A 72,089-nucleotide genomic window follows, 5' to 3' on the forward strand; every position below is an offset into this window, starting at 1 on the left:
ACAAAGGAGATAGTAAAAGGAAATAACAAATATTAATCTTTTATGCCATGCATAATTTTTCTCTCTTTATAAAGATTCATATAACAACAAGCTATTCAGAAGTTTTGAACACAAGTATGAATTTTATTTTGTTCTGACTTTTGTAACTGAAATAGCTAAATGATTTTCAATTCAGTAGTTCTAAATCTTTCTATGAAAACATGCACACAATTTTTATTCCCACAATGCCACCCTCTTTGCCACTTTGCAGATGAATTATTAGAACAAGGTTATAAACCCGCAGATATTGGATATCTGTAGTAGAAAATACTGACACAACCATAAAAAAATGTTTTCGTTTTTGTCTAGCTTTGCTCTCTTCTTCAGCCTCTGCTCATCCCCTTTTCCCCTGGCCCTTTAAATATATAAGCTAGTAGCATTTGCTTTGCTTTGCATTTTTACTCTTGCCTTACTGTGTTTTCAAAAGAGGATGACTTGGATTAGAGATATGCTTTAACTCCGTGAGGTTGGTGAGGGAAATATTAGTGTTTGCTGAAATTGACTTAATGTCTGCATGCTACTGGTTTGTACTATTTGTTTTGAAGAAGCATGTGAGTAAAGCCAGAGTCCCCATTTTTAAAATTAACGAAAGGATGGAGTATGTTGGTTATAATTGTCATGAGTAATTATTTTTAATATCCCAAGGAAATTGCTACCAATGTTTTCTTTAATTCATCACTGTTAAAAAAATGTGTTTAGTGCTTATATTGATTAATTCATGGATGCATGCATCCTAAGACTTTTTTTGACATTTTCCTCAAATAGATGTCTTAATGATTCAGAACAGACTTGGCAATGTCACCATTTCTTTATCTGAATACATATTTGTGTAAAAAAAAATGTGTTCTGTGTAATATTAAATATTTAAAGTTATGTCAATATTTTTGAGAGTAAAGGTGTTTTAAGGACTTTAGTCTGGCATGGTGGCCACTTTTGCAGAGTAGTAGATGAGTAGTCACATTGTATAATTTCAAGGACATTATAGAGGATTCTCTAATGTATAGTAAGGAAAGAAAATTTATCAAAATATTTTGAAGAAATACTAGGAGTAGGACATTGTATGATATTCAAACTGAAGTGAATTCCTGAATTTCCTCTCCAGGGAAATAACATTTTCATTCCATGATTATAAATGAGGTTAAAGTTCACAATGATAATTATGACTAATAATATCTAGAATCTATTAAGTGCTTACTATTGGCCTACCAATATGCTAAAATTTTTAAACAATTATCTTGTTTTATCCTCATAACCACCCTGACTTGAAGACATGTTAACATCTTCATTTCACTGATGAGAAAACCAGATCAGAAATGTAAAGTACTCCTTCAACTCACATGGCAAGTAAGTGACAAACCTGATATTTAAACCAAGTCTGTAACTAAGGTACATTACCTATCCAAATATTCTCTGGGAGCTGAGAAGTATTGACTTAATTTTAAAGTGACATAAATTATTAAAATTAGATCCATTTTTGAAAGCAGGATACAAATGGGAGAAAGCAGCAGAAAATCACTGGACAGTTGAAAATGGGAAGGAATTTGGGATACACCAAAAATAAACGATCGGCAGAATAGAAGGTTACAGAAACAAAGACAATCTAAAGTCACCCAATTTCATAATTTTGCTAAAGGCTAACCCTGGAAGCAGGGACTATTAAAACTAAAAATATATATCAAGACTAAAAATAATCCTATTATTTGACAGAGTAATTCCAAATCTAATACATGGTTTTTTATACATAACTCAAAATTCCAGCCCATAAAAATTGCAACAAAGATGTTTATCATTACTTTAATATTAAAAATACAACAAAAATATTTAAAATAATAAAATAAATAAAACATTGGGAAAAGTTTAAGTAAAGTCTAAAAAATTGTCCCAATGGAATATTCAGCAATAATAAAAATTATGTGTAGAAAGCAATAAAATGAGAAATGTTTTTGAGATTATTATAAAGAAAAAAATAGGGCTCAAAATTTTATCTACATTATGACTACAAATATAGAGAACAGATGACACTATGATGGGGGGACTGTAGAAAATAGACTAAAATAACTGATTATGTTAAATGACAGAGCTACTAATGTTCTCTTATAAGAAAAACATAAACAAAAGTATTATAAAGTAAAAAGGGGAGAGGGGAATGCACATGATTTTCCCCTTACTGCATTTTCCTTTCTGAGGATCAAAAGCTAAATCCCATTTCTTTATTGTGACAGGCACCGCTAATTACCTACTCATTCTTCTCCTTGCACTTACTAAAAGAACTTCCATTTGCTTCGCAGTTGGGATACACAATGCTCCTAAGATTATTTCATAGATGGGAGTGACATGGCCACGAACAGATTTTGCATGACATGTAAATAGAGTTGCCATATTTTGCAAACCCAAGTACAGGATGCTCAGTTACATTTGAATTTCAGATAAACAATGCATATTTTTTTTAGTTATAAGTACATTCAAAGTATTACATGAGATGGACTTACACTACAAAAGTTATTCACTGTTTATCTGAAATTCAAAAGGAACCAGGTGTCCCGTATTTTATCTGGCAATCCTATATATATAAGGAACTTGGAAAACAAAGTTTCTTGATGCAGCGTTTATGAAAAAAATATAGCCCTATTAATTTGGAATGTGTTTCACCGCATGTAACAGAAACCAGGCTATAATGGTGCAATGAAATAAGATTTTGCTTTTCTCATATGACAAGATGTTGGAAAAGAAGCAATCCAGAGAGGGTGCAGTTGCCTGAGGAAATAAAGGAACGAGGGTTCTTCAAGCTTCTAGCTCCCCCTCCATAGCGTGTGTTCTTGGTCCAAAGAGTAGCAATATGGTGGCTCCACCTCCAGGTATCTTGCATGGACCCTGGCAGAAAAAAAGAGAGGTGATGAGCAAAAGGCGATGACTAATAGTATCTAGAACCTAATGTTTTGTCTGCTTTTTCTTCTTTTCCTTATTTATTATTATTATTTTTTAATTTTTAAACAAGAAAACTAGCTTTGGAGAAAGCTTCACCTGATAACTTAAAGTTACATTTCATTGGCCTTCTGTCACATGATTCCCTATTTCTCATTAGAAAATGCTCTCCTTCCACCACCACCACCATCTACCTCTTATTCAATATTCTGCTGAAGCTACAGTCCCTCCCCCAAAATGCTCTCTTCATGGGAGTCCTCTGTGATCCCTGAATGTTGAAGGACATGGGCGCGTTCTTCACAGTTGAATTCTAAATTAAACTCTTTTGCTTGGTGTAATTGTGTGATCTTTATAGGTGGAGTGCCTGTTCTTGAGATGTGCCTGGAACTTACCAGGCACCAGGTTCCTGATAAACATTTGTTGATGGGTTAACCACCAACTGTCACCAAATCTTTAAAAAATGCCATAAGAAACCTTCAAGCAGAAGCTTTTTAAAGCTGTAGATAGAAAGGTTGAAGTGAAGCAGAATGTCTTTTACTTTGACTTTATTTATTTATTTAACGCTTCATTGCAAGTGTGGTACATTTACATGGTTTAAAATTCCAAAGATATAAAAGACCATACAGTGTGAAATATCTCCCTCCTGCATCCTTTCCCTAGCCACCTAGCTTCTCTCCCCCATGCAACCAGTCTCATCACTTTTCTGTATTCACCAGAGAGAACTTTTGTATTTACAAGCAAATATGCACATTTTAAAGTTTGTTTTGAATATTTAACATTCACTATGCACGCTGAAATTCATGCCAGGCACTGTGCTAAATGCTTTACATTTAATCCTCCCATCAACTCAGTGAAGCAGGTTTTTCTCGTTTTTGTTACCCCAGCTTTACTGAGGTACACACGACAAATAAAAAAATGGTATATTTTATGGTGAGTAATATGATGATTTGATCTATGTATACATTGTAGAATAATTAACATGATCAAGCTAATTAACACACTTTCCATAGCTGACTTTTCCTGTGTGTGGTGAAAATAGTTAAGATCTACTCTCTTGGGGTGCCTGGGTGGATCAGCCAGTCTTGATTTTGGCTCAGGTCATGATCTCATGGTCATGAAATCAAGCCCCATGTTAGTGTTAGGCTCCTCAATGAGTGTGGAGCCTGCTTAAGATTATTTCTCCCTCTCCCTCTGCCCCTCTCCCCTACTCGCTCTCTGTCTTTCACACATACACACACACACACACACACACACGACGGGGGTGCCTGGGTAGGTCAGTAGGTTAAGTGTCTGACTTCAGCTCAGGTCATGATCTCGTGGTTCATGGGTTTGAGCCCTGCGTCGGGCTCTGTGCTGACAGTTCAGAGCCTGGAGCCTGCTTCGGATTCTGTGTCTCCCTCTCTCTCTGTCCCTCCCATGCTCTCTCTCTCTCTCTCTCAAAAGATAAATGAACATTAAACCAATGATCTACTCTCTTAGCAAATTTCAAATCTATAACACAATGTTATTAACTATAGTCACCAAATTATCAGAGAAATGCAAATCAAAACCATAACGAGATATTACCCCACACTTATTAGGATGGACATTATCAAAACAGGTAACGAGTATTGGCAAAGGTGTGAAGAAAAAAAAACCCTCATACGCTATTGGTGGGAATGCAAGTTGGTACAGCCACTATGGAAAACAGTATGGAGGTTCCTCAAAAACATAAAAGTAGAACTACCGTATGGGTCAGCATTTTACTTCTGAGTATTCATCCAAATGAAGTGAAATCAGTATCTTTAAGAGCTCTGGAGCCCCATGCTCACTGCAGCATTATTCACAATAGCCACAATCTGGCCAACAACCTAAGTGTCAACTGGTGGAAGATGGGTAAAGAAAATGTGGTATTTATATAATAGAATATTATTCAACCATAAAATACAAGGCCAACTTGCTATTTGTGACAACATGAATGGACCTGGAGGTCACTCTATGAATTGAACTAAGCCAGCAGATGTAGAAAGACAAATACTGCGTGTAATTTCAGTGTGGAATTTGAAACAGTCAAACTTTCAGGGGAAGGTTTCTCTATTATCCCCATTTTTTTAGAGGAAGAAAGTGAGGCATAGAGTCATAGAGTGACATAAACCACAACTGGTATTTGCACCTAGGGAGTCTGACTCCAGACCCCATGCTCTTAACCACAAAAATATAGTTCGTTTCCATACTGAACACTTTATGAAAATTATAGAAAGTAAACCAAACACTTTATGAAAATTATACAAAGTAAACCAAGTCTCAAAAGACTATATAGCCCACACAGAGGGAAAATTATCTCCATATAGCTAGAAAGAATAAGATATGTACTTATGCAGTTCTTAGTTAAGCAAACGTAGCTGTGAACTCTTCAGATTTCAGATGTGGATCCTTTATCTCAAGACAAAATTTGTCCCTATGTTACCACAGTTGAGCATGATCACTGTCTGTCCCAGTACGGTGTTGTAAAAAGAGAAAAAGCGTGTGTCACCTGGACATAGTTCTCCCACTCAAGTGAAAGGAGAGTTTGCAAGAAGATCATTCATCTTGTCAATGTCTCTTAATCAGAATTCTTTTCCCTTTGCCTTTATTTCAGACTCAGCCATTCTCCTTTGATTTCCATCCTGCCTTCCTTCCTCTCCTGCCCTGATTCATCGGTCTCCGCTGCTCCCCTTACATTTGTCAATGAGCCCAATGAATTTAGCTCTGCTGTGCTGTTGTGCTTTCTTTACTAAGCAAGTGCTGCCTGCTTCCATGTAATAGGAAAAAAAATCTAACAGTTGGTACAAACAGACATATTATACGTAAAACCAAACATTAACAATTCAACTTATAGTTAACTTGACGCTACAAGTACAGCCAGGTTACAGGAACTTAGAGTAAACTCTATATAGTTAGTGAACATGATTTTTAAATTTTGAAAAATTACACGGCTTTGCAAACTTAACACAAGTGGTAGAAAAAAAAGTAAAACAAACTCCAATGTACCAAATTAAACAACTATCTCAGCTTGAAATGATGTTAAAACGGGAGCAGTTCTAGTGAATATTTTAGTGCCAATTTAAATAAAATGATTGGAATTTAATACTGATGGCATTCACAAATAATACATGATAATCAAATGCTTCATAAAGTCATTAAGTCAAAAATGCATTCTAATACTGGTAGGAATCTGGGGAAATGTTTAACCTATTAGTAATACAAGATACAGTATAAAGAAGTAGTTCTTTTTCTAATTAGAAGGAGGGGACTGGTACTGTCATTGTTGGAGACAGTTTACCTTGAGACAATTGTTTGAAGATCAGTTGTAGATGAACAGACTGCATTCCGTAAGAGAAAGTGAGTTGTCCAGTACCCAGTTACCGAGGCCTATGCATTGCTTCTCCAACGTGCAGATTCTGTTGCAGTTGGTCTGGGGAAGACCTGAGGTTTTGCTTTTCTGTCAAACTCCCATTTGATGCCACTCCTGCCCATCCCCGGGCCAGCATTAGAGCAGCAATGCTCTAGATACTTCTTTTGTTGCAAAAACTTTTTTACCTGGAATAATTACCTGAGGCCTGAGTGATAAAGAGCAAGAGAGATTGGTTTGTACTCGAAAGGGAAGGAGGTTAGAAATACATGTTGCATGGGCTGCCAGTTTTTATAGGCCAGGAAAAAGCCAGATTTTTTGAAAGCAAGCTACAGAATTGCATTTGGAAGACTGATGGGGTGAGGCTTGCTCTGGGAAAGAAGCGGAATTTCTCCTACAAATTTGATGGAGTCATAAATTCAGTTTATGCTAATGATTTATTTATCTTTTCAAAGGGTACAAGCTTCCAGTTATAAAATAAATACAACACGGGGCTGTAATGTACAGCATGGTGACTCTAGTTAATAACACTGTATCGCACATTTGAAAGTTGGTAAGAGAGTAGGTCTTTTTAAAATGTTTTTATTTATTTGTGAGACAGAGAGACAGAGTGTAAGTGGGAGAGGGGCAGAGAGAGAGGGAGACACAGAATCCAAAGCAGGCTCCAGGCTCCGAGCTGTCAGCACAGCACAGAGCCTGACGCGGGGCTTGAACTCATGGACTGTGAGATCATGACCTGAGCTGAAGTCGGACGCTTAACCAACTGAGCCACCCAGATACCCCACGAAGAGAGCAGGTCTTAAATTCTCTCAACACAAGAAAAAACGTAACTATGTATGGTGATAAATGTTAACTAGACTTATTGTGGTGATCATCTCACAATGAGTACAAAGATCGTATCACTATGTTATACATCTAAAACTCATGTTATATGTCAATTAAACCTCCATTTAAAAAAAAAGATGTTAAAAGAGAACTGGGAATGTGGTGTAGGAGTCAGAATGAACAGACTCAAGATGTGCCACTTTGGCACGCAGATTATTTGAAGCTACAAACAATCAAGGCCCTAAAGATTCAGGAAGAAACTGTGACCTCCACACCAACTGCCTAAAAAGAATTTAGGTAGAGGACCTGCTCCAGGAAGGGAACTATCATCACAGGTAACTACAGTATAATATGAACTAGGTGCGATTGACAGGGAGGATTTTAGCAAAAGCTGTTGGTTAAAATTCCTCTCTCTGCCCCATTATTTCTGTGTGTCCCAGCAAACATTGGTTTACCAAACATTCGTGCTTTCATCTTTCTGTGTATAGCTTTCTTTCTCTTGCCCCTGCCCCTTCTCCTTAGTTCAGAATGACAGATATACCTCATTTTGCCATATCAGTGTGGATTCCCCATATGTATGTAATTAAATATTATTTTCACCTGTTTACAGGTCTTATGCCAATTTAATTATTAGACCCACTAGAAAAAGCTTGAAGGGTAGAGAAAAATTTTTCCTTCCTAATGGGGTTTTGAGACAGAGAAAAGAGAAAAAATGGTCTGAAGAAACAAAGCAAAGAAAGTACTGACAGCCTGGGACTTAAGAGAGAAGAGGGACAAGTAAAAGTTTTTCTTTCATCCACTTTTAGTTTCTAGCCGGATGCTGAAGGGCCCCTCCTGCTGGTTCCTCAAAGAGTTACCCTAAGGAAGAACCTTATGGGGAAATCATCAAAAAGAGAAGAAAAGTGTGAGAACCCCTTGTGGTGGTAGATGGGGGAGTAGGCCTTTCTGAGCTGGTGCATAACCATAGGGATTTGGGGTTTGGTCTGGGGCTGGAAGTTACCAGACCTCCTCACACCATGGCTTGTGGAAGGGCAGTGCTTAAGGAATACTACTACTCTAGGTTCTTCTTTGCACTTGCCTTGTGCTTTCTCTACATCCTTAGCAATTTAGAGCTTGGGCTGAAGTGTAATCAAAGATAAAGAAAACAGGAATTAGTTAAAGCAGTCAAAACAGATTTTATTCAGTAACTACTGCTGTAGTGGGGAGAGCTAAGCTCAATTCTGGTTTGCTCAGAAGAGAGCAGGTATTTTAAAGAGGGAATGTGGAATCAGGGAGGGGGTCAAAAAACTAGGGAAGAGAAAGACTACAAAAGGCAGGTAAGAAAGTTAGTCAATGTAAATATAAGTAGGCTACCACTGGCTTTTAGTTCTTTGAGAAAGACACTCAGGGATTCTAGGATATATATCTATCGATATCTATATATGTATCTCCGTCTATCTATCTATCTATATATATCGATGTATATATATAGACATACACATCTCAAAGGGACAGAGAAATGATTTACAATTGGACAGAGAAAGTATTTACAATTGTGCATTTTTTGGGGCGCCTGGGCGGCTCAGTCGGTTAAGCGTCCGACTTCAGCTCAGGTCATGATCTCATGGCTTGTGAGTTCGATCCCCACGTCAGGCTCTGTGTTGACAGCTCAGACAGCTCAGAGCCTGGAACCTGTTTCGGATTCTGTGTCTCCCTCTCTCTGTGCCCCTCCCCCATTCATTCTCTGTCTCTCTCTTCTCAAAAATAAATAAAAACAAAAAAAAAATAGAAAAAACAATTGTACTGTTTTTTTTTTTTTCTTTTTAAACAAATGCTCAGGGACCTGATATCATGTATTGGCTGGAATAAATGGTAAGTTCTTTTGGCAGCCTACAGCTTTTCCAAATAGGAATGGGGAGGAGACCTGGTGGTCCCAGGGATGTGGCCGTGACTGCTAGAAGCTATTAAAGTTCAGCCAAGTCTCATAGTGCAGGAGTTGAGGTGGAATCATTCCTGACAGTGTTTGCAGTTGTCAGTGTCCACCCAGGAATACAATTGAGGCTACTCAGAAGCCCTGTGCTCTTGGAGCACTGAGAAATTAAGAGGAGAGAACTGTACTTTTGGTGTTCACCTCTCCACCCCTCCCTGTCAACACCCAAGGGAGCAGTTTACCACCTGAAGAGTGTCTCCTAATATCACCTTTTCCTACAAGGGTAGAAGGATTGGAGATTGAAGCCAAGATCAAGGGCCCAGAGTGAATGGCCTTGGCTGTGGTTGTGGGATATCTGCTGCTCTCCACCTCAGTTCTTATCCAATTCTCCCCACTAGATGCACTGGGACTCAGTTAATTGGGTGCTGGCCTCGTCCTGATGTATTGCCTCACAGGGCAGCCAGTACCCTGGAAGGGTGGGCGAGGGAGGGTGGTCACAAGCCAAGATAACAAGATGTTCTGAGGAGCACAGTTAATTCAAAATGAAAACATACCCTGGATTACAGCTTCTAGCACGAGTAAAAAGTACTAGAATGAAGAAAGCAAGAATTTTTCATTTTCTGAGACATATTGTGTATAAAAAAATGGTTGAGACAGAACGATAAAGAGTGGGATATTGAATTGAGGAATAAAACGACAAATGTGAAGACCAGATTGAGGAAATACTCCAGAAGTTAGAAAGATAGGAAATGAGGCTATAAAGATAAGCCAAAAGAAATGAAAGATGGACACAAAAGTGCTAATACCTAGAGTAATAGGACTCAGAGAAAGAGAGAAAGAAAGGGAGATGGGAAAACTATTTGAAGACATGTGTAGAATGATTTAAAAATTTTCAAAGACTTCAGATTGAATGGGCCCAGAAAATGCCAAAAAGGAGAAGAAACATATTTTTAAAAATCCACACCTGGACATATTATAGTGAAATTTAAAAAGACAAAGACAAAAACAAAATTCTAAACACAGAAAAAAAGAGCAGATGCCATATAAAAGAGGAAGAATCAGATTGATGTCAGATTTTTCAACAACATTGGATGCAAATGGGTGTTTTCAAAGAATTGAAGGAAAATTACTTTGAACAGAGTATTTTATATCCAACAAAATGTCATTTAAATAAGAGTACATGATAAAAATATTCTCAAGCATACAATATTTCAAAAGCCTTGCCACACAAAGACGCATTTAAAACACATTTAGATAGGTACTTTAAAAGGAAAGAAAAGTCTGGAGATGTTGCAAGAGATATATGAAGTAAAGGTTATCAAATAAATACCTTAGTAATCGTGATACGTAAATAATAAAGATCCCCCCCCAAAGGTAAAATATATCCATAATAGCTAACCTGAAGTTCTGTGTGTATTCTGATCCAGTAGGTCTGCAATGAGACCCAAAGTTCTACAATTCTTATAAGCTCCCACGTGTTCCGATGCTGCTAGTCCTTAGACCACATTTTAAGTAAAAGCTAGGGCATAGGTTTAATCAACAAGACGGGTATTGGAAGGAGTGGGAGAGAAGGAATGACAAAACCCTTGGCTTTATTCAGGGTAAGACGTAACTTCACTTAAGAAAAGACACTAGTAAAAATAAATGTAGGAGAAGAGGGCCATATTGAAATAAATTAAACAGTAGCAACAGTAACAAGGTATCTATAATTATGATAACTATAAATGATACTACCAATTCAAAGGTACAGATTAATGAGTTAGATAAAAGCCCATGTTTAAATTTAAATGATTTATGTGAGAAACATTGAAAGCATTAGGACATGCAAAAGTTGAAAGTAAAACAAGGAGGAAAGAAGAGCTATCAGGAAAACCCCAATCAAAACAATATTGATAGCTATAGTATACTAAATAAAATAGACTTTAAGACAGAAAAATGTCAGGACTGAAGAGAGCTGTGCCACAAAACAAAGCTTCAATCCATCAAGGAAGTATAATAATTTTAAACATGTATATACCAAAAAAATAGGCTAAAAGATATATGCACCAAAAAATTGATAGTACTGTATTAACAAAGTTGCTATTGTAGTGGGGAATTTCAACACACTTGTCTTGATTATTCACAGGTTACACAATAAACAACTCAGCAAAGATATGGACAAAATAAATAACAAAATTAACAAGAGTGATTTAGTGGATATATAGAGAGAGATAAAGAGAGGCAGAGAGAGAGAGAGAGAAACTCACATAGTTCTGCATCCATTAGGGAATACACAATTTCCAGTTTCATATGTGGAATATTTATAAAAAGTTGATGATACAAAGAAATCCTCAAAAAATTTCTGATCTCACAATATCTAACCACAATACAATTATGTTAGCTAATTTTAAAAATTAAAATTATCCTTGAACGTACAGAAATTTAAAACACACAAACACTAAATAGCTCTTAGATTAAGGGAAAAAATCACACTGACATTTGAAAATTAAACAAAAAATGACAGAGAAAAGTTACATATCAGAACCTATGAGATGAGATGAATGTACTTGGAGCCAGATTTATAGCTTCAAACACTAATATAAAAAAGAAAAAAAGACTTAATGACTTATGTATGTATCTTAAGATGTGAGACTGATAGAATAAATCCAAAAACAGTAGAAGACAATAGATAAAAGAAAACAGGAACTGAAAGAGATCTGCAGTCCCATGTTAACTGCAGCAATATTAGAGTAGCCAAGACATGGAAACCATCTAAGTAAGTGTCTGTCAACATGAATGGATAAAGAAGATGGGATATCACTCAGTCTTAAGAAAGAAGGAATTTCTGCTCTTTGAGAAAACAGGGATGGGCCTTGAAGACTTTATACTAAGCAAAATAAGTCGGACCAAGAAAGACAATTACTATATGATCTCATTTAAACTTGGAGTTTTAAAAAGCCAAACTCAGAGAAACAGAAAGTAGAAGGGCGGTTTCCAGGGGTTGAGAATGGGGCACAACATGACATATTAGTCAAAGGGCACAAACTTCCAGTTATAAGATTAATAAATTTTGAGTTATATACAGAAAAGAAAGGAACCAATGACCCTTGGAAGTCCCCCCTTACTACCCCACATTGTCTTGTGCCCCAGTCCTGGAGCCAAAGGCGGAGAGCTTCTCCTGCAGCTCCCTGTCTGAGTTCATTTCCATGTTTCTGGTGGTGTTGACCGTGGGTTGGGAGATATCAAAGGGGAAAAAAATTTAAACTCAATACAGATTCAGTCATACTTCAAATGCTGGTGTTCATTCCTGATCTGCCTACAATGATTTCTTTTTCAGGGCTTTCAAATACTTGTTCCATGCATTCTGTCCAGGTTTTCATATTGTATTCAGTGGAAGAGCAAGAGTAAATTGTCCTTATTGCATTTTTAAAAGTTTATTTATTTTTTTTAACAATTTTTAAATGTTTATTTATTTTGAGAGAGAAAGCACGAGCAGGGAAGGGGCAGAGATGGAGAGAGAATCCCAAGCAGGCTCCGCATATCTGCATGGAGCCCCACGTGGGGCTCGAACCCAGAAACTGTGAGATTATGACCTGAGCCAAAATCAAGTGTCAGACCGCTTAACTGACTGAGCCACCCAGACGCCCCTGTCCTTATTGCTTTTCACCCAGAATTGAAATGAATATCCTTTAATAAAGTTAAATCAATTGAAACATAAAATCTGTATTCTTTAGGGATAGCTATACATGTGATAAAACTATATGACAAAAAAAGTCAAAGGAAAATGACTCATGAGACTCTGTTTTCTTAAGTGAGGGGAGGCGGTTGGATAGATCGACAGGAGTACTGTGTCCTACGTGTGATATATGTTATTATCAAATTGCTTACTTTTGGGTGGTGCTTTCTCAAGCATTTATAACCTCATGAAAGACAACTAACCAAATTAAGACATAAATGACATTGGGCTAATATTTCCATCCAAGAGTCATGAACAATACCATTTTGTATGCCTGACTTGCCAAAAAGAATGAAAAAAAAAAAAGAGGGAAAAGAAAACATTTTTTTTCTCACCTTTGAATGGCTCAGAGGTTATAGTTCAAGGTAGATTAAACTACTGACAGATGAAACTGAAATCTCTGCGGCTTGCAGGGCAAGCTTGCTTCTTATCCACACAAAGGCCAGGGCTGCTGTTCTTGGTTGTGTAGCTCTCAGCAATGACTAGGATCCTCCCGTGGCAATGCCCAAGGAGCCACGATCCTTCCGTCATGATTCCACCATGTTGAAGCCCTTTCCTTTAGGCCATGCATATGAAGGAGGCATACATGAAAACAAAGACGGAGGGAAGAAGACCCCTCTGGAGACTTTAGTGATCAATTCTGGAAGATGTGTGTAACACATTGTGGCCCCACCTAGATGCAAAAGGACTGGGAAACAAAGTGTTTTTAAGTACGTGAGAAGGAAAAAAAGTTAGGTGAACACATAGCATTGTCTCTGTCACAAGAGATTTTGCAATAATGATATTCAATATTCTATTTTTAAGTTATTACTCATATTATACCATTCTGTAACCCCTCCCTAGTACGTGCTATCCTATCACCTGTCCTAGTATATTTTAATATCCTTCTGTTATCTGCTAAACACGTACACAACACACAAACACACTAACACAAATTGAATATGGGGATCTAGTGATTAAAAACATCCATAATATCTTTCCCATCTCCTGTATGATTTACTTAAAGGGTTGTTTTTCTCAGTTTTAAAAATTAGTTCAGAAGGCCATACAGGTATTTACATAATGTTAACACACCCTTCATCGTACTATTCTTAAGTGCTTGAAAAGTTGAAATATTAACGTCTTTGCCTTGAAAGGTGTAATTTCATCATTTTTCTCTTCATTTAACAGAAACATAATAATTCCTTAGATCTCCTGTGGGAAAAAGAGAAACAGAGCAGACTGATGCACCAAACCAAAAGTAATACGCTCTGCTGGGGAAAATTGCACTCACAATGTTTCCTGAACTAGTACGACATCTTTGGTTTAGAGGTGGCCATATTAGGAATGTGAAGCCAATAAAGGCAATACACCAGCCAAATATAAAAGTGATAATTTTAGCTAAATGTGGCATAGAGGAAATAATCAAATGTTACAGTGGCGTATTAAGAGTAGTGATTAAGAAAAGTTACAATTTCCAACTTTGCCACACTGACACACTGAGCAAGCTATTAACAGACTCTGTGCCTTGGTTTCCTCATCTGTAAACTAGCCATGACCAAAGTATCCATTTCTTTTGAGGAGTAAGTGAATTAGCACTTATAAAATGACTCCAAAGGTACTGGCACATAATAAGTACTGAATAAATGCTAGCTATTATCGTTTCACAAAAGAATTAAACAAAGCTTTGATTGACACTAAAAAGTCAAAGGCATGATTATCTTAATTATCTAGTTCCTATTGTATGTTAAATTATACCAAATTAATTATGTTTCAAAAAGAGAACCCCATTCATTTCCTGAAAACATCTTTTTAAATAAACAAATGCTGCCTTTTCATATCCATTTCACAGGAAGACCCCCATATTTTAATATGATCAGCAATTTAACTTTAACAAATATCTGCCAACGGTTTGTTAATTTCATTGATTATTTTTAATAAAGTATTGTTGCGGTGGGAGTTAGACTTTTTATTTCTGGCTTTAAAACAAACTGTTTAAAAAACTCATTACTGAAATTTGAAATATGTACAAAAGTTCACACATTATATGCATACAGCTCAATGAATTTTCACAGTATAAATACATTCAAGTAACCGACATCAGGATTAAAAACAAACAAACAAACAAACAAGAACTTTACCAGCACTTCCAAAGCTCCCCTTGTGGATCCTAGATTAGATTCGTTTTCTCCTTCCTATAAATTCAACCTTACAGGATGCACTCTTTGGTGTCTGCCTTCTTTTACTCGACATTATATTCCTCAGATTCAAATGCATTTTTGTGAAAAGCCATAGATTGTTACTTCACATTCCTGTATGGGAGCCTCAAGTATGAATATACCATATTGTAGTCACCCGCTCTACGGCTGATGAGCATTCTAGCAGTTTCCCGTTTGGAACTTTTTTCAATAAAGCTGCTGTGAACTTTCTAATACATGTTTTTGGTTAACGTATGTATGCATTCCCGTTGGATATAAACCTAGCTAGAGAATTGATAACATCATAGGTTATATGTAGGTTTAGAATTAACAGGAACTGCTGAAAAGTTTTCCATAGTTGTTGAAGCGATTTTTACTTTTGTCAAGAGTAGATTCCAAGATTGCTGGTGCTCCGACTCTTTGCCCACATTTAGTATTGTCTATTAGTTCATTTTAAACATTCTGGGGAATGTGTCATGATATTGCATTGTGGTTTAAATTTATATCACCATTTTGTCTAATGAAGTCCGTTACCCTTTTATACATTCGTTTGCCATGTGGTTAACCTCTTTTACAACGTGCGAATAACAGACTTACTCAATTGGCAGATGTGTTTCAGTATTATGCTAATTATCATCATAACTAGCTAGTTAGAAGACTCAGACTCATCTACTTGGCTCGCCCTGAACAAAGTTGGACTGGTCCTGAGATGATTGACAAATAATACTCACATATTCTAGTCAGAGACAGGGCTAGTCCTAATCAAAAACACCACCTCTTTATTTAAAAAAAAAAAAAAAGCAAGCAATCTTACTTGAAGTTCTGGTCCCCTTCAACCCCATAGCTGATATAACAAAAACAAAACACTAACAAAGATAAAAACATCAGAGGATGCCTGGCTGGCTCAGTCAGAAGAGAGTGTGCCTCTTGATCTCAGGTTCGTGAGTTAGAACCCCAGGTTGGGCATAGAGATTATGTAAATAAACTTAAAAAGGAGCAGAACAAAATTAAAAACATCCTTGTCTCCATTTACACCACTATAACACTGTCTGGGAAGGAAAAGAAATGAAACCAAATTAAAGAAGGTGAAATGAAACAAACATGCTTCTCTCAAACACATACTCTGTCCTAGGCTCTCTGCTAGATGCACATGCTGCGCGGGCCCCAGGAGAAGGTGACCCTATGGAGTTCATGTGTTATAGGAGGACATTGAAACTCAGAGAAGGCAAGGAATTTTCTCAAGTCCAGACACTGATAGGTCAGGATTCAACCCAGATCTTATTATATCCGATATCTCTCTTATGTCCTCAATTTATCTTTTTAAAGGAAAGGCTGACAGGCAATATGGCTGAGTCATGCCAGAAGAGAACTCCTACCACTTCCTAGCTTTGTGAGTTTAAATAACTATGTCATTTGGCCGTGCGAGACTCAATTTCCTCTGACTAAAATAAAGAAATTATTCAAGGTGATCTCTAGAGCCCCCTTCGAAAACTGATTCTATGATTTTAAACACTTTTGATTTCTACTACTAGGACCAGTGCTACTTCTTTCCAGGTAGAAGAAAACTGGGCTACTTAGGTGTTGCTCTTTATTCTTGGCCTTCACTCATTTTCTGATTTTTATTTTGCTCAGCCCTCAAGGTCACTGAACTAACACCTACTCCGTTCAATCTTGCCTGATACTTTGAGGCTGAATTCAGAACTCTCCTATAGCAGTCCTCACACTGTCTATCACATGTGTGGTTTATGTGTCTCCCTCCCTCTTGACTTGAGGTCCCTAACGACATGCACTTGTGCCTCAGTCATCCTTCCTTACAGCCACGAACCCCGGCACTGTCTGGCATGTTGTAGGACGTAGACAAATGGAGAAATGAACGGATTATCTGCTTCCACTCACACAGGTTGACTATTTAAAAGCTAGAGATGGGACCTCTATGATTATTTCTTGTTACCCTCTGTCTTGGGTTCCCAGACACCAAGCAAGGGTGTGATTACAGGCAAAGTCCCAGCTTCAGCCTGATTTCACAGGGGACCTTCAGAGTGTAAATTATGCCTGAGAGTTTTTCTGAACTATAGTCAAAAGAGCAAGGGGTTCACACTCCCCTATCAGTCAGTCATTGGCTAAGGTGGAGGAGGGTTGTAAACTCCAGGCCCTTCCAACCCTCATTACAAGCAAGTCAAGCAGTACCAGGAGCCCAAGAACAGTGGTTCAAGAGGTTCCCACTGCTGGCCTTTAAAGGCAAAGCACAGAGAAGAGAAAGATGGCTTTGAGCATACAGAGATGCAACCTGAGGGGTCTGGCCTGAACTTTGACAGTGCCTGCTTTACCCTTTTCTCCTGTTCTATTTCCATTTGAAAGCCATTATAAATCTAGTAAATTTAGGATACACTGGTATTCGATTCCATACTTTATACTCTGAAACATTAGCTGCTACTGCTCTCCTCCTTCACTAAGCTATTTTATATGCCTTAATTACCACGAAGTGCCCTGAATCATTTCAGTGGAAGCGGTCTTCCATGTGTGTATAGTAATACCATTTTCATTTAATTTCCCAAACCTGGAAGACTTCATTCTGCCCTGCCTCTTCCAAATCATTCAATGCAGGAAATGTTATTGTCGTTTTACCTACTTTGACCATAACATCTGAAGCCATTTGTGTGTGTGTGTATGTGTGTGTGTGACCGATATGAAGGAGAATACACTGCCACAGGCTGTGTGTCCCGGATATCATGACGCCTAATATAAATACATATAAAAAGGAGCAAGTGGTCTGTTTCAGTAGAACCATATGCAGAGATCAGAAATTCACCAAGAAATAGGACTTTTAACTCCTGAGTTCTCATCAGATTTCATTAAAACAAACTTTAGGAGAGCAGCAAACTCGCCTAGATACGTCCACAGTGATATCCTCAGGACCTCCAACCATGCCCGTCACATAGTGGGATTTCAGTGCACATTCCCTCAATGACAATTTCACCCACCTGAAATATTGCTCTGTGGTTTTATTTAAACTACTTGTCAGCATGGAATGACTTCTGCACTCCCTTCTGAAAGTGGGTGAATTTCCATGGTGAGCAGTTCCTCTATATACAGTTTGCAAATCATTTTGGGAACCTTCCAAATGAAAGGCACTGTATAAATATACCCTCCCACCGGCAGCCAGCCGGCTTTCCACCGGGGATGCATTTGCATCACTTATGTACATAGTGTTTCATTTGGGGCATTGCTTTTATTTTTATGACCATAAAAGAAATATTCACAGTATGAACAATAATGTAAAGTGCATTCAAGAAAATATATATTTGTATATTTTTATGATTGGAAACTTAGAAATCTGAGAGAAAAGCAGGCATGGCATTTTTCTTTCCCATTGCTGTTTGCTTTTTCATAGCATTCTTTATTATTTCTGAACTTTATGGTAGAATTTCGCTGAAATGCTCAAGTCTTTGTACATATGTGGTGGTGGGTTCAAATGAATGTTGCTGGAAAAAGGCCTGAAAACGAAGGGTGCTTGGTTTTGCATTTATTCGTGTCTGTAATAATAGTTTGCTTAAGCATTGTCTTTTTGTGGATGGAGTCCTCTGTAAGGAGAGAAAGAGAAAAGTAAGCAACCTTATGTACAAAATACTTTCCAAGTAACTTAGCATGAGAATGGGGACTTTCACAGAGAAAAAATCTTTCAAGGGAAATATTTTAGCCTTTTAACAAAAGGGGAGCTGATTTCATAGCACATTACTGGGGAGCTAGACTTTGAATTTATCTCATACAGAAAATGTTTAATGAACTTTGAAATAAATTGCCAACGGAGTTAAATCCAAATCTCTATAAATTATGTATTTACCCACACAGAATCATCTGCATACAAAAGATGAATGGAATTATAACTCCTTAATTTATACATTTGCATAATTAATTAAATCTAAACAATGAAATATCCCATGTTAGACCTATTTTCCAGGTAGTCTAGCCTTAATTTCATTAAATTTAATTTCATTAAAAAGAGGAGCTACCTTGAGTATCCAGAGTATTTTTTTATATAACAAAACACCTCAAAAGGTAGATTAAATAAAACTCTTGCTCACGTCACTGAGGGATGACGTGAAATGTGGAAAATTAATTATAGGCTACCAATGGTTAAAGGCAGACTCAGTAAGAATTTGAGTTCATTTCCTGTTTTCACAATTCTCTTTCGTAAATGCAAAACCTGGTAGTTTCTCACTTTTTACTAATAAAACAATGAAAGTGATTTTTGAAACCTCAGCTATAGGATAGTAATGTTAGGAAATAGCTCGCTCGGGTTATTTGTGGCTTATAAAGTAGATGTTATTGCATTCTCCATCTCCTCAGTCAGAATATTATTGTAGGTAAACTCAAATTTCATATTCCCAGTAATACCAACTTTGTTTCATTAAAATGAATCTCTTATTTAAAATATCTTGACATTCTTCTTTTTTATTAGTAGAAAATAAAACAGCAGTTCCTTCAGTTGAGAAAAGCTAGAAGCATGGAATTGATCTGCAGCCAGTTTTTACTACAAACCCCATAATGCTTTGGATTATAGCCTACAATCCCCACACTGCAGCACCAAACTTACTGTTAACTATCCAGATTCTGGAAAAGAAAAAGAACAGGATATTTGAGAAGAACTTTGTAACGTGCAAGGATTCTGCTTGAATAGACGATTACTAATTTTTTTCAGTATCTTCAGACATGTTGGCCTTTTTCTTTACTAAAAAAGTCATTGTTATGAATATGGGCACTATTTTTTCACCCTGAATCTCAGGTCATTTATTCTCAAACAATGTGCCCAGGTATATAGTTCCCTTGTCAAAGCCTCTTTTACACCCATCAGTGAGTTGTGTAGTTTTCTAGTCCCCCCCCCCCCCCCCCCGCCCAACCCCGCTTTGGAGGGAGGTCAACTTTTTCAGATTTGAAAATAAAATCACAATGCATTGTTTAATGCTCTAAACATCTGCAAATGAGAATTTGGTGAAGTAATTAAAATTCTTAATTAGATGCACCTTGCAGCTGCTGTTAGTCTTAATTGGCAATAATGCAGCTACGTTTTGTTCTGACACCTATCTTCAGAAGAGTTAGAGAGAGAAGTGAAGGGAGGCAACAGGAAAATGTTCCCACACAGTTCAAGAGAGTTCGCACAAAGAGGATCCCATGGCAACAAACAGCGAGGCCCACAGTCGGCTCTGTGAGATCCAGGAATAGACAATGCTTCACCTCGGATTCAAACAAATACTTCCCTTCCTGCGTCTGAAGAGAAAGTGTTTGAAATCATCTGTTGCAATAACATTTAAATGGTCAAATGTTCATCTGTGTAGAGTGACAAACTGGCAGAAGCCTTGCAATTAAGAGACTTGAGTTTTGTACCCCATGGATCTGGAGTGGACCTTGGAAATGTGTCATTTTACACACATGGAAACTGAGGCCAAGAGAAATCAAAGTGATTCTCTCCGGTAATTATGGCTAGTTAGGAGTAGAAATTAGACTCAAATCTAGGATTTGAGCCTACAGTCCAGGACTTTTACTTCTAAACTTTGCTAGAAGCAATTAAATTTGTTAATTGTGCCCCTCCCAGTCCGCTTGAGGTCTAGTTCTTTATTTAAATGGGTCAGCTAAAGGACTGTGGTAGGTGTTGAAAATATAGATCACTGGTTATGAGAAGAGAAGAATGTATTTCCCCCTCACTGCTGGTCCTCACTTAGCTCTGGACTGGAGCAGGCGGGGAAGGGGAAGGAAGAAGAGAGAAGTGGCACGCAGGGGGGTAACCTGGGTGAGTTACCAGCAGGAAAACCACGTAAGACTTGCACACACACTGGAACCAGATCTGTGCTCACCTTGGATTGAGAAGTTCAATATAATGCTCCTTCCTTACAAATACAGACAGACGGCCCTTTGCAGTCTGTCAGTGCCCATCAACCTCACCTGTGACCCGAGTTTGGCTCGCATTCGTTTTGCTCTCATGTCACCGAATATGCGGTGACATATTTGTCATGCAGTTTCCTTCATCCTCATTTGTGTTTTTCTCTCCAAATTAAATGAAGACACAGTTCCCCAGGGCCCAGGCTGCTTTACCTATTTATTCTTCTGTGTTTGCTTTATCCTCTTAAAGTTTACATTACAAAAGCGTGTGGGAAGCGCTGTGGAGTGGGTTAAGGTTCTCTAGAATGGAGGCTACAGGTGGTGTATGGGAAAGGTCGATGAGTGGGGAGAGGGAGGGGTGGCGACCGTAAAAGTGTTCGTCAGTCCTTTCGCGGCCCTGCCCGCCCCACTCTCAGAAACGAACACTGCGGTTGCCATGTAAGCATTGAAACTGCCCTAGAGGCTTTCTTTTACAAGCAAGTGTGGTCCGGAGACCTGCAGCATTATGATGGCTTATGGGCCACTTCCTCAGACATGCAGACTCTCGGGCCTTACTCTAGACTTCACTGAATAAGAATCTGCGTTTTAACAAGACACCCAGGTGATCATGCCTATGTTCAAGTTTGACTAGTACAGAATCCCAGGTGGGTATTATACTATCCCAAGGTATTGCAAAGGGCAAGGATCTTAAACTGAGCAAATTCCCCAATTTAATTGGCCGGTACCTACTTGGTCCCTCTTTTCCCATTAGGACTCCATCTCACAATCCTGCAGCGAACTCCGTTACGCGGTAGAGGGGAGGAGGAGACTCTTCAATCTCCTCCTTTCTGTGCCCCGCCCCCACCCCCACACTCCCAGAGAGCCGTCCACCAGCACTCTTCTCCTCAGCCCCTGTCACCTGGGGAAGATAGTGCTCCCCGCCCCTCTCCCCCCCCCCCCCCCCCCAAAACTGAAGGAGCAGCGGCCAGGAGGGTTACTGCCAGGAGGACTCACAGTTTACATATCAATACAGGCTAAAGCACTTTGCAAAACTGCGCTTTAGAAACAATTATCACCTTGCCACCTGAGGTTTGGAGCAGCCCCCTCCCTTTCCGCACTCCGCTTCCTTTTGAAATGTGGCTTAAAGTGGTACCGAGAATTGCTCTGTGGGGGTGGAGGGGGGCAGGAGGAGAGAGAGATCGCGCGCAATAACAAATCTGCTTTAAAGAGAGGAGATGAAAAGGAGGTTACTGTGAGCGTGTCAGTTTAGGCATCGCTCTATGTACCTTTCTGCTCATAGAGAAATGGAATCGTAATTCTAAGGTGGCTAACGCAAGAATGGGTCAGCGTCCACGTTCGCCGTCCGCTTTTGCCTGGAAAGACAGATTCCCGTTATTTGAGGCCTCTCAGGGTCTTTTCCAAAAGATTCCCAGGCTACCCTCCTTCCTCCTCAGTCTTCTGAAAACTAAAACTCGCAAAGCGGTGGCGTTCTGTGGATTGGCTAGTACTAAAATATCCATTGGGTGGCAGTAACACTATCCTCTTTATGACTTGCAGCAAACCGGAGAATGCATTCAATCAAATGAACCGATCTTGTAGAAACACTGGAATCATTTATGCATTGCAGTTTCTCTTTCTTGTTTTCGCTCCTTCTTTCCTGGGATATTTTGAGTGGATTGTGGCTATTAATCAAGATTTCGTGCTATTCGTGGTTTGCTTGTCGTTTTCGGTCAGGATTAGCATCATTCAAGGCAAACGCAAAGCTGCTTTTTTTCCCCCACTCTTTTCTGAAAAATCATTTTTGGGGGCTGCTGAAGAGAGCTAGGACCCAGGAGACACCTTCCCAAACAGCAGGGGTTGTGTGCTTTCACACAGCAGTACTGTACAAGGAAAACCCCGTCGGATCTGTTATTGCGGGATACTTGTGAAATATACATAGGATTCTTTCTTATGGCTGCATCCCGGATCTGGAAATTTTACTTGGAGACCAAGAGGATCTGAAGGGCTACATGCATACAGAAGATTTGCAAGCAAGACTCCGATTCTTGTCATAGAGCTCTCAGACTTCCTCACTTACCGGCCTTTTTTCCCGTTCTCCTTCTTTTTTTTTTTTTTTTTTTTTAATTAAATTTCTTCCCTCTTTTCCTGGTCTCTCCTTTCTCAGTGTCTCCTTTTCTATCTGCCTCTTCTTTTTTCTCCTAGTCGTCTTCCCCCCCCCCCTGCTCTGCACCTGGATTGTATCTTCACCAAACAATCGGGCACTTTGAGAACTAACTGGAGGCAGTCTTGTAGGGAAGAGCTGTATGGAATTATCTGCTTTTATGGTGAACTTGGCATTTGTGAATGGGTATCTTGTTCACAATATTAATTGCTAGCAAAAGCAAGAAAAAGAACACAGGAGTAAAACGTGGATTTTTCTGAATACGCATTGTGATGACCAGCAATTACCTTACCGACTGATATCCAGAGGAGAATAATTTGGAAGACTGTTGTGGGTAAGGTCATTTTATATATGCAAACCCATCAGTGGCGTGAGCAAACTTGGGCGTTTGTAATGGAAATGGGTGACTTGGATGATTGCTGCATCGCATTGATGGCTGTGATGTGGCCGTTATTGGCACTGAATGGAATAACTGCAGTTGGGTGTGTTGGTGTGTGTGTGTGCGTGTGTGTGTATGTAGGTCTGTATTCTGAGTGTAATTGAAAATAAATCAAAGCATCACTCCCCCCTCCAATTATTTTGATATGGAAGAGTGTCTTGAATTAATTCTGGGTAGACACTCTATTGTTTGGATGCAATATTTGTGGCTCCTGTGTTCTGGAAGGGGTAGCAGCAGTGAGAGGAACACTTACTGAAAAGCCCTATTTAAAATGAAACGAGCTACTCTTTATTCATTAAAAGAAATATGTTTTCAACTCAGTGCAGCATTCTGCTGCATTTCACAGCCGCAATGGGACCAGGGACATCCCACTTGTCAAGTTCTTAAACTTTAAGGTGATAATCGTTGTTAATTATTCTCTAGGTTGTGATTATTGGAGATTATTAAGTACCCTGGGCTACTTTTTTATCCACCGGATTATCGTTCGGAAAGAAAAGAAAAGAAAAGAAAACAAAAAGCTGGAAATGATGAGCAAAATAGAGAATAGTGCAATATTATTTTAAATGTCACCAAATGCTTTCTTTCTCAAGTTCAATACACCAATAATATAATTATTTTCCTAATACCCTAAATAGCTGAAGCTGCGACCCACGTGCAGGGGAGTTGAAGGTCTGGAAGCAGAGACCATCCTTTTATTGCAATGCAGCCGGCTTTGGAAATACAGGCAATTGCATACTTCCCTTAACCTTAAGTTGAGGATGTGTCCTATCTGCTACGTCTATTTTACCCTTTCAGTAAAAAGTTAGAGACTAGAGCACGAAGGATGTTTAAGCCTATTCTCCCTGGGAAATGGGATAAAAAAAAATCAATATTGATGACGTGGTTCAGTGCACTGTACTGCAATGCTAAAGTCCCATATTCAGAACCTATGATGAGAGAATGAAGCATTTACATGTGTTATAAATCTCACCTGGTAGATTGATCTTAAGGGGAGGGGAGAAGCTATGTGGATATGTAGGAAGATGGATGGAAGTCGTGCATAATCGGTGATTATGTAACTTCATTACATCAGCGAGCTTCAGTCAACGATAGTGAGATGAAATGATTGTATAGAGGCAGGCTCCATCACCCTGTTAACTTTTGAAGGCTTGTAACAGCTAACAGAGGAGGAGGAGGGCAGACAGAGATTAGCTCCAAGGGTCCTGTAAACCCTGATCTCTGTGGCATATTTAGCATGAGTTTTCTCATAGTGAGTTTCTGAGGGACAGCAGATCTATGTAAGCTTTAGGGCTGGACCAGAGCAATTTTAGCCACACCCGTGGAGAGTCCAAATGAGTCCGCAATGTTTCACAAGTGCCCCATTGAGTAATTGGGGCTGATGATCCCAGCCAAGGTCATAGTTCTGCACCCTATGATTGACATACATGACTCCAACTGAGTAGAAAGTTAAATCGGTTGAAATGAAGACTCTGAACAGAGTGACTATTTGGGGTCATCTCACATTTTTCCTGTTAGAGCTTAATGCAGATTTCAGCCTGGTGTTTCCCTCATGAAAGCGATTGCTTCCACAGTGTGTCAGAAAAGAGGGTTTTTGTACCTTTATCTTTGCCTTGACAACCTCTTTCTGGGCCATTTTAACCCTCCGGGAAAAGAGAAGTAAAAACCTTCCAAGGTAATGGTATCTAGTTAAATTAAAAAAATGACTGGTAATGAATTCATTATTAATACAAATCTCAGAAATAAAGAGCAACCCATTTTCAAGTTTTACTTATTGAATGGCTTAAAGGACATGTTGCAGCTGCCTGTGACTTTTACCATGAGATGAGATAAAGGTACTGTGCTCACCATACAGCGGAGGGAATACTGCAGAATAAAATGTCATTTACCCTGATGTTTTATTTGGAGCTGTGAATTTTTTTTTTTAAGAAAGAAGATACACATCAGCTCCTTTTGGCCTTCTAATGTTTGAGGATTTCTTTTTCCCTCAATAGATTAAAAATTCCCTCAAAATTCAACTCTGCTGAAATCCTAACCCTGTTGAATTAAATCACCTTTCCATCTAGTTGTGCTATTTTCTATTTCCCTTTATGTTTATTTTACAAAGGAGGCTAAATGACTTTTCTGTTGTGGAGATAAGATGATTCTTCCTGTTTTTCCTACGGAGTCAGGTGCAGGATCTAGACATCCACTAAGTAACTTTGAAAAGATCTCCTTCCCCCAAATCAGAATGGTGGAATGGTGGAATGAAATTTTGAGCTGCGATTTTTTTGAGACGACTTTCTTATTTCTGCAGGACATGCCCAAACATTGATGTATTGTGCCAGTGGATTTGGAGGTTTGGTGTTCATATTGTGTAGAAAATTGAATGTGAAGTTAACTCCTGATTCCTTCCTTCAGGGGTCAGGGTAACACTACAGCTGCTTCCAGGCTGTTAGTCTCCAACTATGTACAGAAATATCGTTTGCAATATTTCCTGTAGTCCTTATTTTAATATTTTATAAATGACTTCCTCAGTTGTTTTCTGACATAAGCCACACATATGTTACCAAACGGCATATTCTGGAGGTTTTATAAGCTTGGTGGGGGATGGAAATAATACTAGAAAGAAATAGAAGTCTCTGAAAAAAGACACTTACCATGAAACAGACGTACGCATGTAAATGCTGTCCTTTTACTTGAAGACTGCGTATATTCACATTAGGAAAGATAGTTTCAATCATTTTAATGGCACTTTGTAACCTGTTAATTTGTTTTGAAAGAGGATTATGTAACCAAGGCAGGTTATAGCGTTTTTCTTCAGTATCCTACAAATCAATAATAAAAAGCTTTGCTTAATAGGAAAACACTTAAACATGAAGGCAGTGAATAATTTAAAATACAGTATCTGTTTCACTATTTCATTGCCCTTTTCTCAGCTCCAGTTATGTAGTTAGATTAGCAAATATTGAGGAAAATAGGAGAAGAGATGCCATTTATAAATATGGAAAGTACTGATTTTGTTTCCTGACTAGTTGCTTCAGCAAAGTCAGGAGATATAGCTGATAAGCAATCACAATATTCTCAAAACTGGAAAACAATTCAAAAGAGATGTTTATTATGTTTGCAATGTATGTGAGCAAATCATGTTATTGTTAACATGACTTATGCATGAAACATTTTTAAGAACAACTGAACTTGTTGGGTTACTTTAAAATTTATATATATTTCAGATTCTTTTAGCCTGTTATAAACTGACACGTTTGGGGTATACTTTGCCTTACAACAGATATGATCTTTGCTGTTTGACAAATCTTATGTTTTTATAAAGCAGACTCCTCTAAAATGTGTGGCACCCAAAGCACCCAAGTGTTGATTAACAAGACGTAAAAGTAGCAAGTTTTTTGGTAATGCTCAACCTATAAAGCGTAATTATAATAGCACCGTTTGGGCAGCTATAAATAAGGCCGTGTCGGCATTTTTATTGTTAAATTCCAATCCTATTTCCATTACTTGTATAAGGAATATTAAAGAGGAAGGAGCCCAGCTTTCTGATATAGACAGGTGTTGTGGAATTTGGGGCTGACTCAGAGGGTCGGAGATGCACGTCATGCGCTAGCCTTGTGACTTCTGACCCTGCATTTCACCTCTTAGTGTTCAAGATAATCCTTTAAAATCAAGAATCATTTAAAATAGGATACTTAACACATTGCACTAAAGAAACAAGATGTGTGTCTCAGGGCTCACCATGATGGTATGCCTTAGAAACATAGGGAATTGTTATTATTAAGGGTTCTCCAAAGTTGTACGAATTTAACAGTGTCTTTTTTTCTCAAGCTCTTAGTGTAAATTTTTATAGGCTTTTCCTCGTCCTAATTACAGTTAGCTGTCAGGTAGTATTGTTCAGTCAGTAAGTAACAGACAAATTAAAGGCTTTGGTTCCTAACTTTCCCTCAGTACTCAGTTTTTTCGGCAGTGCTCATATGGGAACAAAACAAAACAAAAAAACCAGTTGCTTGTGAATAAGATTCAAAGCGTGGTAACTGAGAGTTTTGTGTGTGAGAGTGTTTTAAGCTGATTACTTGGTGTTTTGTTTTGTTTTGTTTTGTTTTGAATGCTCCCAAGTATTTAGACTTTCCTGTTTTTGGTACCAAGACTACACAAACAAACGTTGGGAAACAAACCGGATGCTACCACTTAAATCGGGTCATTTGACCAAAAGGGTACTCTCTTCTGTCACTTTCTTAAGGAAAGCATAATGCATTTGAATACTAAGTGTAATAGAGGCCATAAGAATAATATAAAGATAATAGTTCTGTTTGGGAATTTGCTCATTGCAATAATTACTAACGTTCTTTAGGGGGAGGCAGTCCCTCACGTGTCACCACTAACACTACATTTCTTTAGTGTGCTTGTATCTTGACGTTAATATATTTACATATATAAGAAAGACATAGTTAGTGATATGACCTTCCATGTACGTTTTTAAGTGACTGGATAACCAGGTGAAAAAGCAAGTGTTTGTATTTTGGTTCAGGTAAAATTGGAAAATGGAAAATTAACCCTGTAGATAAAAGTAAATGTACACAGACTTAAAGAACTTTCCTGCTATAGAGCAACCTTCTCTTTGTAACTTCCCAATGTCTTGCTTTTCATGTTAAGTATCCCTGATATTTCTTTGTTTCAGATGAATTTGATCATGCATGTTTATCTGACTTCATTGATGCCTATAAATAGCCAGCATTTTCTTGGTTTCCTATATTTTTAAAATGAAGATTCCTTTTTGTCTAATGGAAATGCTTTAGATTTGCTCTGGCAGATTTACAAAGGAATATTATAGGAATGTAGACAGGCTTGTTTATTTGACAAATTCTGCTAATCACCTTACAAATATGCTTTTAATTTTCACCCAGAGAATGCCACCCTGGAGTATCTTACACTGCAGACAGCATTCCATTACAGGCCAACCACATGGCTCAGTGGACATACCCTCACTGCTCACCCTGACCATTGGCTTACAATGAAAAATCCTTAACTGACACGCTGTTTTGGTTCCTCTGTGCAGAAAAAAATGTGCAGGTATCAAAACTCTAAGAGTCCTAAGGCTTTTTCAGCTTTAGCGAAGGGATAACTGGCCGACCTGGTATTGCTTGCCTATCACAGGATCTGAAATTGCCAGGCAGTGAGCTGTGGATAAAGCAGAGGGAGAAAGCAAAGCACTTTAATATTTTTCTTCTGAAAGTCTGCTCTTTCCTGTTTTCATATTAAAACATTGAGAGTAATTTTTTTTCATGGCAAGCTATTCAAAGACTGTGTTATAGTTACTATGTTTATACATATAAAATACAATAAATGGCACTAAATGAGCTATTCTGTCCATGCAAGAGCTACATATCTAAGAATATATATTTTAGAGTGAAATTAGATAGTATTTTGTAATATTTCCTAAGTCAGGAAATAGTGTGTGGAGTTTGGACTAAGCAAAAAAATGAAATGGACTGTGAATTGTGATCATATAATTATAGAGTATCACTCTTTCAGTATGTTTGTTAATTATGTAGCTTACATTTTATGTGAATTATAATTATAAATAAATCACTGTATGAATAATCATAAAATTATTCATAGTGGTTTACTTTGTCATGGCCTGATCAAAATGAATTAATTGGTAGGTTCTTGCCCTATGAACATTTACATGTAATACAACCGTGAATTAGTATAGTGATCTTCATCATTTTCTGGTGTAAAGCTCCCCTTTCTAATTAAAAAAAAAAATTAGAGGGCCACTTGATCATAGTTGTACTTTTAGTATCAGTTGATTGAACAAATACATAACAATAATGATAAATCATTATAAATATGATCATGCTTTTAAAAATTAATTTGACTATGGGTAGTCACAACCAAGTCTACTCATATCTTTGAAATGCATTCTTTATCTACAAAAAAAGTTTGGTGTATATTCTACATTCTAGACCCCTTGGAGTAACTCCTGCAGGCCTGGTAAATAAAAGGTATATGTGTCTACACCCACAATACTCGCACATGCATCATATTATCTTACACACAAAATAAAAGGCAGGTACACAGCCTGCTGAGATGCATATCAAAGGAATTACATTTTTGGATGCATAGAGTTGGAGTATCTAATTTCCTAAGAATATACATTTAAAGTTCCAACACAGGTAAATTCACTTTCAAATTTTAGAATTGAACTATTATAACATTAAGTGTCTGATATTATGCAATAGTTGCACTGTAAAATATAAAATAAGCATTGTTTTTATTGCAGTCAAATGGAAACCAATTATTATAAATGTAGCCAGAGCCGATTATGATAGCCTCATATAAATCTAGTGAAATTCTATGAAGTGTAAAAGTATAGGAATGCCCCACTTTGTCATTTTAGCCAGTGAGGAAATTTTGAACCAGAAGAATGAAATTATATTTCTAAGATTTCACAATTCGTTAGCTCTCCCAGGAAGCATGATTCCACTTTCCTGATACTATACAAGCCCTCAGTTGAGTATTTATGTCCTGGCATGAGATATTTTTTTAGTAGTGTGAAGCATAAGGAAAGTAATTGTTCTTGTTGAAGCAGATTTGAATGTATCTAATCCTTTGGCCTCTATGTCACTTAATTAACTTGTGATCACTCACTTGGCGCCCCCACTTGAAATCTGTGGATTTTATTTATCCTTTATGTACACTGTACATTTTTGACCTCATGTGCTTTCTGGAGATACAATACAGGGAAAGTTGGGAAAATAGGTCACTGGTGGGACCTCCTTGCCTTTCCACACTATCCTCTTTTCCATCAGCTTATATGTCCCTACCTCCAAAAATCGCTCTTCTTGGGAGCCCCTCCTTCTTCTGGACTTTCACACACATCCCAGCAGTGTTGAGTGCTACCTTCTTGCTTCCAAAGTCATCCACCTAGAGGTCTTATCAAAATATCTTTTAGCCGCATTTTATCCCTCTTTGAAGAGATGGAATTCCATATTTCATTTCTTCATCAACAAAGTCACTCTGCTTACATAGCCAATAACAGTGAACCAATTTGGGTGTAATGGTGGCAATATACCACCACACAGCTACTAAGTGAAGGAAATACAACCATATGTATGTATGATTTTTGTTAAGGTGATTAACATATGAACCACTGTTAATATGCTAAAAGGCAAATGTTGGGAATAATAGGCTTCACCCCTTTGTGTTATGATAGTGACATTTGGGAAAAAATATACCTTTTTTTTTTCTGACCCAGAAAAAAAAAAAAGCCTTCAGTAGACCGCACTATATATGAAAAGGTGAGAGGAGGCTGTGGAGGACATACTTTTATTTTGGTTGGATCTTGCAGTGCCCTCTTGTCTTGCTGAGGAGGCAGCTGCTTAACATACCTGTTTGAAGAAATGACACCAGCTTTGGGTACCACAATGTTCCCAGCCTCTTGCCAACTTTATTTCGGAAGGAACACGGTCAGAGGAGCTAAAAATGGCAGTAAAAGTGGAAAACCGAGAGACTTAAAATGGTATCAGGTATTTTGTGTAAACAAAGCTTCATGTGGCCAAGGGAGAAAATTTGAAGGTAACAAATGAATCTGGTGGTTCTCAGTGCTTGCTTTTTGAATACCCCTGTTAAAGCCCCTAATTGTTCTCACCATGACTGAACTCCTGAATGGTACTCAAGAGGTTCCCAGCACCACAGTGTGTAGAGCAAATGCATTCGAGGGGTCTCTAGGGGGTTTGGACTCTGCTGCTTTCCCTTGTCGGGGTTCTCCTCCAGGCCCCTAATAACACAGTCACACAGCAAGCCGTCACGTCAGTGGGGGTGCTCACTGCAATGAGTGAACAGTTTAGCTTCGCTCCAGGGGGCCACTGCCTGTCTGTTTAGTATTTCCAAGTCCCAGCATTGTGCATGGCTTGTAGTAGGTCACCAGTACATCATTGTGGCATGAACAAATGGTTAAACATTTAGTGACAACAGATCAGTTTTAGGTCAGAGTTCTCCCAACGCTGTGATGCAGGGTAAAGTGAGACAAAAAATGCTGATTGAAGAAAGAAAAAAAAAAGGAAAATTGAGCAATAAAGGATATAGGATTAGTATTAGTAGTTTGTAATCTACAAATGGACAGAGGGAGAAGAAATGGGCAACACTTCTTTCCTCCCTTCCTCCCTTCCTTCCTTCCTTCCTCTTCCTTCTCCTTCCTTCTTTCCCCTTCCTTCTACTCCCAGCATAAATATTTGAGTGCCTTCAGCTATAAGAAGATGTTCAAGGGATACAGACAGGAGCAATGGCATATATTTGGCCCAAAGATGGTTAGTCAGGGGTCAGGGTAATAAATGAAATCATATATAGTTGTAATTCAAGATAGTCTACTTCTGAGAGAGCTATCAAGTATGGTACAGGCTTGGGAAAGGATCAGAACACATGCACTTGGAGAGATTAGGAGAAGTTTGTTAAAGGAAATGAGGTTTAGCTAGACTTTGAAGGAGCTCACATTGGTAGCACAAAGAAAAACATTCCAGACAGAGGAGAATCAAGAAGAGAGATATAGTAATATCATGGGGTACACGATGCACAATGTAAGAAGATAAGGCTGGAGGCCCAAGTCTCCAGGTCTGGCAGCCAGAAACAAATGGAATGGGGTTTCATGAGAATAAGGAAAACAGAACCTTTTTATGACCTACTCAGCTTTATGCTTTAGGGAAACAGGAATAAATTAAGAGTCTGTATCTCCAGGGTATCTTTGATTCCAAGTTGTGTGAATTTCCCATGGACTTCCAAGTTCCATCTCTTATAACTTTCTACCCATTGAACTTCTCTGTTCTCCAACAGCCATCATAGGCTCTGTTTTCTTTTCTCTTTGCTCCTTTCTTAGACTAAACCACTGTTACCAGTGCTAGATAAATACAGAGCCAAAATTTAAAATTAACTTTTCTTTTAAGCAGAAGGCAACATTCTATAATGGAATGTATCCATTCAAACTCTCTTTGCTTAGTTAAAAAGTTGCCACCCACCCTAGCAAAAATGCTGTGGTTTATATGCAACTCTTCAGTGAGAATGTTTGGCAATTCATTTGGGAAGAAGGGGAAGTTGGAGAAGGCAGCTGGGGAGAAAAAGAAAAAGGAAAGTGCTTTATATAATGTAATGGCAAAGTAAAAATATAAATTCCAAAATGGTTTTATATTAAGATCATGTGGAAAAAGAGTATTGCTTTAGAGCATAATATACATTCAGTAATAAGAAAATAGGATTTATTCCTAACAAGTATGAACTATTTTGTCAACCCCCAATAATTATAACACTTTGGAACTCTAGAAGGACGTAAAAAACCCTCATTTTACCTGAGTTATGTTCTTTCTCTTACCAAATACTTTGTCTACACTTCTAAGTGGAATGAAACAAACCCATAAGGATTGTTTTTTCCATACTTTTTCTGATCTTTCTATATTGGAATTTCTAGTACATTGGGAAATGGCCAAACATTGAAGATAAAATGAATAGCGATACAATTTACGTAGGCACAAGCTAAAAATTATGTGCGTGGTTATCAGGATTCACCTAAAAGAACAAATAGCACAGTCTAGTTATTAAACCTCACTCCCTTACCCTAAGGATATTGATTCCGTTGTGGAATTTGCACTTTTAAAGACTGTTGAGGTCAGTGGGAGCACCAGGGTGTGCCTTGGGAAGGTTTCACCCAAGCCCTCTCAAATCTCTTGTCAGTATTCCCTCCCCCCATATATATTATGGATACTGAATGATTTCTCATTATTCTCCAAAGTACCCTACCAACTCAGCGTCAACTTTTCAAATTTGAATACCTTGCCCACCATAATGGCACAAGCTAAGACCCTCCTATGCTGAGATGTGGGTGTGGCCATTCTCTCAGATGATTATTGAGGTGCCCTTGTGGCTTATGCAGGCCCTTGGTAATCACCGTTCTTTGATCCTATTCAGTTAGCAAAATCACTCCTTCCAATATGCATTTTAATTGAATAACTCCTTCATGTGAATGAATGAGAGAACTCTTTGAGGGTCCTGTCTATTGTAAGGATTGTGCCTAACATGGGCTGAAGATGTTAAAGACAGTTCTTGCTGACAAAAGTTTATGGTCTAGTGGGGAAGACATCTATGTTCAGTTGGGTTCCCTAGAAACAGAACATTTCGTTGCTTCTGAGGCAGAGGAAGAGAGTGATTGCAGTGTGGTTGCAACGGAAGCCTCTGCATATCCTATGGGTCTTCCACAGTTGTCCAAAAGTGAGTCAAGGGTCAGTGCTTTGTCTTCCCCCATCCAGCAGTCACTGGCTGTGGGCTGCCCCATGGGACATGGCATAACTGTGAACAAGACAGTTTCCTGCAGCTCGGGGCAAAGCCAAGTGAAGGACTCAGCTGTGAGGTGTCTGCTGCAGGATGGGTACATAGGCCATGAAGAGAGGAATGAAAGCCATTTGGAAGCTCTGGCAAGAACATTTTATTCCTTTGCCTCTTGGGGCATGCTGTAGTAATGCCATAGAATGTTACCTAGGAAATACTGTGAAATCTTAAATATTTGTTAAAAGGGGTAAAGATACTAAATATTATTGAGTACAAGGCTTTGCTCTATGTAGTTAAATTTTAGAAACTAGTTTTCTGAGGCATGCAGTTGAATCCATATTACAATTACTCCTGTGTAGTTGAATCCATATTACAATTTCTCCTGTTATAAGTTACCAGATCATCAATATTTAGTGAGCATCTCCTGTCTGTTTTACATAGAGAGAAAGGAAGGAGTTGAAAATCCAGGTCTGGAGTGTTTACATAGGACCTATTTTTCTTTAGTGGTTTATGTGCTTGATTCCAAGGTTAAGGGGAGGAGTTGGTGGGAGGTCATGGAAAGGACAAGGAAATGGAGCAGAGTAGTGTGGGGCCAAGTTCTCTGAACTCCAAAGATAATAAGACAATTGTTTGGGTTATATGAGACAAGGCTGTAGATGGATAGTGAAAGCTGGCAGAAGGCAAGACACAATGAACTGAGTGGTAGTGGAATGAGTTGAATGTAGATTTACTGGTATAGAATAAACATAATGAAAGCAGTGTTTCATTAGCATTAGCCAATCTGTGATTTGGACTAGTTGGGGGGACTAGTTTAGAATATTAATGAATTTGAAACTATAGAAATAATATATCCCAGAGCTCAATATTTACTGAAAGGAGGAGATTCATATAACACTATTCACTTTTATTTTACATGAAAATATCAATTTCTGTCCTAAATTCGAGGGATGTGCTATTAGTTTAAATTTTAAAGTGCTTTCTTCAGTCCTACTGAGGTGCTAGAAGCACTTTCTGTGTTTTATTTCCTGTGAAGATATTCAGTCAAGTTGAATACACTGAGACCATTGCGCCAGTAATTTTTTAAAGTAGTGGCTGTGTCTAAATGGACAGCCATTCATTAAATCACAGAAGATTTGAATAGGAATGAACTTGGTACACCTCCTTGCAGACATATAAAATCTCTCTACTACAACCAAATAATTATCCATTACCTGGTGTTCACTCTAATGAAAACCATCTCGACTATTTTTCTCCTCACTTGACTTGACATTTGACTAGATGATCAACTCAATTCAGTTCAACAAATACTCCCAGATTATGTACCTTCTCCATGCTAAATGCAAGCACCAGTCTGGAATGAGCAATTCACTCATTGCCAAAGTAATTAAATGTGTAAACTATGAAGTATTTTTAAAAAATCTGTCTTAAAAGAAACAAATAGTTCTCACCCCACCACTAAGTCTGCTCTAAAACACTGGATCGATTTCTTCTCTGGTCCTGGCATGTCTTTGGTAATTAAAAAAGTTTATGATATTTTTCAAAGACCAAGAATTCAGTGAAGATGATACTCCTTTTCCATTACAAGACTGACTCCCGTTGTGTTTATGGGTGTATATGTTTTATCTTTCAAGTACATATTATTAAGCTTATTAAGAGCCTCTCAGCATCTCTATTTATTGACTATTTTTTTTAATTCAGTATAACTTTAAGGCTCCAGGCTCATAAGTTGTTCTATTTTTATTGTTTGCATCATGCTATTTGCGCACAGTACGCTTTTCTTTTATCCTCATAGAGTTGAGTCAATTGATTTTATCTTTGCCACACAAAGTACCACATTTCTTAAAGTAGGTAGGTCATGTGATTTTAAATTTCCTACTCAAGAGCTATGTGGGTGGTATGGGAGATGAGTGATGCCTATTGAAACAGACTGTGCATCAGAAGTTATTTAAGTTTCATCTGTATTTGTAAGTAAAAGAAAGGAAATACTATTTCCTGTTCCCAATATGAAAATTAGCTTTAATTTCTTAAGATCATAATCAGAGAAGTTGTGGTTTATTGCTCTAAGCACCTTCCTTGGCCTCACCCCATTTCCTGGAAGTAAATATTCAAATCCTAGTAGATATGAACTTATCCTATATTAGTTTTGGAATTCATGCTAGTCCTATCTTATTAGTCATATTATTTGTTTTAATGTTACTATGACTGCGATTACAAAAGTATAAAAAGAATACATATGATAAAACCTGATCATGTGGCTTCAGTCCAGATTTTTGGATCTGAAAGATATTAAGAAAATTGAAGGTTCAGTTTAACTTCCCTGGAATCATTAGTTAAGTTGGAGAGTTTAAATATACCTAGCCATTATAAGTAAGTTACTACCACTCAAAGGAAGAATTACAGCACCCAAAGTATATATTTGTATATGCACAAATTTACTTTTTGAGAATCTTAAAAGGTAAGTGGAAATGATTTAATACCAAAGGATAGTATCTAAGTAAACTTATTTGTATAAGACCTGTTCCAACTTTATGTTGGGAATATTAAAGTGTGGGATAACTTAGGACAATGCACAAAATGCATTGAGTTCTAACCTCAGTGTCCAAACAAAAAATAGCTATATAGACCAAGATACTGGCCATTGATTTAATAAGCTTAAACCCACAACTACATGGCCCCTGACAATACTTAAAGTGTGCAGATTTTGCCTATGATATACTTCTGTCTCAATTTAATCAACTCTCTATTTCTTTGACCACTATGCATGAACTGAAATAACTTTGATTTCTGAATGCTAAGAATTCCCCACCATGGAGAAGACTGTTCTCGTAAGAATATTATGTGCTCCCCAGTCACCACTAGCTGTGTTTTTTTCTCCTCAAATTCTCCATTAAAAAATTTACTTCTGTGTGTGTAAATAGAATATTTGTCACCATGTACTACATCTACACCTCTACACTTCCACTACTTACTACACCTTGAATGTAAGGCTTAGATGGTGGGACCTCATCTGACTGGGTCGCCACATGTCTCTGGTGCCTAGGAGAATGTATGGCATGTAGTATTACTCAATAATGATCAGAGAAAAGGAGGGAGGGAGGAAAGGAGGAAAGAAAGAAGGGTCTCCCAAGGTATCCTGGTCTCAGCAAGATAAATTGAAAAAGGAGTTGGATGAAACAACACAATAAACCCAGCTGAGGACCTATAATGGCGTTTGCATTGTAAAGATTTTGTTCATGATGCAATATTATTTATATAGTAAAGATTGTGTCTATTCCATCCCTCAGGTTCACAAGCCAGGTTCACACAGGCTTCAACACATGCATTAAAATGCCAGGTCGGTTGATAAAACACCCTGAATGCTGCACTGGAAGCTTAGAACCTATAGCCAAAGGTTTTGGTTACCTCAATAATGCTGAAAACAATGTTTTAGGACCATTAATATGACAGTAATTTTTAACGTGAGTGAAGCAGAAATGGACTGGAATCTATACTTAGATAGCTACTGTATTTTTTAAAAATTACAAGGTGATAAAACTCCTCATACTTTTCAGCTTCATAACTTTCTTCTCTACACTTTTCCCCAACATGTAATTATTCATTAAGAGGAAGCTTTTTTTTTAATATATGAAATTTATTGTCAAATTGATTTCCATACAACACCCAGTGCTCATCCCAAAAGGTGCCCTCCTCAATACCCATCACCCACCCTCTCCTCCCTCCCACCCCCCATCAACCCTCAGTTTGTTCTCAGTTTTTAACAGTCTCTTATGCTTTGGCTCTCTCCCATTCTAACCTCTTTTTTTTTTTTTCCTTCCCCTCCCCCATGGGTTCCTGTTAAGTTTCTCAGGATCCACATAAGAGTGAAACCATATGGTATCTGTCTTTCTCTGTATGGCTTATTTCACTTAGCATCACACTCTCCAGTTCCATCCACGTTGCTACAAAGGGCCAGATTTCATTCTTTCTCATTGCCACGTAGTACTGCATTGTGTATATAAACCACAATTTCTTCATCCATTCATCAGTCGATGGACATTTAGGCTCTTTCCATAATTTGGCTATTGTTGAGAGTGCTGCTATAAACATTGGGGTACAAGTGCCCCTGTGCATCAGTACTCCTGTATCCCTTGGGTAAATTCCTAGCAGTGCTACTGCTGGGTCATAGGGGAGGTCTATTTTTAATTTTTTGAGGAACCCCCACACTGTTTTCCAGAGCGGCTGCACCAATTTGCATTCCCACCAACAGTGCAAGAGGGTCCCCATTTCTCCACATCCTCTCCAGCGTCTATAGTCTCCTGTTTTGTTCATTTTAGCCACTCTGACTGGCGTGAGGTGATATGTGAGTGTGGTTTTGATTTGTATTTCCCTGATGAGGAGCGACGTTGAGCATCGTTTCCTATGCCTGTTGGCCATCTGGATATCTTCTTTAGAGAAGTGTCTATTCATGTTTTCTGCCCATTTCTTCACTGTATTATTTGTTTTTAGGGTGTGGAGTTTGGTGAGCTCTTTATACATTTTGGATACTAGCCCTTTGTCCGATATGTCATTTGCAAATATCTTTTCCCATTCCGTTGGTTTTCTTTTAGTTTTATTGATTGTTTCCTTTGCAGTGCAGAAGCTTTTTATCTTCATGAGGTCCCAATAGTTCATTTTTGCTTTTAATTCCTCTACCTTTGGGGATGTGTCAAGTAAGAAATTGCTGTGGCTGAGGTCAGAGAGGTCTTTTCCTGCTTTCTCCTCTAGGGTTTTGATGGTTTCCTGTCTCACATTCAGGTCCTTTATCCATTTTGAGTTTGTTTTCGTGAATGGTGTAAGAAAGTGGTCTAGTTACATCCTTCTGCATGTTGCTGTCCAGTTGTCCCAGCACCATTTGTTAAAGAGACTGTCTTTTTTCCATTGGATATTCTTTCCTGCTTTGTCAAAAATTAGTTGGCCATACTTTTGTGGGTCTAGTTCTGGGGCTTCTATTCTATTCCATTGGTCTATGTGTCTATTTTTGTGCCTAGGAGGAAGCTTTTAAAAAAACATAGAATTTTCATCTTCACTCTCCTTCTTGATATTACTATATCCTCTCTGAATTGCAGAAGATCTCATGGTATACTTGAATTGACATTAGGATCAAGACAAGTCTGAGTTCCAATTTTAGCTTTAACATTTGCTAGCTGTGAAACCTTTGACAGGTCACTTAGTGTTTCAGAGTTTGGTTTCCAGGTCTCTAAAGAGAAAAGAATGGCTACCTTTAGGATTATTGGGAAAAGTAAAAATATTATTTGTGAAGCATATAGTGCAGTGGTAGATAAAATATACAATAAACAATATACAATAAATGGTGGTCTTCTCGGGCTATTTGCACCCTTTCATGATTTCATCCACTTGCATGAAATGGCTATAAATACCATTTTTGTCACCACTTACTACATTTATACCCCCACCTTGGTCTCTCTCCTAAACTCCAAACACATATGTCCAACTGCTTATCTGACATCACCATCTACTTGACATTTGTCATTTACCTTGTCCAAAACTGGACTTATCTTTTCTTACCCAGTCTATTCTACTCAGTTGTCCCATCTCAATTGATGTAAGTTTTACCCCTCTATTTGTTTAGGCCAAAAATCTTGGAGTCATTCATCATTCCTATCCTTCTCTGACATACCACATCCAGTGTGTCATCAATCCTTGTTGGTACTATCTTCACGCGCATCCAGAATTTAAGCACTTCTCACCATGTTTAATTCTATTACCTTTGCCGGAGCCTCCATCATCTCTTTCCTAAATTGCTGCAGTAACCTCCTAAGTGACTCTGTGTCTCTCCCATTGCCCTCTAAGATCAGCTCTCCATACAACAGCTAAAGTTGTCCTTTGAAAAAGGTATGCAGATGATGCAAAGCTTACTGGTTTTACTCAGAGTAAAAGCAGAATACTTTTAATGGTCTAGAGACAGGGGCCTATATTAATTCTTTGGCTTCATTTCCCCTACTTGTCCAGGCTTTTCCAACTTTCTTATTTCTCTCTATCCTCACCTTGCTATTCTTTGAACACGACAAGTAGATTCTTGCTTTAGGACCTTTGAATTGGCTGTTCTCTTTATCTGGAGCATTATTTCCCAGAAGTCTCCAGGCCAACTTTCTCACCTCTATCATTTTTGGCTTTTACGTGTCATTTTGGCATTTATGTGTCATCTTCTCCATGAGACCTACCCTTATCACACCCTCTAAAATTGCAACACACCCACCTCTACACTCCTGATCTCCTTGTCAGCTTTTACTCTAATTTTTTTAGGCACTTCCTAGCTTGTAACATTTTTTAAAAGTTACTTCTTTATTATACTTACTGGTTATCACTACAATTTTAGCTTCACAAGAGCAGGGATCTTTGACCATTGAGTTGACTGTGGTGTCCCAAGTACCAAGAACAGTGTAAATTTGGTGAAATTTTATTAAATAAATAAATATTGTGAAGATTTAAATAAGGTGATGCAGTTAAAGTATTTTAATCCCACGGCCTGGCACGCATTAGTGGCTCAGTAAATGTTGGCTATTATTAAGTGTCTTATGGTAGTTAACTTACATGATGTACACTAAAAATTCACTAATGAGCATCATGGGAAGAGAATATCTTCTCTAGGTATAGACAATCACATCCCATTTTATTGGGTTCATCTAGTAAAGGACAAAGAAAGGTATACAAATATTCAGCAATAGTTGAGAGCTCAGATGTGTGGGTAAAATCATTTAAGACTGATCTTTTTACTTTATACAAATTAAACTACATATAATAAAAGCTTGATGGCAATTAAATATTATCCAACATGAGAAAAATTTAAAGTTTATTTATTTTTGAGAGAGAGAGAGAGAGAGCACAAGGGGAGGGCAGAGAGAGAGAGAGGGAGAGAGAGAATCCCAAGCAGGCTCTGTGCTGTCAGTGCAGAGCCTGACGTGGGGCTTGATCTCATGAAAGGTGAGATCAGGACCTGGGGTGAGATCAAGATTCAGATGCTTAACTGGCTGACCCAGGTCCCCCCCAACATGGGAAAAATTTAAAATATTGCAATAAGATGGTTTAGAAGATTACTGAGATCTCCCCAAGAGTTAAGAAGCTGACAAAAAATGATATTCCCAGTATGCATTTTAGTGAATAACTAATTTTCTTTTATTTTATTTTTGTAGATTCCCATGAGAGTTTGAATTGTTAAACATATTTAAAATTTTTGTTTCTTTCCCACATTTCATAAATAGAAAAAAATAATTTTAATGAGGTATTCTTATGTGTATCACAAATGTAGGTTTTAGTGTGTAGGTTTCAATAGAAAACAAATACTTGATTTTTCTATCTTTATTTGTGAAAACATTGAGGAATAGTTATAACTGGAAGCCTTTTGTAAGTCAAAACAAAAACTATTATTTCTGACTATTGAATGGATGTTCTCATTTTGTCTCTTTCCCAATCATCAGTTTCAAATTCTAATAAAATACATTCATTCTTCTATATTTCATTCATATAGCTTAGTCTTTTCCAGAGAATTTACAAATGTTTTACTGCCTGCCAAGCCTTGTGTAATTAAACTAGATGACAGAATGTGCCCATAGTTTATTCTGTGGATCTCTGACTACAGATGCAGAGATTTACATTAAGTCAGGGGTAAATGATACATTTGTATATATTTCTGCTTCCACTAAAAATACTTTAAGGATGTTGACTCTGGAATTCACTAAACAGGAGAATTGTGAATAAATCTACTGCCATTTTTGCTTATTCTTTCATTCTCTTGGGTGTTCTTCATACAACTTCATTTCCTATCTCCAAGCTTAATATGTTCAGATAGTCACCTCTTCCTGCCAAAGTTCATCATTTTTTTTTTACCACTAGAAAAAGGGTGAGAAATGGCAGAAGGAGGGGAGAAGAGAAGAATGGCAAACTTCACATTATTGTCTAGATGCCACTTAAATCTAAACATTGTAAGTTTTCTTCTAACTATTTTAGAAGAACCACTTTTTCTAGCATTTTATTGCCACTCATGCCTACTTCACTTTGTTACTCCTCTGCTGGTTGTGGGTGGCTGGAGTTTGACTATTTCAGAATAGTTACTGGTGGGTGGGTTCAAAAATCTCTAGTGGGTTGAGAAAAAAGCCATGTTTATATAGATAGTGATCCTTCTATTAAAATCCTGAGAGTGAGTAATATTTAATGGCTATGTTCACCACGCAAATAGCAGAGTCCATCTGTACAGGAACCAACACTATCTGAAGAGAATTCCATGGGGTCTTTGTATTCCTATAAAGCTTTTGTGTGCACGGTTCTAATCTCCAAAATTTGATTCTTTTACTTGGTAGACAAAGTTTCTTTCCTGAGAGTATGATGTGGGCCCGGATGCCTACAGGTCTATACAAGTACAAGATGCTATAGATCTGTCAAGTCTCTGCTTTCCTACCGCAGCAGATCAAAGCACACAGCATTAAGGCTTTGTCTACATTGCTTTGACTATAGATGTAATACATTTATGTTGATTGGCTTTATATTGTGAGTACCTGTGGTAGTCACATGATCCGCTTCGATTCCAAGTGACTACATTCTCTTCTTTGATTTGAAGTCTAGTTCTTTTATATTTTGTAATACAGAGCTGATAGAGACCAGTGATGCTGTGTATACATCAAAAGCACCATTAAATTCAGCAAACACTTTGTGTATGGCCAAGCCACCAGAAATAATGAGGCTCTCAAAATATAGAATATTTTTGCTGGTAGTTCTGAAAAGACCACTATACTTGAAGTGATATTTAGATTGTAATAAATTCTAAATAGGTATCATTATATTCTCATTTCCTGTTTTCTGTATTTGAGAAAATGTCTTACCTTAATCTTTACCACTTACCTTAATCTTCAGAGATTGAGTAATCATTGCTTTTCATGACCTACTTTATTAAAACAGTACTACTATCAAATCATGGGGTTTGGGTAGCTGCAATAATGTGTACAGCTGAATCATAGCTTTTGTAAGCAGAGAGCTGATAATCAAATTACATATATTGCGTTCTAATTGTCATTCAAAAATTCAACATACTAGGACAATTAAATGCCTAAATGACTTGAGATAGAGAGCCCATTTAAAAGAACATTTTACTTTCGTTTTATTGGCAAGTTTTAAGACCAAAATTTAAAAAGCCCAAAAATGGACATAATTTAGGATGTGCATTTTAATGAAGAAAGTAGAGGAAACGCTAAATGATTTGGGAAAAAATGATATAAGTTCTATAAGTGATGTAACTTCTGTAAGTGATGATTTTTTTCCTGTTCTTTAAAGAAGGAAATAAAGTTACATGTAATGGACGGTACCAATTTCAGACTGATATTGAGATGGGAATGTCTCTAATAAGTGACATATTTTAATTTGAGATTTTGAATCTAATATAACATGCAAATTGCAATAGTCCTTAATGTAGAAAGGGGAAAAATGTAGTGATTGAGTTTGGGGAAATTGTAAATTGGGCAGGATCTAGCCAGCTGCAATGATGAACAAGGCTTCCTTTATTATTGCCTCAAGAAAAGCTATTGAGTGGCTAGCACAAAGTAGCTGCTTGAATGCGGGAATATCCAATATCCCTTTGAGAGACGTATTTGATTATACATTTTTCCTTTACCCTCTTTTTTTCTTTCTAGATCTCCAAGTTCCACAAAAAGTTCCCATGATCACTGTTGTTGTTATCCATGGTTTTGTTTTTTGACCTGTAGGTGATACTACTAACAACTGTTATCTATGTAAAACGATCTTCTCAGTCTTTTAGTTTATACCTGATCCTGATGTTTCTTTGTTTAAAATCCTCCAATATGTCCTTGGTGCTTATAGGATTAACTGTAAATGCTTTAGCCTGACAGGAATTTTTTTTTTTCTTTCTTTTTTTTTTTTTTTTTTTTTTTTTTTTTGCTATCTAGTTTAAGAATTCTTTTTTAGCTTTGTTTCACACTCTGGTCAAAATGACTTTTAACCATGCATATTCTTTTACTGTGCTAAATACATAGACACGCACACACACACACACACACACACACTCCCACATACATATCCCTCTGTACTATATCCTTCCCACTAATTTTTACCTGGAAAACTTTTACTCATCCTTCAATACCCATCTCCAGTATCTCCTCTGTTAAGCCTGACTCAACTTCTCTAGTAGTATGTGCTATCCAACACCATTCCCTGTCATCTCCAATGATCAGAATGCAAGTTCCTGCTAAAGGACTTATTTTATTGTAATTACTTTATCTGTCTCTTTCTCCTACTAGAATAGAACCAGGTCATAAAGACCTGGTTTTTCTCTGAAAAAAATTAGCCGAGCATGTAAGGCTCATAGTAACAGATCCCAATGAATACTTGATTGAGTGAATGAATCTTTACTTGTGGCTTTTGCACAACCTGCACTTGTGGGTGCCAATTCAATGTGCAGAGTTGGAAGCTGTTTGCAGCTCTTCCAGTTAGTTTTATGGTCTGTCAACACATCCTTGGTTGTTGTACACTCCTCACTGATAGGATTTTTTCCAACAGTACTTGGCTTGGTTATAGTGTTCAAAATCGTTTTTTACCATGTCTGTTTTTTCTCCTCTGCTTGACTTCATTCTCTCAGTTTCTGTACAGCAGGCTGCTGAGACATCTTGTTGTTACCCATTCCCCTCATATGCCTTGCCCATCCAGGTAACTTTGTGACAAGAAAGGCTTGGAGTCTGGCCAGCTGCCAGCATCTTGTTGCTGGTGATCCTGCATTACAGTAGGCATTTGAGTGGTGAACCTGGGCATGCTGCCATAGCCAGCAGTGAAGGTGAATGCATTCCAGTGCCAATAAGGACTAAGGCATGAAAGTAAATCCGTGCAGAATTGACTTTGTCAGTACTTTCTAGTAAAGGAGATTATACATGCAAAGTGCACTGTTAGCAGTAGGCATTATTTTGTAACTTGTAGTTCTAGATGAAAGAACACCAATATTCTTCACCTTAATGGGTGTATTAGCAAGAAGTTGATGCTAATGGAAAGTACCATACCTTGTTGCATGTGTTGCTTTGCTCTACTCAGGGATAGAGAAGTGAATAATCCATAGTCCTACAGATCAGTGCTTCTCCAACTTGAATTGCTTGTAAATCACCCAGGGGATTTTGATTCAGTAGATCTGGGATACAGCCAAGGTTCTGCATTCCTCACAAACTCCCAGGTGGTACCACAATGCCAGTACTGCTGCTCTGAAGACCTCACATTGAGCAGCAAGGATGCAGAGGGACGAGTGCGCTGCTCAAAAAGAAATGCTGCCTAATGGGCACGCCCTGTATATCTTAGTGCCTCAACAATGCTACAGGATGACAAGAACATGCCCTAACACAAGGTAAATCAGTTCCCCCATCACCACTTCATGTTATTGCAGATTGTTCCTGACAGTGGAAACATGCCTGAGTTAGTGTTCTCCCTCACACAGAGCTCTTTAAGTTCTTTGTGGAGAAGAGAAGAGGTTGGCTACCCCCTACCCACAATCTTTCATCAGAGTGATTTAGTACATTAAAAAAACAAATCATTCTCTTAGGGTTTGAACATCTTAGCTACAGAGGAAGTGAAGTTCAGTTGCTGAGAATTTAGGGAGTCCGCTGAATTGCCACCAGGTCAGCTTTTTCTCCTAATTCTCCAAGAGAGCACTAGGAAAGCTCTGCCATATGTGGGCACTGTGTCTTAGGTGCTGAAGGTACAGAGGCATAAAGCATAGTCTCTTCCCTGAGGGAGTTTACGATTTACTCCATTAAAGGGTCACTTTTTAAAGCCTATTTTTGTCTTTATACTAATAAAAGTACAATAAAAAATGCTGCTTACTAACCAGATGTTGCTAGGACACTAACATAAGGAGAATATGTGATATATTTAAGGCTAAATCATGACACACATTTATAATATGGTTAATAGAGTTACAAGTGGCAATCACATGCCACCTCCAGTCTGTAAATCATAGTTTCCTAGCACTGCTTTAAAAACAAAATGTGACCGTGGGCTAAATGCTGTGTTAGCACAAAGAGTACTCTTCTTGTCAAAACACAAAGGGTGTCCCAGAGTTTCAATTCCCTTTCTATGTATCAAATTATATACTATTTGGTTAGCTGCTAAATTTGGCCATCCATCTAAACTTCTCAGAGTAGAGATGAGAGAGGGAGCAGATAACTGTAGACCATGAGGTAGAATGCGGTAAAGGCCAGAGAAGTGAAACACAGAAAATGCCGTGGTTGGCAACAGCCCAGGGACCAAATCCAGCCCACCACCAGTTTTTGTAAATAAAGTTTTATTGGAACCCAGTTGTATTATCTGTGGTTGCTTTCATGCTACAACCATAGAGTTTAGGAGGTGTAACAGACATTGCATGACTTGCAGAACCTAAAATCTATCCCTGTAAGAAAAAGTTTGCTGACCCCTAGAACCTAACAAGTAGGCTCACTTTTTTTTAAATTATAAATTGGCACATAACATTGGTACTTTAAGGTGTACTGATGTATGTGGCGTCAGGGCCAGGGAACAAAAGGAGGCCCTCCAAATGTGGTCCCCCACTGCTTTTCTCAGTCTCCTTCACTTTGATGGACCTCATATACATGTTGTTCACATCCAAGTTCCATCCACCCTCCCTAAAACCCTGCCTCACAAACTCCTGCACCTTGACCTTCCTTTAAGGATAGGGATACACACAAAAGCACTGGGGAGTCTGTCTTCAAGGAGTCAACCAAAAGGAGAGACCCATAGGGCCTCCTGGGCAGGACATTTTAAGTTTTGGAATACCATACATATGGTCTGGAAAGCAGGAGACAAGGGCCTTTGGTGCGCACACCTCCTTGAGTCTTTTGGACACTTTGCCCCATGGGCAGTGGCTTGGTAGGAATAGGGCCAGAGTAGATCCTCCAAAGGGAATGGATAGGGCAGGGCCTCTATGCCTGGGTCTAAGGATAATACCACTAAGAAGTCCCATATAAATTTAATTTAACTTGGAAGCTGGGCAAGGGAAATATTAAGGAGTCTTTTAGTTAGGTGTGATATTGTGATTTATAATAAGAAATATATATGAGGTCTTCCTCCCTGTTTCTGGCACAGAGCTCCTAAGATCTTGGAATGTCCTAAGTGTTGAAAGTGATAAAGGTGTATTTTCATGAGGTGACTTTTGGAAGGCACTTAAAGATGCAGGCTGGTCACCAGGAGAACCAAACCTGTTATTAGAGGGTTAGAACTTTCAGGGGCGCCTGGGTGGCGCAGTCGGTTAAGCGTCCGACTTCAGCCAGGTCACGATCTCGGGGTCCATGAGTTCGAGCCCCGCGTCGGGCTCTGGGCTGATGGCTCAGAGCCTGGAGCCTGTTTCCTATTCTGTGTCTCCCTCTCTCTCTGCCCCTCCCCCGTTCATGCTCTGTCTCTCTCTGTCCCAAAAATAAAATAAAATGTTGAAAAAAAAATTAAAAAAAAAAAAGAGAACTTTCAGTCCCTGCCCCCCTCCCACCTCCAGGGAAGGAAGCCGGCTGGAGGTAAAATCACTTGCCATTGGCCAATGATTTAATCAATCATGGCTATGTAACGAAACCTCCGTAAGTACCCAAAATGAAAGGTTTGGAAAGCTTCTGGGTTGGTGAGCACATGGAGATTTGGGAAGAGTGGTGCTCCTGGAGAGAGCATGGCAGGTCTGCACCCTTTTCCCATGTTATGTCCTACACATCTCTTCCCTATGGTGTTCCTAAGTTATATCCTTTTATAATAAACAGATGATCTAGTAAGTGAAATGTCTCTCTGAGTTATGTGAGCTGCTCAAGCAAATTAAAAGGGCCAAAGAAGGAAATTGTTGGAACCTCTGATTTATACCCAGTTGGGCCGAAGCACCTGTGATGAGCTGGACTTGTCACCTGTGTCTGAAGTTGTGAGGAGTCAGTCTCGTAATACCGAACCTTTCACCTGTGGAACCGACACTATCTCCAGGCAGATAGTGTCAGAACTAAGCTGAATTGTAGGACCCCCCAGGGATGAGAATTGCTTGGTGGTATATGTGAAATCCCCCTCTCCACATTGTGATTAGGTGTGTAAAACCCAAAGATTAGGCTTTGAGGATTGTGAGAATTTTGTTGTGCCCAAATGGGGAAGATAGGTATTTCAAGGAGACAAATACTTTGGAGCAAAGTCAGAGATGGAAAAGCTTTAAGCACTGGTGGGGAGTAGCTAGGAAAGTTGGATATTTTTACCTATGAAAATACATACTATCTCACAGCCATCTCTTATGGTCAGTATAGACATTTTTCTCTTCAGTGAGTGGGAAATTGAACTATATTTAGTTAAAATCAGAAGCTGGAAACCTCAATACCTGTTTTAATGCCAATACTATTGTTGGAGAGAAAAAAAAATATTATTGTACCCTTCAAGATTCTTCTGGCTGGTCTAAGAATTAAATTGATATGAGACAGATTAACAGGAGAAAATAAAATTTAATAACATAGGTACAGAGAATTCACATAAACATGAGATTCCCAAGACAGCCAGGCAAAATGAGGCATATATGTCATCCTGAAGTAAGGAGAAAGGAGTTGGAGTCTGTGACCTCAAGGGAAGGAAAGCAATTCACAACAAGATGAAAAAGAGCAAATATTTGGTAAAATGTTTGCTGGGACATACAGAAACAATGAGACACAGAGAAGAAGTTTAGCAAACAGCCTTTGCTAAATTCCTCCCTGTCTACCACACCTACTTCCTATTATAATGTAGTTATCTATGGTTGTAGCTTCCTTCCTGGAGAAGGTCTTCCATCCAAATCATTTGCAGCAGTTGAGAGGAGGTCAAAATTTCTTCCTGAGTCTTTTGGGCCTTGTTTGTCTTCAGTGCAAAATAATCTGCATGCCAAAGTGGCACATCTTAGTATGACTCTTTCTGACTCTCTCTACACTATCAACTACACCTTGGGCAAATCTCTTAGTATTTTTATCATCAATTTGGAAGATCAGAGGCTATTCTAGTCAAGATTTATGATTCTTAAGTGTATGGAGAGTATCACTGTTAATAATGGGAATTTGTTGTATGCTTTAATGTGTTGGAGTGGAATTTGGGAGAGAAGGGAAAGAAGAGCCAGCTGTAAGTAGAGAACCCGTATTCAGTCTAGCAAATGGCTCAAGTTGCTTTTATTTTAAGGTTAGACTTAAATAAAATGACATAGTTAATTAGTGTCTGAGCTGCAATTAGAAAATAATCCTCATGACTTTGGGCCCTGCGTTGCTTGTCCTCTATACTAAATTCAATAATCAGCAACATGGCACCAGTGGGAAATAGGGGACATATGAGATCAGTATTTTTCAAGTCTTGGTGAAAACAATAACCCCTTTGTGCACACTCCAATATGCTGATTCCTTAGCCAAATACTAGGGACCCTGGTTCTGACAGTCTGCACAAGGCCTGGGAATCTGCGTGTTCACATTTAGAAAGTACCGGTGGAAATGTGGGTAAAGATGGTCCTTGAATTCACTTAGAAAAGCAGTGGATTAGAATGTACTGTATTTTCTTTCCTTTTGGATGGTAGCTCTCTACTGAAGTGCCTTTAGTATGTTGAAGATCTAAGTTATTTCTCCAGGGAAGATGACTGACTTGTGCTGACCCATCCACATTATCTTATCTGCCCAGTTCCAGTGAGGTCTATGGAGTACCCATATATGAGGACTGGAGCTAGGGAGTCACCTCGGGCCAAGAAACAAAAGGCAGTTTTCTGACCTTCTCTGATTTTATCATTGCCATACTCTAACTCGCTGAGCTAACCAGCCACAGTTCTATTGGAACTCACCATGGAGACAGATTAATTTTAACTCAGAGAACATGGGCTTTTCAACACAAGTTAAATATAGGCTGGCACAGAACATTACAGAAGCGTTAGGTCCTCAGAAATTTTTTTTTTAGCTCCTAAACTTTGAGCTGCTACTAATGTATGCTCCTCATACTTTCTCTTGGTCATTCTCATCTTTTCTTCATCCTGTGATCACTGAAATAGAGCAGGCAGAACTTCACCAGCAAGAAACACAAAGGGCATCCATAAGCAAGTTTCTCCTAAAAGATCACATTGAAAGTGAATGGAAAGTACAGGCCATATGTCCTAGGTTCTAAGGTAGACCCTAGGCTCTTGTGCTTGTTGTTTGTGTTTTCTTGGATGAAGATACTTACCTTAAAGAAATATCAAATACATTTTGAAATAGACTTCCACAAAACAAATGCTCTGAAATTTGACCAAATGGAAAAATTTGGAGGCAAAAATACTGCACAGTTCCATCTGTAATAGTTTTTATTTTTCCTGGAACTAAAGAGAGTACACACACATACACACAACTCCCACTTTTAGCAGATATTTCATTAAAATACTACTCAATGTAAATGTTGATGAGGCTTTTTCAAATAGACAAATTACACTTATACCTTATTCTCTTTCATGATAAGACTACTAGTTGGCATCAGTAATATTTAGTACTCTTGATAAGAATATCAATTTTTTAAAAGTCAATGACTTTCAATGATGGGATCACATCCATATAAGTGGGTTCTACAATAATATTGGGAAATGGAAGATGAAATGTAAGGCTGGCAATAGCAAAATATGTATGACCCATATGGCAATATGTGTTAATATTTCAAAAATACTGATAAGTTATGAGTAATAAACTACAAATACTTAGATATCTGAGGTAAGAAATATTTAATGTTTGGAATACCAGCCTCCTTAAGCTACATTACAGTAGTAGTTGTAGTTAAAGGTGAAGGCCCTAGAGGCCGTTGCTTAAGATTTTGTTCTAGCTCTGTGAACTTACAGACTTCACATAAACCCTGGTATCTGTTTTTTCACCTAAATATGTATGAGTGAAACTACTCATAGGGTTGACACCGGGATGAAAAGAGATCATCTACATAAAGGGCTTAGTGCAGTGTAGTAAATACTTTTTAGCCAAAGTTTCATCATTTTTTCTAAAAACCAGTGCTTAATGGATGTACTCTTTTAATTGAGATGTCTTATCTCCATTGTGCATATAAACATATGCATTAATTTGCTAAAGTCAATTAATAAAAAATAAGTATAACTGCATTTTGAAACAGCCCTATAAATAATAAACATGCTTCCAAGTTCTCAACTGAATGATAAAAGCTATCAACAGGCCCTTGTCCTGCTGAGTTTCCCTATGAAGTCAAGAGCTCAACTAGCCTCTCCAAGGCCAGGGAAGCTTGAAGGTCAGACACTGTATGTTTAGGGGTGATGTCCACATTTAACTCTTAAATGCAGACCACTCATATTTGTAGCTGTGTCCATTTCTGTAGGATATGAACCATCTTCTACATTTGAAACATTGACAATATGAAAAAGGTAATAATCACACCCTATAATCAGACTCAGATCTGCTAAATTAAAGACAGAAAGCAGGGTTACACAAACACCGCCTCTTAATGATAGAAATTTGACTGTGAGGCCCCAGCCAGGTCATTAACGGCTGTTCTTCCAACAGCCATCAAGGTGGATTATGCTTAAAATATCCCAAATACTTAAAATAATAATCATAGTAATAATGGCAAGAATTCTGTTTAAAGTCTTATATATCAGTGGTCCTTTACTGATTTAAATCTTTAGGAAAGTTGAACTCCTGTGTGCATTTCTTCCTCCAATCCCTTGTTTTTACTATTTGACAAAGGAGCATCCCCAGGGAATTTGACAGATTCACATATGGAGCTTGGGATGGTTGATCCTTATGTCAGATACAAATATCTGTGGACTCTTGGGCAGATTACATTTATGTTTTCCTGATGTCTATCAGCCCCATCATGTTTTTTTTTCATAAAATGAAATTAGAAGGTTCTGATAAGGTAGACTTCTCACAGGCTTTATTGGTTATCACCTCCAATTTTTTATAGATGTTTAAAAATTGTTGATTTGTTCTTAGATCTTTTTACAGATCAAATCAAACTCACTGATTTGTTCCTTCCTAGAATTTACATTAAAAAGTTCCATGGTTTTCTATACATAGTATAAGCATTTTTTCTTCGTGGTTGAGCATTTTTTCATAAGCCTTTATTCCTTTGCCACTTTAGAAAAATATCTAACTTAAATTGGAATGGATTTCAATGTAAAGTAGTTTGAACCATTGTAGTGTATAAAAGAGATATCTATAAATCACAGTGGAAGAATGCATACAGAGCTAAAGAATATAGAACTGCATTGGTCACAGGGAAGTGCTCATAAACTGTGAAACTTTACAATTTTCTTCCTTTTCTTCATTTGAAATTTGCATTGCTTTCCTCCCAGGGGATTTCAAGAGATGCTTCAGAGAACTTTAAAACTTTCAATAATGTTTTAAATACCTGGGGAATAAAAACAAAAAAAAACAATAGTAATAATATTGGAGGAGGAAGCAGTGGAAAGGAACAGAGAATAGGAGCAAAGAGAAAAACAAAGTTGACTCAACAAAAAGGTAACATCCTCAGGTGCTATGACGGCTGATTTATCTATAGTCTGCTTTTCTAAAATCTTATGTCTATTTGGGTTTAAGCCCCACAATACCACGTCCCACCCTCACTCCACACCTAACACCAGTTATACACTCATTTTGGACAAGAGGCTATCAATGATAAATCTTTACTATTCGCCATACCATTATCAGTAGTTACTTTCTAAATTCTATTGAATAAAAGAGCATATAATTCTGTTAATATTCTTATTCTTGAAATATTTCAGCTCTACCATATATTATCAATATGTTCTTATCTTTAAAATGAGGATAATAATAGTACTGACATCAAAGGCTTGTTTAACAATTTAAGAGTTATGGGGCGCCTGGAGGGCTCAGTAGGTAGAACGTGCGACTCTGTCTCAGGGTTGTGGGTTTGAGCCCCATGTTGGGTGTAGATATTACTTAAAAAAAACTTTACAAAAAAGAAAAGAGTTGGCTCACATAAAGGTCATGCAGCAGAGGCTAGCTCATAGAAAGTGCTCGATGAATGTTGTCGAGAGAGCTCTTTCAATGGCCTCACTTATTTTTAAATTCTACGGTCTTTTGCTATCAAATTGGTCTTAGGAAATACAAATGGCAATAGTAGGGGCCTTTCCTCTGCTTTGTCTAGAATAGTTATAGAACTGAACTAATATTTTGAAAGTTCATATGTTAATAGATTCAAGTAATTTGCATGGGAAAATGGCAGTAGATAAATTACCTTTATGTTCTACTCTTAAACTTTTGCAAAGCATTTTAACAGAATTCTCAAAATGGGAAGACAGGTTAGACTCATGTTTTCAATTCTCAATACAAATCACTGTTATTACTAGCATTTTTTATCCCATTCAACCATCCAGTACACTTGGGAGGCCACTTAAAAGCTGTTAGATTAAAAAATGGTTTATGTCACCCTCCCATGTCTTTGACATCTCCATTTTTCTGGAACCTACAGAGATAGGTGAGCACTCCATGCCAGTACTCCAAGAATAGATATCTTTTTTTCCACACCTGTCTCTTCTTGTGTATGATTCTACCTATCTCCTTGAGACATTTCAGTGGTTCAGTTTCTACAAACAGGATTTTATCAGGACTTTGCTTTATGCTTTAGACTTGAAACTTCTTTGGGGATAGTTACATCTTACCTGTTCAAGGTGTGAAACACATAACTATCTGATTTTTCCATGCAACTCAGATATACAATGATTCTAAATTGAAGTAAAAGAGTACTGTTGCCTCCAAATTTTATCTTGAATTGTAAAATAATAAGGATTGAATATTTGGAGTAGGTTAATATACACAGTACATGGATTACTAGAATTATTCCTTTAAAGTGTATTATATTACAATTATGTATTTTAACAAAAAAGCTCTTAGGAGAGTCATGGTGTAGGGAAGTTATCTTTATAACAGTGACCATTATACAGTACTCCAACATGACTTTGGGTTAATGGCACTTTCTGGTGATCTGGGTGACAAAAGTTACTCTAATTGGATTGGACCAAATGAATATTCGACCAAGAGCAAATTTCATTTTCAGCAAAATTACCAAGGAAACTAAACTGTAAAAATATTTTTATAAAGTCTTTGTGTTTCATATTCTGAGATTATAAAGTTAACCTTTCAATTTATTATTAATAGAGTATTTGGAAGCAAGATTCCACATTAAGCCAATGAAAGGCTCTGTGGGTAGACTACAATGTGGGGAGGGCCCCCGTGTTTCTGAGGACAGTTTGAGATTATATTGTGGGTGGTGAAGGGGAGGGTACTTACAGTATGTAGACACACCGACTCAGCAAGAATGTAACCCTGCTGGCTGCACCTTCTTTTCCCCACAGGGAATCCCAGCAAAGCAAGAAGGGGTGAAGTGGCTGAGAAGGGCCAGTGCCAGTGGTATGTGACTCCAGGATCTACTGAAAGAAGTTTGCAGGTCCATTTGTAGATCTTGATCTACACATCAGAGACTCAATAGCTAATTTTACTCACTAAGATAAAGGTTTTATTTATCTGAATTTAACAGATGCAATAAAATTATTTAAATTAATCTTTACCATATGGCTCTCTTATCCTTTATATTATTTCATACACTTTTAAATCTATAAAAATCGTTGGTAAATAGAGAACATGATGTAAAATGTCAACTCTTACCTCTTTTAAAGAGATTAGAGTAGAAGATGGTTTTGTTTAACTGAGTTGTGCAACAAAAATACCAATAGCTGAGTATAGCATATAATATTTATGAAATAATTGTGATTGTATAACTTTGCTTCTCTTCATAAAATTTATGCCTAATTTATAATAAGGACTATCATATTGAGCAAAAGAAGTTTTGATATTCTTTAAGTGTTCTTACACAGTGGTTACCTGAATCTATGAGTTAACTTACATTGTGTTTAACTTGTCTTCACTGTCCATATCCCTTTTCCCATTTTAGTTGTTAATACAGTCTAGTCCCACACTTACATTCCAATGCATTTTTTGAAGATTAGTTCTATGAAATATTCTGAAGGAAAAAGAAAAGGGTTGTTTGATCAAATAAGTTCAGAAAATGCTAAATTCTGTATCTTCTACTTGCATGTTCATAATGAACATAGGCATACCTAAAAGTTCTGAGAAGTCCTGCAGGTAAACAAACCAATCAACAAACAAACATTAAAGAGTGTTTAACCCATTGTTTCCTGGATGTATTTGAACATGGGTACTCTTTTTTCATAATGTCTTATTATAGTCCACAGAATTTTGGGAAATGCCAATTTAAACATCCAACAGAATCACATAAACTTGAATTTGCCTATGTATTTTTACTGAAATGAATGTAAGTACAAAAAGTAAGTTTTTCAAAGAAATATACTGCATTTCTATGTTCTCTTAAATAGAGTTCATTCCATCTTACCATCTTACTTGGGAAAACCCCTTGTCTGCCATTACAGTCATCAGATAGCCTTCCTCTCTGGAGTCCTGGTTTCTTTCCAAGAAATAGGCCCACATCTCTGGTTTTCCAGACTTTGTGCCTCACCTCAAGCCCATCACTTAGAGGTCAATCTCTTTCTCCTCTGAGAGAATGGTGAGAAGTCAGGACACAATAAGCTCTGTGGGCCTCAAGACCATTGGAATTCTTGCTTTCTAAGCTACTCTGCCTCTTCCCTCAAACCTTCATTCTATTTCTTTTACCATAGACATTGATGGTTCACTTAAGTCAAAGCTTAATTCATACCCCCTTTCTGTGTGTTCAAATAGGGCTTATTCCTCCAAAGCTCCAAGTAGATGAGAAGACAGATTTTGGTTTCCTCTTTCCAATTTAACAGAGGGAAAGAAAAACAAACACTAGTTTTCCATATTAAAAGAGCCTGAAAACATTTATATAATTGAAAAGGTATCACCTTCATTTATCTTTTCCTTTTACATGATTATATCCTGGACCCTGACTCTGTCTTTCATGTCGTTTCACTCTCCCCCTTGCCCACTAAGCTCCAGACAGATGGGCCTTTGGTTTACTTTCTGCCTTTGCTGATCTCTCTTTGAGCATCTTTCCTGCTCTTCACGTTGACTGTTCCTTGAAATCAAAGGTCTCAGATTAAATGTCACCTCCTTAGAGAAGTCTTCCCTTACTACCAGACCAGAGTATCTACCTAGTTCCTCACTATAGCGTCACCCTATCTTAATTCTTTGTATAGTACCTATTATTATTTGATGTTTTATTGTTTGCTTATTTGGCTCTTTGTTTCTCCCACCAAGTATCAAAGTTCCATGAAGGCCAAGACATTATCTATCTTATTCTCCATTGCTTCCCCATTTCCTAATACAGTGCTAGGAAAATAGTCTAGACTCCACAGATTAATTGCTGAATGAATGAATGAATACTTGCCTTTTCATGTCTTTTATTTTCTTGCTTATGCCTTGGTCTTTTTAGGCTGGGTATTTCAGCCACCCCCTGCAGCCATTCCCTGCATTGTTTTAGGCCCCTCCCTCCACTCTGACCACTCTCATGCCATTCCATAAAATGGGCCCCTTTCCTTTCTTATCTCTAGTTCTACAGTTCTTCTGAGAGTCTGAGTTAATCTTTCACATCTCTTTATATTGAACTACCTTAGCAGTTCCATTCTTTCCTAAATTTAAAATTTACATCCATGGCAAAAACCTTTCTATAGCATCTACTTGGACACCTATAGCTTAATCTCAGTGCTCACTTCTTGGCCTTTCTGCTGCAGTAGTAGCAAAAACTGCCAGCTAAATCTTGCTTCCTACCATTCAATGTGTATTAATATTGTGTCATTAAGCAGACTGGGAATATTTTAGGACAGGAACCATGCCATATCCTTCTTTTATTTATTTATTTTTAAATAGCACCCAAGCCATTTCTTGAATTTACCATATTTCAATGAGATTTGATGAATAAATGCATGTCCCAAAATAGACAGTGTATACTGAAAAACAAAGCATAATATTAGTTAATGATCTTAGATGAGTCCCTTATATTATTTAGCCATATTACTAAAATTAGGAAGGAAGAATTAGGTGGCAGATCTCCATATGATGCCCCCTTGCCTTAATGTGTTTTCTTTTGACAGGGCTGCTTCCTATTATGGTTTTCCCTACAATTAAGACATTTAAATATATCTCTTTAGATTATAAAAGTACTATAAGAATACCAAACCAAGTTGAGAAGAACAAGAGATAGGAAAATATAATCCATGGATAAATTGTCTGCTTAAATATTTTTCTTTCCTCAGTGTTGTATAATTAGGATGTATTGCTTTGATGATCTAGGAAAAACTCAATCTTACTAACATATTTTGCATATAGAATTCTCTTCTGGCCTTTTTTTCAGATACAAATACCATTTAAAGTTATTATTACCTAAGACAATTCTATTTACGGTGATCAATTCAAAAGATACCAAACTATAGCAAATAAAAAAAATGAAAAGATCTTTCCTGGTTATATTAAATGTGGCACCCTTTTGGGCTTCTAAACTACAAAGATTGTATTTGTTTAAAAATAAAAAGAAGACAAATGGAATCCAGTAGCAACCATATATATTTCTCATGAAAATTTTATGTATTTAATCATAAAATTCACTTATGCTTTTTATTAATCAGTCTGAAAAGAAATCCTGTTTACAAAAGTAGATTATAGCTTTATCACAAAGTTTATAAAAGGAACCATAGAACCTATAAATCTTTTTGTGTGTTTCCAGTGAACGTTACTCCGGGGGGGTAAAATGCTATTGTGTAGTGAAGTGAGTGGATTCTAATCACAGATGTGTCCTTTGAATTAAATCACCAACAAAACTCAATCACTATTGAAAGACTTTTAAAGGATCAAATTCCATTTGTGGCTGAAGATCAAGTTTGAGAGTGCTAGTAGATAATAGATTTTTTCTCATTTATTTTTTGACCATGACTCCTGGTATCTTAATGAATGATTAAGTCATATTTGAAAAAAATCTATCACTTTAATATACAAAGATTTAATATCTCCACAAGCCAATATCTAGTGTGTAGTGGGCTTATAACTTAGCATTGAGAATTAAATACTTCTGTGTAGGAAAAAAAAAGCTATAAAATGGTTAGACTTTTTACTCCGTAAAAAAACAGACTAGCCAAATTATCAGCATTCATTCCTTTCTTATTCCAGAAACAAACACATCTCTAGCTCCATTAGTTACCTAGAGGGGGATGTATATGAAATATCTTTGCTTTTTGGGTTGTGGCCCTTATGTTAAACTTATCCCCTGGGTTTCCTTATATGGGTCAAGTCATAAAAATATCCATTTCAGGGCTAGTCAGGTCAGAATCTCTGAGAGAGCCATTATACTGTCTATGCATCCTTTGTCCTTGTCAAATTATGATGTTTTCATTCATTTTCCTTGTGCAGATCAAGGAGAGAATTGTTAAGTATGGCTAAAGTTAGATTGTGTTGTACCCGCTACCCAACTTGAGGAATTTATCAGAAGGGTATTCCATAATGGCCTGGCACTAGGTCAAAGTTGTTTTCAGTAAATCAATTGATGTTACTCAGTGAGTCTCTTGCAGCAAGATGGACAGCACCAAGTTAAAAGCTTCTCAAACAGCAGTGGTATTTAAAGTGTGGCTCTATCACCTGCATATATTGTACTATGCAGGTAGAAATGAGAATGGAAGAAAAAGAGAAGATTGGATTATTGGTTAGGTAATGGCTCTTTACTCTTTCCTTCATACTTTTATCTCAAAATGTACAAGTCTGGCTCTAGAGGATTGTGCCCCTGTGTCTAAATGACAGAGCTGACCATCAATGGCACAGTCCTGTGTTCAAACAAGTCTTGGTTATATATCTATTTCTTTGTGATGGATCATTTAACAGCTAGAATGATTTTACATATCCTTTAAGTTAACAAGCAGTACCAAAACAAACAAAGAAACAAACAAACAAACAAACAAAAAACCCTTTGAGGCTGCATTTAGAAATTCTTTAGTGTCAACTAGCACTGGGGACATTTGGTACTTCTTTCATTTCTTGCTGTGATGTCCTGTTACCACGAAGACAAAGGCTTAAACTGTTTCCCTTCAACTGTATAAGGGAAAAAAATCATTTGAACATTTCATATATTTTAGGAAGAGTTTAAGTAATCGGGTCAAATTTTTCAAATTTGTACATGGCACTTGCTCCTCATCCATGCTTTTCTCTAGCCTCAATTTTGTTCTCCTTTAGTATTTTTCAGTTAATTGTGAATAGTCACAGTAGAATTAGAGAAAAAATGGCTCTCTTACTTCTTTCTTCCATTACTACACCTGAGACAAATGGAAAAAAAATCACTTTCAACCACACGTGGTATTACATGTTTAATTTCTGCTCTTTTCAACTATCCATTTATCAAGAGGTGAGTACATTTCCAAAACTTATGTCTCCTTATTTCCTACAGCATTACTTTTATTGAAAGCCCACTGTATTTGTAGCCAAAATTTCCTTCAACAAACTGTGACTGAGTTTTGCTGACCCTTATACATCAGTCTTCATTCCTCCCTTTTCCACTACCCACAGCTACGTCACACACACACACACACACACACACACACACACACTCCGAGCTCATTTCACCTTCTGTGCCCACTGGTTATCCCCTTTCCTCATACAGTATGTTTTCCTCCTGCCATTAGACCTATCCCATCTTACTGAACCCTTGGTACTCACATCAAACCTCAATTCTTTTGTCATCAACTGTGAAACTTTTATCTATTTGCTCCTAAGTAATCTCTCCCTTATCTGAACCCTGAATTTATCACATGTAACATAACACAGAGTGCTAAACTATCTACTTGCTTTTATTATTTGTGTATCTGCTGTTTTACAATTTCATTTTCCCCTGAATGCCTCACGTTTCTTTCATAGTTCCCAATGAATCTAACCCCACAGTTTGTATTTAGTTTTTAAATTCTGACTGACAGTATTTAAAGACCGATTTTTGCAGACTTTGCAATCTTTCTTTAGAATAATTATGTCACCATGAATGAAGTGAGGTTCCCCATCATGGCTGTGAAGGCATTGCGTAGTACTTCAGCCGGGAACATAAATAAATGGACCATTATAGTATGGGATCACTGGGAAGTCCTACTTGCAGGTGAGCAAGAAGCAGACTCTCTACAAGTTAACTTATTACTTGAATATCTCTGAGGATATTAATGATGAAAAGGAGTGGCCAGAGGAAAGACTTTTCCCTTCTCAATTGCAGCACTGTGACTAAGTGACTTCTGGTAGATCAAATAGACTATTTTGGGGATTCCTGCTCACCCATCTCTGTGTTTTCAGAGCTGCTGTAGAGCTGTTAGAACAGTGAACTGATGCTTTTTGACTTGCCAAACAGTGGGAGCTTTCTATTTAAATAGTTATCCCTTAGAAGAGCTATATTAGGGAGCTCAAAGGAAAGGATTTAAGGGCCCACACAGAGTAGAGAGGCAGCAGATCAGCCACCTACTGGGCCCTTGTTCCTTCGAATGCTTCAAACTACATATTTGTAAGGCTGACGGCCTCTTGCTCACCGAACTGTATGCTCCTCACCTGCCTTTTTGTGTTTAGCAAACACTTGGGAAGGGCAGATCTTCGCTGCTTTTTAACTGGTCTCTCATTGTTCTAGATAAGCAATACCACACAGCCAAGTAGGCAGAGATCCAGGTATACTGCTGGCACCTAGGGGACATGGTTATAGGAAGAGATCCTTTAGGGGCGAGGAGACCAACTATCTGGATTTAGCACGTGGTTATTTTCCACGTGACAATATTAACATGTCAGTAGACTAATAAATTGAAGGAAGTAATCAGAATGTCTGTTTTTCACCAAGAATGTATATAGATGCTTCCTTATACCTTTATTAAGGGAATTCATTCAAATTCCTATTAGTCTAAGTACCAAGTTTGTCATTTTGGTAAAGAAAAAAACTTTATCAGGTGAAGAAATTGGGATTCTTTTTGAGTTTGTAAGCACATAAGACCTCTATTACATTCAGAGAATTATTTATGCTCCACCACTGCTGTTGTAATTGATCATTCTTGTGAACATACCATGGAAAACAGACCTATACCAAAGAAGATTCAGGAAATATGAGTTACAGGTAGGAGACTCACCACCCTGCCAGATAAAGGTCTTTTTCTAAATCTCATTGAAACCTGGTATTCAGAAGTAGGCCAGAAAATAGGCCTACCTATTCACTCAGACATCTCTTTTTGTATTATCATTAAACATCTCCTAGGAGGCAGCTCGTTCTATTGTGGGCCGTGAGATTATTTCACTCCATTTTGTTTCTTTTTTATGATATGTACACTCTTATGAACTATTTTAAACATAAAGAAAAGATAGAAAAGAAAAAAATCCCAACATTCAGATTTAACAAATGTTATGTGTTGTTGAATCTTCTCCAAGTTTCTCTTTCTTTTCTTTAAGGGAATGGCTGTTAAAGACACAGCTAAAGCCTTCCTTTTCAGCCTCTCTCTTTGCCACTTGATTTCTTACATACTTTTTACATACAGGGTTTATAATCCTTTCAGAAGCTAATTTATTCCTTAACTCCAGGACCGTTTCTTGACTTCCTTAGGTAGTCTACAAAGGGACAGTTCAGAAGAGTACTACCATAACAGATGGCAAACCTCAGTGCTCCCTCACCCTTAATCTATTATTCACTGGTATGCAAATACCTTCCTCCTTGGAAGGACACCTCAGATTGCCTATTCTCAAAGCCAGTGATCTCCAGCCTAACAGCTTCAAAGTGTGGAGGAAGATATATGTATTACCTGAAACCATACACAACTGTCCTTCAGACCCTAGCCTTTTGGTATTGAGATGCCCTGATCAATAATGATCACTTTGCACTACACCTGTGTTTTGTTTGTTTGTTTTCTTTTGTTTTTTTAGCACTTTGCCTTTAATACCTTTATTGACTTTTCTCATCTTTTGGTTTATAGATCTACAGAATAATTCAATAAAGTGAAGTAAGGGGGATTAATAACAAGTTTAAAATCACACTTCAGACTATCTGTACTTTGTAATGGATGCTTATACTCTCCCACTCCCCAGGATACATCATGTTCTCTTAGCATTGTGTCTTCCCAAATCAAAATATAGAACAAAGGTGAAGAAGTGGAAGTTGGCAGCTATGTGGTTTGGGGACTGAATTGTTCCCACATCAAAAGATTTATGAACTGTGCATTTTAAACAGTTCTCAGTTCACGACTCTCTCTAACTGAATTGAAAAAGCAGGCAAGGAGGGTGAGGAAAATGTTAAAGAAAATGGCCTTGACTGTTCAATCTAGTGTGAAAGGTAAAAAAATTAACACAGGTGGGTTTTATACTCTTAAGTGATGAAAACCTCAATTTTAAAGGACAAAACAGGAAGGTAGTGAGTAAATCCAAGATGGCAAGTTTCCCCAGGTCTCCTATGCTGCTCACTAACACAGCTCTTCAGAGTGATAGTGATTTAAACAGAGAACTCTCCCTGCTTGGGAAGCAAAAACATTACGACATTGCTTTAACAGCTTCACAGAATCTGCGATTTCATCCTGAACACAATGCTAAGAAATGAGCAATAATCTCTGGTGTGGGAGCTGGGCCCACAGTCAACACCTATGTTCAGACTGTGCTTTTTACGCTTTTTGTTTCCATTGTCCTTAATCAATATTTACCAGGTGACAATCACAGCTTATGTGGTTTCTGTTTTCTACTGATCTTTCTGTTGTTGGTACTTCAGACTTTCAATCATTTTCCTGCCTATAATAATTTCTCTGCTAACTCCTTTTTCTTTTACAAATAGCCACATCAATTGCACTTGATTTCTAGATTCAGTTGCATGTTGAAAAATTGGGATTTGTTATTGAATTTCAGCAGTTAAAAAAAATCTTCCGGCACTCCCTTACTTCACTTGATCACATCATTTTCTTTTGTTGCCTCTTTTAAGCAACACTCTTTCAGACAGCTGTCATTTATAGGTTATCTACTGCTGTGTAATAAACCACCACAAAATGTAGTGGAAAAAACAATAAGCTCACTAGTCTGGACAGTTCTGGTTTGGGCTGATCTCTCTAGGACTTGAGCATATGTCATGGTCAGTTACAGGTTGGCTGGAGGCTGGCTAATCTAGGATGGTTTCACTCACATGTCTTGGAGTTGGCTGGCTGTTGGCTGGGTCATGTGTCTGTCACAATCCAGAAGGCTAGCCTGGGCTTATCTTCCTGATGGTCTCAAGGTTTTGAGAAAGAGCAGAAATGAGCATGCAAGGTCTCTTGAGTCTCAGAACTGGCATATTGTGACTTCCACTGCAATCTGTTGGTCAAAATGTCACAAGGCCAGTCCAGATTCAAGGGGAAGGGGAAAAGACTCTGTCTCTTTAGGGCGAGGAATAGCAAAGTCACATTGCAAGATGTATGGATAGAGGAGAGGGCAAAGAATTATGGTTTTTTTCCCATCTACTGCATGTACTTAGCTTTTCCATAATATAGCTGTCTCAAGTAATTTTCTTTCTTGGAGTAGCTATTTTGATCTACAGGGAATATTGATCCATCATACTTATGAAGAAAATTACACCACAGAAAGGATTATTTAGGCATCATAGGTGTTCACAAGAATGAGAAACACTGAAGCTTTCAGCAGATGAGCTCTTTAAGTTCTTAGGTGAAGCGTTTTTACACTTCTAAAAATCAACTGTAGTTTTGTTTTAATCAGATTAAAGCCATGCCAAGTCAAATGCATGAAAGTGTATGAAATGTGATGCATTGCTTATTCTTTATCACACATGGACAAAATAAATACCTTGAGGTAGAATACAGATCATATACCGCCTTCTGAATTCACAGCTATGCAAACACATCTCTGGTTGATGAGTTGTGTTTTTTATAAACTTTAAGTTGACCTTTAGCTTTGTATTATCTTAGCCCCTTTTCATTCATATTCTCTAATTCATTAAAAATGTTTGGAGGTTATTGCTAGCCAATTCTCTTTCTGGTGCCTTTTCAACACAGAAAGAAGACCAGTAAATAAATGTGGATATTAAATAATACTCTCATTTTGCAAAATCAAAATGCTTTACATGAGGTTACTAAATAGCAGACACATACCTTTCAGGGATTATCTTTCATAACACAAACTTAGTGAGTGTATATGATGAGCACATGGTTTATTACACCCTGCATAGCACACTGAGTAGGAGAGTAGCACTTGTAATACTGTGGATATGTATGCAAAGAGAATGTGTCTTTGTTTTTGGCTTTGCGTTATTTATTATAGAAACATAAAATTTGTGGCTTGGGGGGGACCTAAGGAACTTCCCAGTCTAGTCTTATATGAAACCTCCAATAATGAATAAGTCATTACATCTAAAGAAGCCACATCCATTTCTAAGTGGCTCATTGAGTAGTCATGACTGGAAGTGTTTGAGCAAAAACTGACTATGGGGGAGCTTACTGTGTGGCACCATTATCTTCATAAAAGATATGGTATATTAAAGAGATGGACATAGGGGCACCTGAGTGGCTCTGTTGGTTAAGCGTCCGACTTCAGCTCAGGTCATGATCTCACGGCTTGTGAGTTCGAGCCCCGCGTTGGGCTCTGTGCTGACAGCTCAGAGCCTGGAGCCTGTTTCGGATTCTGTGTCTCCCTCTCTCTCTGCCCCTCCCCTGCTCATGCTCTGTCTCTCTCTGTCTCATAAATAAATAAACATTGAAAAATTTAAAAAAAAGAGATGGACATATCAATCACAACAAGATATACGTGCTAAAATATAATACACTTATACCTTGGAGACACAGAACAAAGTGAATTTTATTATCTAGTCTAATGGACAGAACTTGGTGATTGTCTACATAGGTGGAACAGTGGAGGTGGAGAGGCTAAAGATAGTAGTTGCTATCAATTGAGGATGGGAATATCTAATAATCAGGGTTACTGGTAGCATGCCAGAAGACTGTGCACCCACAGTTTTCCAAGACTAAATCCACATCCATTTTGTGAGATCAAATTCCATCCCTGGCCCATTACAGAAACACCACCTGGACCTCAATGAGTGACTGCCAAGAGGCCCTTTAACGATAGGCATGGATGGCAAAGAGAAGCTTTAAATCAGCCAAGTGCTTCCTGTGCGGTCATCCTATCCAACTTGTGGCAGGTTTGAACAGCATGATGAAGTATTATTTTAACATTACACATAAACTTTATTCTCTTCCTCAGCAAATTGCCTCCTACATTTTTTTCAGTTATCTGATGTGTTAGAGATAGACCAAACCTATCTTTTTTGTTTAATTCTAGGGAAATTATTGTCACGGCAGGGAGCCATACCGGGGAGGTTTAAAAAAAAAAAAAACAATGGCAACAATACTAGAAACTGGAGGGGGGGAAAGTCAAAAAATAAATTTTCAGGCACACTTTTATATCTTTCTTTTCATTGCTGAGTTGCAGTCAGTGATAACTCCGCTCTTTTGTTTAATTTGTCCTCTCCCCACAACCCGCCTCAGAAATCTTGGTTTTATTTTTGTTTCATTTTTTTCCTAGCTTTGTTTCCAGATAATATGTTTCCTTTCCCAAACCGTAATTTTTCTCATTCTGTCATTCTTCTACTGGTGTAGTTATCACAACAGTCCAATCGAGACGCTTCTGATCAGTTTCATCCTAGGGCTTATTTGATCATTTTCAAGACGATAATTGTTTATCCCTAAAGATGGAGTAGTAAAAGGACAAAGCAAGCTGTGCACATGTCCAAGCCTTTCCTTTATCTTGCACCCTTAGGCTTCCAAGATACATCCTTGTGCAACCCTTCTGCCTTCCACCCCTATAGGCCACCCTGGTTGCCCTTCCTCAGAGTGGCCCTGGGGATCTCAGACCACAAACTGGTCCCAGTACATAGAGGTCAAGGAGAGACCAGAGACCAAAGAAAGAGGCAGACAACTCCAGCTTGGTAGCTGGCAGATTTAGTAAGCAAGGGAACTCCCCCCACAAGGCTTATCTCGGGCACTGCAAGATGAGTAGATCTCTACACCCATCTGCCAGAATCTTATAAGTTTGTATAGAGGACTGTGTTTAGTCACATATACCATCCAGAGGTCACAACAACACATTGCTCTCTTGAGGGTGTGTCCTAGAAAACAGCTCCAGCTGTGGTAATGGTAGGCAGAACATACATTCCAAGGACAAGGGAGAGGTCGAGGAGCCTCTGATTGCCTGGGTCCAGATCCTGGGTCATCTGGTGGTCACATCCTCTTCTTGTCCTCTTCTAACACCCTCCTCTTAATTTATCTCTCTTTTCTCATTCTTCACCCTTTCCCAATTCAGGTCTCCCATTTTTCTACTACAACTGATCTTTTCTAGGAATTGGAAGGGTGATAAAAATAATTCCTGCTTGAAAAATATATACTAGGCCAGGAGTGAATGATTTCAGATCTTTGGGAGGTATTTTGTAAATGTAAAGAAATTCCTAGTGGAATTACACATGGAAACATGTGGGGGTTTGACCCACAAGCTGTGTGAGGTCATAGCTGCTTCTATGAATCTAAACATCACAAATGCTTATTATATGCCATCTTTCTACTAATGGTGAGGAAGCCAAACATATTCCTTCTTATGGAGCTTAGAGCCAAGTGGACAAGATAGGTAGTGTCTCAGCCTGGATTGCCCCATAAACAAAGCTGAGACAAAGGTTTAGATACAGGCTTATTTGGGGAGCAAAAACCAAAGGATTGGGAGTAAGGGACACACCTGAGTGAGAGAAGCAGAAGAAAGGAATGGTATGTCGTTGAACTGTACTCAATCTCAGTGGGAGCCTCCTGAGAAGCCATTTAGAATGTATCTCAGGCTTGCTGCCTTAGATATCCACTGGTTGTCCCCCATGGGCACAAACTGTTCCACGTGTTGTTAAACTCCTTTGTAGTTCCACATTTTGGAATGGGTCAGCTGATTTCTGAAATCATCCCACTAAGTGGTGGTAGAGAAAGCAGTAGATAAATAGTGCATGTGAGGAAAGGCACTTGTAGGCCACACCTGCACACGGTTGCTGCCTCAACAGCTTGAGTAAAAAGGTGAGCCAAAAAGATACAGAAAGAGCTCAAGCAGTATCTGGTACACAGATCAAGAAAATAAAACAAAGAAATAAATATACAATTGCAAACTGGGAGAAGTGCTGAAGAATGAATGGTGCCAAGGAGGGTGTATGCACAACATGCTCCAAAACAGTTGTACAGCCCAGGGGGTGAAAAAACTCCTTCAAATTGTCATGGTTCCTTGTCATGATCAAATGTTTGTAGTGCTACTAAAGCACAAGATGTTGAAGATTAAAACTTATTTTTTGGTTTACTAGTTAATTATGTTGCTCCTAGGTAGATACTGAATCCATAAAATCTTTAGGCTTTTGGCGACAGTAGGTTTTTTTTTTTTTTTTTTTTTTTTTTTTTTTTTTTTGCCAAATATTAGGAAAGTCACAACACTATTTTAGAAAAGGGACTTCTGTCTTGGGCCTGGGCCTAATACCTCCCCAAACTACTATACCAAAGGCCTAATTGGGAGGCCTAAGTACTTACAGGTTTGTTTAAAGTGGCATGAGAGGCAATATAGGTGGAGGTCAAGAGAAAGTACTCAAAAGGTTGATTTAATATTGGTGCTACTCGTGACATGTGCCACTCTGCGCCTTAGTTTATTATTTGTGAAACGGGAATAATATTATTACTTGTCTGCCCAGGATTGGGGTGATGACTACATAAGGAAATCCAGATAAAATTTTTAGAACAATGCTAGGGATACGGTAAGCACTCAATTAATTATTAGCCAAGGTATTAGTTTGCTAGGGCTGCCTATAACAAAATACCACAGAATGGGTGGCTTACACAACAGAAATTTATTTTTTCACAGTTGGAGGTGAGAAGTCCAAGATCAAGGTATTGATAAGGATGGTTTCTCCTATGACCTCACTCCTTGGCTTGCAGATGACTGCCTTCTCGCTGTGTCCTCATGTAGTTTTTCTCTGCCCACACCCCTGACGTGTCTTTCTCTTTTTATAAAGACACAAGTAATATTGCATGAGAGCCCTACTCTTAGGACCGCATTTAATTGCCTATTTAACTGCCCTATCTCCAAATACAGTCAAGTTGGGGTTTAGGGCTTTAATACTCGATTTTACGGGGGATGCAATTCCATCTATAATAGCAAGTGTTCTATTTTTTTTTTTTAAGAAAAAGCCATTCTTTAGCCCAAAGTTTTTAAACTTTTTGGTGAGAACACCAAAGAGCTCCTATTTACGTGGGTCAATTTTACCATAAATATTTATTAATTTGAAAGTACCAATAATATGTCCTATAACAAATTAACATATTTTTAGGAAAAAAATCATTGCACTTTCCAAAGAAAACATTGTTCACAGTGAGGATGAGGCAGAACTATTTGTGTGAAATCTACTGGGTGATTCTTCAGTGGACTGGTTCACATAATGTTTTGCTGCTAAAGACAATATTCCATCTTTTAAGTGAACTTTATCCTAATGTTTGAAAACCTGGTTGCTGTTCGCAGCTTAGGACTGCTGCTTTGAGAAGTTATCCTCTGCTGTCATGTGAAACAAGCATTCATTTACTCTTTTGTAGATGGTACTTTAATTTTTAATGACCACATGAAGCCAAGTTTTAGTAGCTAATAAAAAAATCCCCAATATTTCATTGTTTTCACAAAAATACTAAATATTTAAAGATCAACTTTATTATGGAAACTTTTGGTTGCAGGTATGTATGTATATTCCTCAAATACAGGAATAAATCATGTCTATTTTGTTTTAATTTTCCCAACTCCTACCAGGATGAATTTCACAGAGTTGGTGCTCAATAAATGATTTCAGAATTGAATTTAACAGAATATACATAAATATTATTTTACATGGTAAAGATTTGGCAGTATTTCCAACCTTTCTCATTCTTGAGTTCTTTGTTCTACTTTTCTCTCACTTTTATCTTTTCTATTTTTCCCCTCTTATCACTTTTGAAGTCATCCTATCTCAGTCACTGTCTATTTTTTAATTAACATTTTGTTCCCAATTTTAAGATTCTTTTTTTATTGTATTATAGCCTTTCTACTTGCTTTTCTCCAGATATTTTCAAATGATTGTTGTGAGACAGTTCTCCATGTCTTGACCTTGACCTTTCTGAATTTCTTGTGAGAAGAGGTATTGACTGCTTTTTGTTCCTCAGTTATCTTTTCTGGACTATTTTGGAAGAAATAAATAGTATTTCCCTTTGGATCAAAGGGAAGGCATGTTTATTACCAACTATAAATGACTTAAGTTCCCTAAGACTAAAGTTCCTTTCTTATAATGTACCCCACTATATACATAGATGACATCTGGTCCTCTTCATGTCGGTCTGTAGTAATTAAGGTTGAGGCAACCAGCACACAATGTGCTACTTATTTTGCTATATTTAATAAACCATTCTTTATCTCTAACTCAGGAACCTTGTGTCTTCTATTAGTACCCATGAAACTGTGTCGGGCTAACTTGTGAGCTTGCAACTACAGTAAAATCTAAGTACCTTCACAGTTCTTGACGGTGATTTTGTATGCACATCTCTTATATTACATATGGATTAAAAGGTGCAGATAAATCTTCTGGATTTCTTTTATGCCATAGCCATTTTATCATTTGTGTGTGTGTGTGTGTGTGTGTGTGTGGCTTGGCAGGCATGGTTATCCAATAATACTCTGTCTTGAATTATAATTGTACTTGTTTTTCATGTCACACAGGCAAGTTTCCTTCTCAGGTACAGCATTTTCTTGTTGTCTAAGGAGCTTTTATTCTCCTCTCATTGTCAGATCTAATTGTAAGGTTTAGAACATCCATTGAAAAAGAAATTACTTTTAGTACATTTATCTAATCTAATAAGTCTATCTGTATTCTTTTCATATCTCCAAAAGCATTAGCATGTTCATTCTTACCCACAAAGTGATGCTCATCAATTGATGTTTCAATGTGCCATTCTTATCCTACCTGGAATGCCATCTCTATCCTCTGTCTGTATATCACCTTCATTTCTTTCAAAATTTACTTTCTCTACAAAGCCTTTTGTGAGTAATCCCAAATACTTTAGTCATTAAGTATTTATATATTTTATTAGTTTACTAAATGTATTGAGTGCCTCCTATAAATTCCAGCATGGTGAGCAAATCAGCACAGACCCTGAATATCATAATGGAAGTTAATATTTTCTAAATTAACATATATTCCAGCTGATATATATGCATTTGGATTTGAATATACATTACTTCTTAATTTTTTTATATTGCTTCCCTAATTGCATTGTAAATTCTTCCAATGCAGGCAACTGGGTTGTCTTGTTTTGTTTTGTTTTCCTCAGCTAATAATAGTTAGCACATAAGAGCTTTTCTTTCTCTTCAGGCATGAAGAAGATAGGACAAGCAGTCCAGCAGTGTAATGATTCCAACAGGGGCTCAGGAACCATCTGGTTTTCTGCTCCACCATGGTGGTGTGTAGTTTTCATTCTCATGATTTTAGTGGCCTGATCCACCTCTGGGCATCGTGACCATGTTCAAGGCAGGAAGAAGGGATATGGGAGAGAACAAGGGGAATTGTTAATGATGAAAATACATTGCACTTGAAACTTGTCAATTTCAAAAATGCTATATAACAACATCTATATACATCTCATTGATCAGAACTAGGTCAGTCACCACTACTAGCTGCAATGAAATCTGGGAAGATAAATAAATTTAACCAAGCATATGAACACTCTACACAAAATCTGAGGTTTGTTATTTTATTTTATTTTTTACAGTTTCTGAGAATTTTATTTTATTTTTTTAATATGAAATTTACTGTCAGATTGGTTTCCGTACAACACCCAGTGCTCATCCCAGGTGCCCTCCTCAATGCCCATCACCCACTTTCCCGTCCCTCCCATCCCTCATCAACCCTCAGTTTATTCTCAGTTTTTAAGAGTCTCTTATGGTTTGGCTCCCTCCCTCTCTAACTTTTTTCCCCCTTCCCCTCCCCTGTGGTCTTCTGTTAAGTTTCTCAGGATCCGCATAAGAGTGAAAACATATGGTATCTGTCTTTTTCTGTATGACTTATTTCACTTAGCACAACACTCTCCAGTTCCATCCACGTTGCTACAAAAGGCCATGTTGAGGTTTGTTGTTAAGGAGAGGACAAGAGGTATTGGCTAGAAACTAGCCATGTTTGCCACACTGAGATATTCAACAGTGTGACAGAGGTTCTTGAAGCCAAAGGATAAATATAAACTGTCTTCTTGGACCTTCCTTTCATCAGAAGATTTGAAGAAAAAAATTTATGTAAAGCAAGCATGAGGTAGAATACAGATAAGTACTGGATATTTACGGTTGAAAATAGACAACATCAAAAAAAATATCTTCTTCTATCATGCTCACCCTCTTTTTCCTGTGCTACCGCCATACTGGTCTTCTTCTTTTACTACTCTGATCATAGCCCTTTACACTCTCTGATTTCTCTGCCAAGAAGCTCTTCTAAATCTTAAATGGATAAGCAGATCTCAAGTTTACATTAAAAACAGAATCCTCAGAGAGATCTTTCCTATCTAACCAGATATAAAATAACCTCCCACTCTCTGTACCATTAAACAGTAATGATTTTTTAGTGTATTAATTCTGAGACACACAGAGAGAGAGAGAGAGAGAGAGAATGCACATACATTTGGGGAAGGGCAGAGAAAGAGAGAGGCAGAAAGAGAGAATCACAAACAGGATCTGCGCTGTCAGAATGGAACCTGATGTGGGGCTCGAGCTCAGGAACCTTCAGATCATGACCTCAGCCAAAATCAAGAGTTGGATAGTTAACCGACTGAGCCACCCAGGTGCCCCTAAATGGTAACATTTTTACTTTAGTTTTTATCATTACCGTTTTATTAGGTGCTCTCCATCCCAATCCCAAGAGAATGTAAGTTCCATGCAAGCAAGAGAGGTTAGGGTCTGGTTACCACAGCAAAGGGTGGAGGAAAAGGTGGGCAGAAAGTGTATGAAATGGGGCACAAGAGGTGTAGGATATAGCATGCTAGGTTTTTAACAAGATACAGCATGCCTAAAATTTAACATCTGGGCCAACCTCTCTTAGAACATCATGTCTAAGAATATCAAGTCAATAGAATATTGGATCTTTTCAGAGAAAATTTTCATTGAAAATCAACATAACATTTGTTCAAATAATCACTGTGCTTCTTCCTCTTTTTGCTATTCATATGTATTTTTGAACTCTTTTGCAGAATGTCAGATGAATAATAGACAAACAATTAGGTGGTGAAAACATTTGATCACATTTTGATCAATGATTAATTTTATAAGACACAGTCTTTCAATTCTGTCTTCTCACTACCATACTGTTACTTCAGTGTTCATCCTCCAAATAATATTTTTTTAAAGTGCATATTAAA

General features: G+C 37.8%; 1 long non-coding RNA gene across 1 annotated transcript; it reads left to right on the plus strand.

The window, feature by feature from the left end:
• The first annotated feature begins 22,177 nt into the window (after nucleotides 1–22,177).
• LOC122477284 lies at nucleotides 22,178–54,238 on the plus strand. The gene is made up of 2 exons (XR_006295671.1): nucleotides 22,178–23,305; nucleotides 54,027–54,238. It is a non-coding gene; the product is annotated as an uncharacterized LOC122477284 (long non-coding RNA).
• The last annotated feature ends 17,851 nt before the right edge of the window (nucleotides 54,239–72,089 follow it).

This window comes from Prionailurus bengalensis, chromosome X (assembly GCF_016509475.1).
Source record: "Prionailurus bengalensis isolate Pbe53 chromosome X, Fcat_Pben_1.1_paternal_pri, whole genome shotgun sequence".
Lineage (NCBI taxonomy): Eukaryota > Metazoa > Chordata > Mammalia > Carnivora > Felidae > Prionailurus > Prionailurus bengalensis.